Source organism: Zingiber officinale, chromosome 6B (genome assembly GCF_018446385.1).
Source record: "Zingiber officinale cultivar Zhangliang chromosome 6B, Zo_v1.1, whole genome shotgun sequence".
NCBI lineage: Eukaryota > Viridiplantae > Streptophyta > Magnoliopsida > Zingiberales > Zingiberaceae > Zingiber > Zingiber officinale.
Genome location: NC_055996.1, coordinates 46,691,792 through 46,763,880, shown reverse-complemented (window position 1 = coordinate 46,763,880; position 72,089 = coordinate 46,691,792). Strand labels below are relative to the sequence as shown.

At 37.7% G+C, this 72,089-nt stretch overlaps 2 protein-coding genes and 1 long non-coding RNA gene across 3 annotated transcripts; all 3 read right to left on the bottom strand.

Annotated features, from left to right (window-relative positions):
- Nucleotides 1-43,456: 43,456 nt before the first annotated feature.
- Nucleotides 43,457-45,598, bottom strand: LOC121990126 (protein MALE DISCOVERER 2-like). Its single transcript, XM_042544345.1, has 6 exons — nucleotides 45,164-45,598; nucleotides 44,774-44,964; nucleotides 44,515-44,647; nucleotides 44,271-44,425; nucleotides 43,986-44,171; nucleotides 43,457-43,867 (listed from the first exon to the last, which is right to left on the bottom strand). The coding sequence occupies exons 1-6, from the start codon at nucleotides 45,582-45,584 to the stop codon at nucleotides 43,607-43,609; spliced, it is 1,347 nt and encodes a 448-aa protein (XP_042400279.1). The 5' UTR covers nucleotides 45,585-45,598; the 3' UTR covers nucleotides 43,457-43,606.
- A 263-nt stretch (nucleotides 45,599-45,861) lies between these two features.
- On the bottom strand, nucleotides 45,862-46,399 carry LOC121990127. The gene is made up of 3 exons (XR_006114466.1): nucleotides 46,294-46,399; nucleotides 46,070-46,207; nucleotides 45,862-45,948 (listed from the first exon to the last, which is right to left on the bottom strand). It is a non-coding gene; the product is annotated as an uncharacterized LOC121990127 (long non-coding RNA).
- A 21,170-nt stretch (nucleotides 46,400-67,569) lies between these two features.
- LOC121990125 lies at nucleotides 67,570-71,295 on the bottom strand. The gene is made up of 9 exons (XM_042544344.1): nucleotides 71,097-71,295; nucleotides 70,518-70,594; nucleotides 70,047-70,275; nucleotides 69,719-69,867; nucleotides 69,599-69,644; nucleotides 69,432-69,523; nucleotides 69,196-69,292; nucleotides 68,026-68,082; nucleotides 67,570-67,879 (listed from the first exon to the last, which is right to left on the bottom strand). The coding sequence occupies exons 1-9, from the start codon at nucleotides 71,271-71,273 to the stop codon at nucleotides 67,712-67,714; spliced, it is 1,092 nt and encodes a 363-aa protein (XP_042400278.1). The 5' UTR covers nucleotides 71,274-71,295; the 3' UTR covers nucleotides 67,570-67,711.
- Between the last annotated feature and the right edge of the window lie 794 nt (nucleotides 71,296-72,089).

Genomic DNA, 72,089 nt, shown 5'->3' with positions numbered 1-72,089 from the left:
CTGAAGTACCAACACAAGAGGCTAGCGATCTTGTGCTTTGATTGAGGTCTCTGTCGTTTAACCTAAGGTTTACTGTAAGGAGTTTAAATATTCAATTTCTTTGAAAGGCTTTGACTAGGAAGTGGTGGATGATCTCATACCCAAGAAGGCTGAATGCCTCGCCAACGACCTGGAAGCTAATCCTTGAAATAGATATTTAATCAACTTCTGTAATATAATTTAACTTCTGATGAATACATGGGTCGAACTTGGATTAATAATGTTAAGTTTTGATTGCAATCCAAGTTTAACTTCTGAAAAGCACATGGGTTGCTAGGAAAAGTTCTGTACTTGTACAAATTTTTGTACAGGGGAAACAGAACAGAATTCCGAGTAGCGCCAACAATTAGTATCAGAGCTAGTTTTCTGCCTCTGTGTGTTTGGTTTTCAATTAAATTATGCACTTTTTATACATAAATTTAAGCATGATAATAGTAGGATGTGCAAATAGATTAACTTTGTGTTTGCAGGCATCCTAGTTCCAACTATTATGGCCCTATTGTGTTTGTGTGTGATTTGGACCCTCAGGCATGTCGAGGGCATTAAATATAGTAGGAGTTGTATTAGTTTTAAGATTTTATATTCTGTTTGATCTAGATTACATGTACATTCCCTTGTGGAATATAGGATCGATAAATATAAAATTTTATTTTTAGCGCGGATCATATTCTTGCGAGGTGTGGTGCTATTTGAGGACCAGAGGCGCAGTAGAAAAGGAAGCAAGATAGACGCGACGACATGACCCGTTGGCAGCGGCTAGGGTTGGTGGCACACGGAGGACAGCTATTGATGAGGCCATAATAGTTGGAAAATTATTTTTCATATTTATTACTTTTTATGCTATTTATATGTGTTGTATGTGTGTGTTAGAATGTATACTAAAAGTCTAGTTTTTGTATAAACATTTATTTTGAAATAAGAATCACATTAGTCAAATGTCCACATTTATATGCTAAATGTAGTTGTTCATTTAATTTATATTGAAGATAACATGGTGTGTGGTGTCACATAGAAGATCATGTTATCAGTTCCTTATAAATTATAAATAGTTGTTCACAACCAAGATGGAATGGGGCAAATCATTGGAATGGTTGTAGTGTAATTTGGTATTAGTTTATCTTAATTATAAAATTACACTAGTACACTCTGAATGTATTGAGCAGGACCATTTGAGGTTGTTCTTTTTACACTGACTGTAAAAAAGAACAGGACCTCTATTATTATGGAAGTGCGTACTCTTAATCATGATATAATAACAAGCACGTATACTTAATATTTATTTCTATAATTTATCAAAGGGTGAGATTTAGTTCGTTAAATCAAAAAGCCCGATAAGTTGAGAAATAATATTATTTATATGGTGTGTTATTGATTATAGAATGAAATTATGTCCTAGTGATCTAGGTTGATGATGTCCCCTTGAGGAGCTCATAAGGATTTTCATGTAAACCCTGTAGGTGGATTTAGTCTGACATGATAATAAGGTTGAGTGATACTACTCTTGAAGCTAGATATTAATTAAGTGAGTTGTCAGTAACTCATTTAATTAATGGACATTCGATATCTTAAACACAGAGAGATTAGCACACTCATGATAAGAAGGAGCCCATATTGTAATATGGGATTGGTGCGGTAGTGCAATAATAACTCTTTAGTGGTATGAGTTATTATTGATGAACTTGAGTTGGGTGTTGGGGGCGAACATGGGAAGCTCAAGCTCATCGGGTGAAGAAGTTGCAGAAAATTTGTCAAAGTCAAAGAATTCAAGAAGACCAACTTCAAGATGGAATTCAGAGATGGATTCGGATTTGACACGAGGGTGCCTCCACCATATGTATCCACGAGTTTTGATTCTTGGAAATCAAGAATCAAAAATTTTCTTATGATGGAGATAGAGCAATGGTTTGCTCTCATGGAAGGCTTCAAAGCTCCAACAAGTTCAAAGGGCAAAATTCTCAAGAGGAGTAAGTGGAGCCTAGAAAAAATCCAAAGGTGCGAGGCGAATGACAAGGTAACCAAATTACTGGTTAATGTATTGCCAAACACAATTCTATACAAAATTGGAGAAATTGAAGATGCAAAGGAATTGTGGAGCAAGTTGGCCAAGTTTCATAAAGAACCCTCCATTGTACCAAATCAAGACAAATCCAAAGAGGGCAACTCATTGGAGCAAGACCAAGAGCAAGAGGACTCCGAAGTTGAGAGATGCTCAACTTCCGAAGAAGAGGTCCAAGAAGCTTCATCTTCAAAGGAATGCAATGAAAAGGGCAAAGAGGGAGCATACTCTTTGTTCCATATACAAGAGGAAGATGAAGAAGTCTCCACCTCTAGGATTGAGGGGGAGAGACCGTTGTTGACATCGGATCAAGAAGAAGGAGAAGCTTCTACATCCGGGTCAAATGGAGAAGAAGTCATCTCCACAAGCAAAGGTATATCAATTTCAATTGTTAATAATAAAGATCATATTATTTGCTTTGAGTGTAGGGAAAAAGGGCATTACAAGAGCAAGTGCCCTAAATTAGCCAAGAAGAAGGGCCAAGTGGCATTAAAGGGCAAGGAAAAACCCAAGGAGACCGCTCCCGAAACAAAGAAGAGCAAGGATCACATTGTGTGTTTTTCTTGCAATCAAAAGGGGCATTACCGGAGCAAATGTCCAAAGGGGAAGAAAGCGGTCAAGGCTCAAGGAGGAAGCACAATTCTCGGGGGAGCCTCCAAGGTAAAACGAAAGGTATCATTTATTGAGTCTACCCCGTTAAATAATGGTAAAAAAGCATGCTAATTCAAATTTATATCATTTTAATGCTATTTACCATAAGAATAGGAAGCATGATAACATTAAGGAAAAACATATGGCTCTCCATGCTAAGAATACCACACCTAGGGTTAGGAAGGTAGGTAAAAGTTTAGGCAATAACACTAAGGACCATAGTTATAAGCCTAGAAATAAAAATGCTCAAGGATTTAATGAAAAATCTAAGGTTGAGGAGTTATGGAGAGAAAATCAAGTCTTGAAGTTAAGACTTGATAAATTAGAGAGGACTCTTAGAAAAATCACAAATTATACACAAAGGTCAAAGGGTCAAAACCTAGGTCGAGGAGCACAAAAACCATCCAATGGCTATAGAGGTTTGGGATACAAACCTAAAACCAAAAAGGATGTGCCTTCTTACCATAGAGTTCCATATAATTATGGAACTAACCCTAGGCTTAGTGGTCAAGTCAAAAATACAAGGGAAGTTATCCCTAGAAGTATTTTTGCAACAACAAACGTGACTAAGACTTCTAAGAAGTCTAAGAAAGTTACAAAGAAGGTCACAAGGGAAGAAATCCCTAGAGTTGACCTAGAAAAGGTGACCAAGGCTTCTAAGAAGCCAAACAAGGTCACTAGGAAGGTGTCTAAAGAAGTTATCCCTAGTGAGTACCTAGAGCATCCAAGGAGCGCCAATAGATTTTGGGTTCCTAGGAGCATTTTCTCTACCCCTTAGATGGGTTAGAGAGTGTCAACTCAAATTGGGAGGGTAGTTAACCCAACTTTGATGAAGTTGACACTCGAAGAGCATTTTCAAGGTTATTATCAACCTTTGAAAATGAAGTGGAGTTTCATTTACTCTTTGGAAGAGTAAAATGTGCCATAATTTGAAAGTTCAATTTTAAATTAAATTGGCACAATTAGAAAATCATAAAGAACTACCAAGTTGAGATTTTGGTATGTTCTTAAGGAGTAAGGGCAAAAATTTAGAACTTGATCTCGATGATTACTCCTTGAAGGAGAAAATTGTGCCAAAATTTGAGGAAAATGCTTAATTTGAATTGGTACAAATTAAGAAAAGCAAAAGAAATGTCAAAATTAGACTTTGGCATTCTCTTGGGAAATAGTGGGCAATCTAGGGTTCAAATTTGTTAAAATTAGCTAAGGTTAAGGATACTTAGATAGGTAATCTAGGTATTGTATGTGTGCTAATTTGTCATGTCTTGTTTGTCCATCATATGTCATGACATCATATTTATTTATTTATTTTTGCATTCATGTTTTATTATGAAAATATAAAAATATCATGTCATGTCATACATACATCATGTAGTTATAGGAAATTTTCTTTTGAAAATTATTCATCTTTGATGTATGCCATAACATTTTCATGCATCAGTTTATTTCTTGCAATTAAGGACTAATGGCATTCACTAACAAGTAACATCCTGGGTGGATGTTCATAGTTTCAAAAATGCCTAGGTAGATATGCATGATCCCTAGTTTAGGGCAAAACCAAGATTTTACATCTCACCAAAGAACTATAAGGTGACTTGTATGTGGTTTCGTACACATTAAATACAAGTGAGATGTTAGGATGATGAACAAAACTCAAGATGTTGATTTAGTGCATTCTTTTGAGTTTTAAGTTCATCAAAACACATAGTTATGTGTTTTCCAATCATTGGGAAAGCTAATGTGCAAGTCATGTGTATTAAGCCCAAAGAACATGGTTAGATATTGGTTTTGAAAATTATTTTAAAATGCTTTTAGAAAACCTTGATGAAGACTATCATTTGATAGTAATTATCATTGAAATGTTAGACATAAACTAGAAGAAAACACTAAAGTTTTTACAAGTTTTCAAGTTTATATTAATCTTAGAAAATAGAAAGTATTTTCATAGAAAACTATTTTTCCTTGATAGTATATCCCTTAAGTAGTGTCTACATGAATTTTCATGATTTTTAGAATTTTGTAGAATTTTTGGGGAGTTTCTGAAGTTGACTGAAATGGAATTTCAGCAATTTCAGAGCTTCAATCGATCACCCGATCGATTGGAGTGCCTCAATCGATCAGGCGATCGATTGAGAAGGCATTTCTCGCAAGCAGAAGCTCGCTGGATCGATCCACACTAGATGAATCGATCAATGGATCAATTCAGGTAGGTTCAATCGATTGGGACTCAACTCCAATCGATTGGGGATGCTGATTTTGGCTGGGAAAGCTTGTTTTCAGCATTCTAAACCATTTTTAGTCTATAAAACCACTCCTAACCCCTCAAAACATATTTGTATACATTTAGGGGGTATTTTTATAATGAAAATAAGGATGGATTGGTTAAGGAAGACTAAGTAGAGGTTTAGGTTGAGGTTTGGTTTCAATATTGAATTTTTGAACCTCAAAACTTCTAAATTTGGATTTCCTATATGTTTAGGGATTCCAAGTCATTGTTGGTGCAATGACAGAAGTTACGTGCATGTCTTTAGGGGGAGTTACTCTTTAAGGACATGAAAATTTATTTTTCATACACCTTGGAAGGTGGTTAACCTTCTTTCGTAAAAGCTCAAGGTTTGGCATTTGAATACAATAGAGAGTGGATATCTTCATTATTCAAGTGGTATATGCTCAAGGATGAGCATTTGATGAAAATGAAGGGTATGGGACCTTTATTTGAATCGTGTGTGAACATACCAAGTGGTATATGCTCAAGGATGAGCATTAAGAATAATGAAGGGTATGGGACCTTCGTTATTGAGTTGTGAACAACGTTGGGTAACTCTTCAGGGAGAGAGTTTTTGAAGTATGCCAATAGGGGGAGAATGTGTGGTTAAGTTAGGCCTTCATTACCTAAAGAGGAAGTTTGTGCCCTCTAGGAAAGGGGAAGAATGAAGGGAACCCTCATTTATACATTGGCATGAGATTAGCCTAACTTAAAGGTATTGTCAAACATCAAAAAGGGGGAGATTGTTGGTGCAATATTCCCTAGGTCAAGGTTGACCTGGTTGACTAAGCTTGAGTTGGCTCAAGCTTAAGTCTTGATGTTTGGGTTTCGATGTTTGACAATACATTGAGACAATACATGGAGATTGACAGGTCGTGGAGATTACAGGTGCAATCGTCCGTGTGGGAAGTCCTGATGAGTGAAGCCAGGCAGATGAAAATTCTAGTGAGTGAAGCTAGGTGGAAGTCCCGGTGAGTGAAGCCAAGCAATTGAGAAATCCTAGTGAGTGAAGCTAGGTGAAAGTCCCGATGAGTAAAGTCAGGCAGTTGGGAAAGTCCTGGTGAGTGAAGTCAGGTAGGTAGTGTTAGCTAGAGCCCTAAAGTCAATCATTTGATGATTGTATTTTGGACTTGTTGTATCATATTCTATATATAAATAAAGGCATTTAGTTTTTGGTTATTATACTTACTTGTATTGGTGCCAAATAAACTAAGTATAATAACATCCTTGAGTAGACGGTTCTCACCTATATCAATCGGTTAGTTGAACCGATAGTGAGATGATATAGGAAACACTACTCTTAATCATTCCTAGTCGAGTATTAACATTCAGGGACAATGTTAATGCAATAAGACTAGCATGTAGGTCAACTCGATGACTTGATCTCACAAGTCATGGATACAGAGATATCAAGTTGACACATGGGTATGCATTGGAGAATGTATACTGAATGACCCGCCATGAGAAAGTATCATGGATCGTTATATGAGTGTCATATACTTTCTCATGTGATTATTAGTATAACTACTAGTCCTTAGACCTAAAGTCACCATGGTTCCCTACATAAGGAGTTATGTACTTTAGTTTCGTCAAACATCACCCGTAACTGGGTGGACTATAAAGGCGATTACTGGGTATGTAACAAATTATGCGGAGGGATATGAGTGATGTAGATGGGATCTATCCCTCCTATATGACGGGAGTGACATCGGTATTCTTGATAGAGTGAGACCACGAAGTGCATGACCATGCCCAAATGAGTCAATATAGGATATTGAGCTCATTAGTTTGTCTACTTGGAGTTCAAGATTTAGATTGATTAGAGGATAACACGGCCTATACCTCATATTGATCAATCTAGATGTCTAGGATAGAAGGACACTTGTCATATATTGTGAGGAGCCACAATTAGTAGTCACAAGGTGATGTTGGATCTCAACATTCTTGTAACTTGGGTAGTAATGATGGGTTGCTAGATACCGCTCATTACTTATGCTCCTAAATGGGTTTAGGGCATTGCCAACGTTACAAGAACCTATAGGGTCACACACTAAGGATAATTAGATGGAGATTAGGTTCATATGATGAACCAAGAGGATTAAATTCATTTGATGAATCAAATTGGATTAAGAGTAATCCTAATTGGGCTAACTTGAGTTGGACTCAAGTGGATTCATGTATTCAATGAGTCTAATTTAGATTATGACTCATTAAATAAACTTAATTTAATGAATTAGATTCATTATATTAAGTTGGCTTGAATCAAATGGTTAGATTAGATCAACCATGGAAGAGATTTGGTCAAGTTTGACTTGACTTGAGAGGAAGATAAAAGGTCAAGTTTGACTTGACTTTATGCCACCTCATTGGTGAGTTGGCATTGATGTGGACCAATGATGTTACTCCACATCATCATGAATGCCACCTCATGGAAGTTACAAAGCCATTTTCTTTAATAGCTTCACATTAATTGCACTTAATGCAATTTTTTGGGAGTTACACTTTGAAAGTGGCCGACCACTTTTGAATGGGAATGAAATTGATTTTCTTCATTCAAGTGCATTATTCCTTCTTCTTCCTCTTGGAGCTCTCTCCCTCTCCCTCTCCTCCTCAACTTGGCCGAACCACACATAGGTGCTAGCACACCTCTTTGTGTGTTTTTCTCCACCTACGAGTCCGGGTGGATACTTCTAGAGGAGTATCTATCTTGATACTCTTGAGATCCGGCATTTTGAACGAGCGGGATACGCAAATGGCACGCACCGAAGGTATAACTCTTTTCATGTAGATCTAGGAGTAGATCTAAGTAGAAACTCATACTCGTAATTTTTGTTTTGAAATCTTTTCTTCGCACGAGATCCGTTGGCTAGGGTGATTCGGGGTTTTCGCGGCCTGAAAAATCCAACAGGTAGAAGTCCTGGTAAGTGAAGCCAGGCAAGTGAAAGTCCTAGTGAGTGAAGCCAGGCAGGGGAAAGTCCCAGTGAGTGAAGCCGGGCAATGGAAAGACCTAGTGAGTGAAGCTAGGCACAAGGAAATCTATATGGGTCAAGGGTGACCAGACATCTGGTAGAAGGAAGTCCAAGTGGGTCATGGAGGACCGGACACTTGGCACGAGATGATAAGTCCAAGTGGGTCAAGGTTGACCGAACACTTGACACAAGGAGAAAGTATAGATGAGTCAAAAGTTGATTGAACTCTTAGCGGTCATAAGTCCAATAGGGAGTTGGCATGGAACTAGGAAGTTCGGACGTAGTGAGCTTCCGAAGGCCATAACTTTTGACTCGGATATCGGAATCAGGTGATCTCGGATGCAAAACGAAGCTAATTTCAAGATCTATCCAGTTTTCTACTTTCCAATCGATTGGACAATCGATTGGGGGGTTCAATTGATTGGTCAATCAATTGGGAGACGCGATTTTGTGCAGAAATGGGCTGAATCGATTGGGAATCGATTGAAACTTCCCCAATCGATCGGTCAATCGATTGGGAGAGTTTTTGAGCGAACAGTGAGCTTCTGAATTGATCAGTTGATCGATTGAAACCTCCAATCGATCGTCCGATCGATTGGAGCGCTAGAAATCGCTCGAGAAGCCTTGAATTGATCGGGTAATCGATTCAGGGCCATTCCAAGAGCACAGAGGCACTCTGGATCGATCAACCGATCGATTCAAAGCCTCCCCAATCGATTGGGAGCAATCCAATCGATTGGGATTCGACCGTTGGCGCGGATAAAGCCGTTGGCGAGCGTTTTTCTGCGCACTTCTTCATGTCTTCTCCACAGGCAATCACAGAAAACCTCCACAGCGATCTTTTCTTCCTCACCGCCAGTTCTTGAAGGTTCTTGGAGGCTCATCCAAGTCAAGAGGCGAGTTGCAACAAGAAGAAGAAGAAGCTAGGATTTTCATTCTAATCTTGTAAGATTCATTTGTATTTTAATTCTTTCTTTCTCATTGTTGTATTGTGAGGTTGTAAGGCTTCTCCGCCTTCGATAGTTACCAAGAAAGAGTGTTTTCATAGTGGAGGGTGCGTGAGTGTGTGGATCCTTGGATTAGTCACCTCTTGTTGAGGTGGATACCATGTAAAACCTAGAGTTAGCGTTGTGTGTTTGTTTCTTTGTATTTTCCGCTGCATATCTTTGAAGAAACAAGCAACGACGAGCACGAGATTGCGCCCAGCTATTCCCCCCCCCCCCCCCCCTCTAGCTCCATTTTTGGCCCCAACAGTAGCCTCTTATTTATAAAGCCTTATATCTACCCAAAGCCCGGCTTCTTAACCAAGCTTAAGGGCCAGCCACATCTTTGCTTGGAGCCCAAGCAAGGGGTCGGCCAAGCCAAGCTTGGAGCCCAAGCTAGGGCAGGCCAAGCCTTGCTTGGTGCCCAAGCAAGGGGTCAACCATCCACACATAGAAAATGAAATTTTGTTTTTTTGTAAAATCTTTCCTTTTATAGATATCCATTAAAAGGATTTAAAAGGATGATTTTAATTATAAAACTTTCCTTTTTTAGATCGATCACAAAAGGAAATAAAAGGGAGTTTTTATTTTGTTTAAAACTTTCCTTTTATGATGCTTTCCACATGGTTTTAAAAGAGAATTTTAAATTTTAAAATCTTTCCTTTTATAGCTTTTTACAAAGTATTAAAAGAGAGATTTGAAATCTTTCTTTATTTGGAGTTATCTATAATGTTTAAAAGAAATATTTTAATTTTAAACTTTCCCTTTTTGTAACCATGATATAATAGGAGTTTTATTTTAAATATTTTCTTTTATAAACTTCCATAAAAAGATTTAAAAGAGAATATTTTAATTTTATAAAGCATGCCTTTTATAGCTAATCACAAAATGGATTTTAAAAGAAAGATTTTAATTTTTTGTTTAAAATCTTTCCTTATTTGATGCACAAGTGGTGATTGGCCATGTAAAGGAATAAAAGGAAGTTTTAATTTTTTTGTTTTAAAACTTTCCTTTTTTGGATTCACCAAGGATTATAAAAAGAGAGGTAGAGGGTGTCTCATTGAGAACAACCTAAGCCTTGCATCCTCTCTATTGTGGTTGAAACTCCTCTCTTCCATTCCCTTGGTGGCTGGCCCTCTTCCTTCTCTCTTCTCCTTTTGTTTTCTTTCTTGGAGGCCAGCAGCATCAAGCTTGGTTTTCCCTTGGTGGCCGATTGCTTGAAGGAGAAGAAGAAGAGAAGGAAGCTCTCTTGTCTAGCATCCCTTGGAGGTTAGTTGGTGGTCGAAATTTAGAAGCAAAGGAAGAAGCTTGGGTGGATTTCATCTTGGTAGATCGTTGCCTACACGACGTCCAAGAGGAGGAGAGGAATATAACAAAAGATCAAGAGGTCTATAAGCTACTAAGAAAGGTATAACTAGTTATTTGTTTCCGCATCATAACTAGTTCATCTTCTTTGTATAGATCTTGAAAAACCAAACACAAGAGGCTATCGGTTTTAGGTTATCATTTTGTTATCAATTTTATTTTTCAATTTCATGTTTCGATATTGTGCTTCTATTGAGGTCTCTGTAGTTAAATCTAGTTTACTATAAAAAGTTAAATATCTGATTTCTTAGAAAGGCTTTGTCTAGGAAGTGGTGGATGATCCCATACCCAAGAAGGTCTAGTGTCTCGCCATGTTTAACCTGGAAGTTGATCTTTGAAATAGATATTTAATTAACTTCTATAATATGATTTAACTTAGAAAGATCACATCGGTCAAACTTGGAGTAAAAATGTTAAGTATCGTTTCCAATCCAAGTTTAACTTTTGAAGGACAATTTGGATTAATAATGTTAAGCATCATTTGCAATCCAAATTTAACTTCAGTAGAGCACATGGGTAGCTAGGATAGTTCTATACTTGTACAAATTTTTGTACAGGGGAACTAAAACGGTATTCGGAGTAGCAACCAACAATTGGTATCAGAGCTAGGTTTATGCCTCTGTGTGTTTGGTTTTTAGTTTAATTATGCACATGTCATACATATTTTAGGCATGAAAATAGTAGGATGTGCAAATAAATTAACTCTGTGGTTGCAGGTTCCAATTATTATGGCCTATTGTGATTATGTGTGATTGGACCCTCGGACATGTCGAGGGCATTTTATGTGTATGCATGATTGTATTTATTAAATACAGCAGGAGCCGTATTAATTTTAGGATTTTACATTGTGTTCGATCTAGACTTTATGTACATTCCTTTGTGGAATATAGGATCGATATATATAAAATTTTATTTTTGTCGTGGATCGTATCCTTACGAGGCGTGGTGCTATTTGAGGACCAGAGGCGCAGCGGAAAAGGAAGCTCGATGGATGCGACGACATGAACCCTAGGGCTGGCGGCTAGTTTGACGACTGCTAGGGCTGGCGGCACATGGAGGACAGTAATGGAAGAGGTCATAATAGTTGGAAAATTATTTTTCCATATTTATTGCTTTTATTTGTTGTGATGTGTGTGTGTGTGCATGTTAAAATCCTCATCTTAAATAACTAAGTGGGAGAGGGATTTCTACATAAATTCCACGGTCTCCATTACTGGTTTGTAAGTAATGCAAATAAACTTGTGCGTTGGCTTTGAGTGCCTTCCTCCACATCGGATGAGTTTATTTGCGGATCACTAGATCAAACTTCCTTTTTTGGATGATTATAGAAAATTATTTAGGAGGGTGTGATCTTCTTCATCTGAAAGGGCACAATCCTATTTAATGGACTAAGTATCAAGTAATGGTATACACTTAAGCGCATTTAATAGTATCCTCCCCATCGGAGTCACTGCTATTATTTGTGTGACCGAAGAAAAATCAATTATTAATTTTATTTGTCATAAAGTTAGGTTGATAAAATAATAAAATTAATGGGTAAAATCCCCTCTTACAAATGTTTGAATTTGTATACGTCCACACTATTGTGGCATATAAAATTCACGGTGTTTTGAGGTGTTGGTGAATTTAAATGATATTATTTGAGGAATCAATATTATTCTAAATTCTTAAGTTTTGACCAAAACTTATTTTGTGATTCTTAGGATTTCAAATGGCCCTCAACCCACTTGTTGTTATTCTAAAAGAGAACAAACTTACTGGTCCGAATTACATAGATTGGAAAAGAAACCTAGACATTGTCCTAACTGCAGAAGGCTATAAGTTTGTACTGTTAGAGGTCTACCCTGATGTGCCTAATAGTGATTCTAGTGAAGAGGAGATTGAGTATCATAAGAAATGGGTCAAGGCAGATGAGATAGCATGGTGTTACATTTTGGATTCTATGTCAAATGTGCTACAACATCAGCATCAAGCCATGCCTACTGCCTATAACATGATGTACAATCTCAAAGAACTCTTTGGACACCAGAATCGGGCTGCTAGGCAAGAGGCTATGAGAAACTTAATGACAACCATCATGTCAGAGGGGACACCCGTAAGGGATCATATCCTCAAAATAATAGCTTACTGGAACGAGATACAAATCCTTGGAGCTGAAATAGATGGGGAAACCCAGATCGATATTATTCTCCAATTGCTACCCAAAAGTTTTGAGCAATTCCGCCTGAACTACAATATGAATAAAAGGATTTATTCATTGGTGAAACTACTGACAGAACTTTAAGCAACAGAAGGGTTATTTCATCATAGTTCTCAAATCCACTTTACTGAAAATATTTCTACTTCTAAGTCGAAAGGCAAGAAGAAGAAAAAGAAACAAGCTGGCTCGACAAAGAAAGTGAATCGATCTCTAGGTACTAGACTAAAAGCAGGAGTGAAGAAGCCGAAGGACAAGTGCTTCATTTGCAAGCAGCCTGGACACTGGAAGGCGGACTGTCCTCATAGGAAAGAGAACAATAAAGGTATATCTTATTCTCTAGTAGTTGAAACATGTTTAGCGATGTTATCTACCAGTACCTGGTGTGTAGATACATGAGCCACTAATCATATTTGTAATTCATTGCAGGGGTTCTAGGAAATCCAATGACTATATGAAGGAGAGATAACCGTCTACATGGGCAATGCTACGAAAGTGGCGGCTGTTACAGTGGGAGATGTTTACTTATCATTTGATAGGAATAGAACTTTGATTTTGAGAAATTGTCTTTATGTACCAAGATTTAGAAAGAATTTAATTTCAGTTTCTAAATTATTTTTGGATGGATATTCTATTTCTTTTGATGACAAAGTGGTTATCAAGAAGAATAGGGTAGTTATCTGTTCTGCTACATTAGTTGGCAATTTGTATGCTCTAAATCCAATAACTCCCACAAAGCAACAAATGGAAATTAATAACACATCCTCTAATTCTAATAAGAGAAAGGAACCTTCGGAAATGAACCAAATACATCTTTGACACCTAAGGCTTGGTCATATTAACTTGAGTAGGATTCAAAGGCTAATAGCCGATGGACTTTTGGGTTCATTGGTGGTGGAAAACATTCCAACCTGCGAATCTTGCTTGGAAGGAAAAATGACCAAGAGACCTTTTAAGGCCAAGGGGTATAGAACAAAAGATGTGTTAGAATTGGTTCATTCTAATTTGTTTGGACCTATAACTATCCAGGCGAGAGGTGGATTCGAATATTTTGTCTCTTTTATAGATGACTATTCGAGATATGGATACATTTACTTGATGCGCCGCAAGTCTGAGTGTTTTGATAAGTTCAAAGACTATAAGGCTGATGTGGAGAAACATCATAGTAAAAGTATCAAGACACTACGGTCTGATCGTGGTGGCGAGTACCTCTCAGAAGAGTTTAGGAATTACTTATCAGAGGTTGGGATTCAATCTCAATTGTCTGCACCTGGTACACCCCAATATAATGGTGTGGCAGAACGAAGGAATATGACTTTTATGGAAATGGTTAGATAGATGATGAGTTATTCAGAATTACCAAATTCATTCTGGGGATATGCTCTAGAAACGACAGTGTACATTCTGAACTTGGTACCTTCTAAATCAGTACCCTCTATTCCCACAGAATTGTGGAATGGGCATAAGCCTAGTCTGAGACATGTTCAGATTTAGGGTAGTCCAGCACATGTCCTGAAGGGAGATGCTGATAAGTTGGAATCTCGTACAGAAGTTCGCTTGTTTATAGGTTATCCTAAAGGAACGAAAGGTGATTTGTTTTATAGTCTTAAAGATCAAAAGGTCATTGTTAGCATAATGCCCGATTTTTAGAAGAAGACTATGTAATGAACCACAAGCCCATTAGTGAAATTATTCTAGAAAAAATAAAAGAGGGCACGTCTACTTTAGTACCACAAGTGCAAGATGAAATATCACAAGAAATTGTAACACGTATCACAAATGATGCACAAATACAGATAGTGTCTCGTCGTAGTGGGAGGGTTGTTAGGCAACCTGAAAGATTCATAATTTTGGAAGAGTCTTCGGGCTTGATCCCAAGTAAACATGAACCTAATCCCCGAACATATGACGAAGCACTCTAAGATAAAGATGCAGCATCTTGGCAAAAAGCAATGAATTCAAAAATAGGATCTATGTATGCTAACAAAGTCTGGGAGCTTGTAGAACCATCAAATGGTGTAAAAGTCATTGGATATAAATGGGTCTACAAAAGAAAAAGAGGGGCAGACGAGAAGGTGGAAACCTTCAAAGCAAGCCTTGTTGCAAAAGGGTATACTCAGAAAGAGAGAACCGATTATGAGCAAACCTTTTCGCCGGTAGTCATGCTTAAGTCTATCCGGATTCTTTTATCTATTGTCGCTCATATGGATTATGAGATTTTGAAAATGGATGTCAAGACAGCTTTCCTTAATGGAAGTCTTGAAGAAAATATCCATATGAAGCAACCAAGGAGATTCATTGCGAAGGGCAAAGAGCATCTTGTATGTAAGCGCAATCGGTCTATCAATGGACTGAAGCAAGCTTCAAGATCTTGGAGCATCCGATTTAATGAAGTGATCCAGTCTTATGGATTTATTCAGTGTCCGGATGAGTCTTGTGTATACAAGAAGAGTGATGGAAACGTGGTGGTGTTTCTTGTACTATACATAGATGACATTTTACTCATTGGCAACAATGTCAAAGTGTTGTCAGACATAAGGGTATGGTTGTCCAAGCAGTTTAATATGAAGGATTTGGGAGAATGTGGACATATTCTTGGGATCAAAGTAATAAGGGATCATAAGAAAAGAATGTTGTGTTTATCCCAAGTTTCATACATCGATATTATTTTAGCTCGTTTTTGTATGCAAAACTCCAAGAAAGGTTTTCTACCTTTTCGGCATGGAGTACCTTTATCTAAAGAGATGTGTCCTAAAACATCAAAGAAAATAGAGGACATGAAGGCAGTTCCTTATGTTTCGACTGTAGGAAGCCTAATGTATGCGATGCTATGTACGAGACGGGATATCTATTTTACCGTAGGCATAGTTAGCAGATATCAAAGTAACCCAGGACAAGGACATTGGACTGTCGTAAAGCATATATTGAAGTACCTAAAAAAGGACTAGAGATTATATGCTAGTTTAGCAGGCAGATGATTTGCTCCCTGTGGGTTACACGGATTCGGACTTCCTATCAAATAGGGATAATAGTAAGTCGACCTCAGGGTATGTGTTTACTTTAGAAGGTGGAGCCATAGCATGGAGGAGTGTTAAGTAGAAATGCGTTTCGGACTCCACCATGGAAGTTGAATATATGACAGCCTCTGAGGCAGTCAAAGAAGTTGTATGACTAAGAAACTTCTTGATAGACTTAGATGTGATTCCTGGTTTGCCCAAAAGTATTACAATTTATTGTGATAATAGTGGTGCAGTAGCAAACTCGAAGAAACCATGAGCTCATAAGGCAAGTAAACACATTGAGCACAAGTACTGTTGGAACTTTGACGTCCGCTAGAGGGGGGGTGAATAGCGTCTCACCCAAATCGATGGCTTCCTACGTATTCGTTAGTTACACAGCGGAATAATATGAAACTAAATACGAATATGAAAGCTAAAGACAAAGAAAGGAAATGCAAACCAATGCACGTCAATGTAACGTGGTTCGGAGATAACTTGCTCCTACTCCACCGCTGTTCGTAAGGTGGATGATCCCGATCCTTCGGTGGATTAGCCCCCGGCAAACTCCGGCTACTCAAGCAACTCCTTGTGGGTGGAGAAACTGTTACGCTCCGCAAGTGTACGGAAATGTCGCAAGTAATATAAAAGATTATCATATCCACAGGGACTGGAATAAGCAGTAGAAATGTCTCAATGCGAATTACCTAAACAACTATCCAATTGTTTCAAATGCAAAGTGAAGGTAAACAAATCTAATATTAAAGATCAACAAACAAGAGTTTAGTGTTTTGTGTTATGATAAAGGGAGATTCTAGGAGTTTCGGTTTCTTTGTAAGATTTTTTGAATGTAAATGGTTCACCAATTCTTATCCCACAATTGCCAAACACTTGTAGAAAGTTGTCGGTTCTCTCTTGCAATAGATAACCGGCTAAGGACTGAGAAATGTATCTAAATATGCCGGTCCCATGAAATCAATTCCCCAAACATCAAATAACTCAACCTCAAGAATGTAATTTAACATCGTTTCATTTCTTTTAGTTATATTCCCAGTTCTCTGATATTGATCACAAGACTGAACAAACAACTTAGCATCCCTGAATAAGGTTGGCCAATAAAATCCTGCTTGAAGAATTTTCGTAATCGTTTTTGAACTACCCAAATGCCCTCCATAGGACGAAGAATGGCAATGAAACAAGATATTTCTAACTTCTTCTTCAGGTATATATCTTCGATAAATCAAATCATTGCACTTCTTATACAAGAGAGGTTCATCCCAAACATAATTCTTAACTTCTGAAAAAAACTTTTTCCTTTGTTGATGAGAAAAATCCGGAGGTAACACTCCACTAGCAAGGAAATTCACAAAATCTGCGTACCAAGGAGTTTTCACACTTGATAAAGCTAATAAGTGTTCATCCGGGAATATGTCATCAATAGGTAAATCAAAATCCACCTCATTTTCTGACTTTTGAGATATTCTAGACAAATGATCCGCTACTACATTTTCAGCTCCTTTCTTATCCCTAATCTCAAGGTTGAACTCTTGCAAAAGTAAAATCCACCTGATTAACCTAGGTTTAGCGTCTTTCTTTCCAAGTAGATACCGAATAGCTGCATGATCAGTATATACTATTACTCTTGATCCTACTAGATAGGATCTAAATTTATCAATAGCAAATACCACTTTCAATAATTCTTTTTCTGTAGTAGAATAGTTTACTTGGGCTGCATCAAGTGTTTTACTTGCATAATGGATCGCATGTAAAATCTTATTTCTTCGTTGTCCCAAAACTGCTCCTACAGCAAAATCACTAGCATCACACATTATTTCAAAAGGAAGATCTCAATCAGGTGCTTGAATGACTGGAGCTGTTGTAAGAGCACTCCTGATTTTATTGAAGGCTTCAATACATTCGCTATCAAAACAAAACTCAACATCTTTAATCAACAGATTAGTTAATGGCTTGGAAATCTTTGAAAAGTCCTTAATAAAACGTCTATAGAAACCAGCATGTCCTAAAAAACTCCTAACTCCTTTGACATTGATGGGTGGGGGTAATTTGTCTATTACTTCCACTTTTGCTTGATCTACCTCAATACCATGCTCTGAAATTTTATGCCCCAAAACTATTCCTTCCTTAACCATAAAGTGACATTTTTCCCAGTTCAACACTAGGTTTGTATCTTCACACCTTTTTAGAACAGTAGAAAGATTTGACAAACAAGAATCAAAGTCATTTCCATAAACTGAGAAGTCATCCATGAAAACCTCCATAATTTTTTCTATTAAATATGAGAAAATTGCCATCATGCATCTCTGAAAAGTGGCTGGAGCATTACAAAGCCCAAATGGCATCCGACGATAAGCAAAGGTACCATAAGGACAAGTAAAAGTAGTCTTCTCCTGGTCTTGAGGATGAATTGGAATTTGAAAAAATCCAGAATATCCGTCCAAGTAACAAAAGTAGGAATGTTTAGCTAATCTTTCAAGCATTTCATCAATAAATGGTAAAGGGAAATGATCCTTCCTTGTTTCTTTATTCAACTTCCGATAATCAATGCACATTCGCCACCCCGTCACTGTTCGTGTTGAAATTAGCTTATCTTCTTCATTCTTGATAACAGTCATTCCTCCTTTCTTTGGAACCACGTGGACTGGACTCACCCATTCACTATCCGAAATTGGGTAAATAATCCCTGCATCAAGAAGTTTAATCACTTCCTTCTTTACTACCTCTTTTAAATTTGGATTTAGTCTCCTTTGATGCTCAATTGAGTTCTTGTACCCCTCTTCAAGTAAAATTCTATGCATACAGAGAGATGGACTAATCCCTTTTATATCATCAATTGTATATCCAATGGCCTTTCTATGCAACCTTAACTCATCCAACAGTCTCTTTGTTTCAAACTCATTTAACTGAGCATTAATTATAACTGGATAAGTAGAATTCGGCCCAAGAAATTCATACTTAAGATTTGGTGGTAATGGTTTAAGTTCAAGTTGAGGTGGTACTATTTCTGGTAAAACTGGCTCTTGTTCTATCAACATAGTCTCCTCCTTAGCCAAACTTTCTTCTAAAAACTCTTCATTATCTAAAGACAGATCATCCTCCTTATGATCACCAAGACATACCCCCTTTTCTGTTGAAAATGCTTTTTCACCAAACATTTTTTATAATGATTCACAGCACCAAGGAAATAATGTTTGGAAATCGTTTTGATTCAAGATAAGCCCTTTTTCAACATCATCCTTTTCTCTAATGATATCCATTGTTAAGAATGAGCTATCTTGCTCTGCCCAATCATTGGAATTTTGCGTAATTCTGCCAACTATCTCAAAAGTTTCTTCTAGACTTTTTTTCAAAAATGATCCTCCAGATGCTAAATCCAGTTGATTCTTATTTCAGAAAGAAAGCCCAACATAGAACAAATGCATAATTAACCATTTCTCAATTCCATGATGTGGACATAACTGCAGAAGAGAAGAATATCTTTCCCAGGCTTGGTATAATTTTTCTCCATCCAATTGCTTAAAATTTAAAATTTGGCTTCTCAAATAAGTAGTTTTCCTTGGAGGGAAATATTGGTCAAGGAATTTTTGCTCTAACTCATCCCATGTTTTGATACTTTGAGACTTTAGAGAATTATACCATCTTTTTGCAGCATCCTTCAGACTAAAAGGAAAAGCAAGCAGCTGAACAATATCAGATGAAACTTCTTCATATTTCAAAGTATAACAATATCTATAAAACTCCATCAAATGGGAATAAGGGTTCTCAATCTCCAATCCTCCAAACTGAGTTTTCTGAACCATGGAAACAAAAGATGGTTTGAGTATAAAATTTCTTGCTTGTATGTTAGGGTAAACAATTGCTCCCATTTGTTTTGCAGACTTCGGAGCTCCATAATCTCCTAGTGACTTGCACACCATGTTTAGATATTCTTGTTCTTCTATTTGCCTTTGCAGAATTCTTCTTTATGGAAAGTTCTGTCAATCTCAGGGTCAAAAGGAAAGAATTCCCCTGCAAAGTTAGATCTTCGCATACACAAGAACAAGATAGTAAATGACAATTCAACAGAAAAAAGAAAAATAAAAGAATAAAAAATGCAGAATTGAATTTATACAAAAAGAATTAACAAGAAGTAAAAGTTATACAAGAAAGTAAAAACAGAAATCTAATGATTAGTTACAACTATGCAATATGAAAGGAAAACAAATGTTATGTTTAGTCTAACTCAATTGATAATTCCTAATGTTATAGCGCAGTCCCTGGCAACGGCGCCAAAAACTTGTTACGCTCCGCAAGTGTACGGAAATGCCGCAAGTAATATAAAATATTATCGTATCCACAGGGACTGGAATAAGCACTAGAAATGTCTCAATGCGAATTAGCTAAACAACTATCCAATTGTTTCAAATGCAAAGTGAAGGTAAACAAATCTAATATTAAAGATCAACAAACAAGAGTTTAGTGTTTTGGGTTATGATAAAGGGAGATTCTAGGAGTTTCGGTTTCTTTGTAAGATTTCTTGAATGTAAATGGTTCACCAATTCTTATCCCTCAATTGTCAAACACTTGTAGAAAGTTGCTGGTTCTCTCTTGCAATAGATAACCGGCTAAGGACTGAGAAATGTATCTAAATATGATCAATTAGACGTGAACCTACGTTGTCCTTACACAGAAGCGCACCTATTACTATGCCTTCCTCAGATATCAAGATAGAAGCCCACAACTTATTAATCTATCAAGATACAAGAAACTAATCACAAGATCCATCCTACTCTCTTGAATATTCCTATTTCCTCTTCAAGATTATCTCTCAAACGTCCTTACACGGGCTTGCACCTGTCACGTGGATCCCTTGGATGATCGAGTGAGAGTTTATCTTTACAAAGTCCACAAGAAATCCAAACAATCAATCAAAAATGAGAATTAAGCACAAATCACCATTAATCATTCAAGATCTAATTGATACAAGCAAGACAATGTCATTGAAACAAGAAATTGGCAAATCCATAAGAGATTACATCAATCCATCATACAAATACTCCCTTAATCTTAGAATACAAGATCTACTCCATGAATCGAGGAAGAATACCCGAAGAAATAAAGATTACAAGCATTTCTTAAATCCCCAATCCAAGAAACCAAGAAAAGGGGGAAAGAGAAAACTTATCTACGAAGAAGCCTCGTCTTCAGATCCAATACTCGCTCCGGAGTCGAAATCGTCAAGAACTCCCCTCGAATCGCCCATAAATCCTCCCAAGAATGGGAGGATACCACCAAATATTGCCTTCTCCCAAAGGGGGAGAGATCCCCTTTCAATTCATGAAGGAGGGTTTAAATAGAGGAGGAAATCGGGTGCCACACAGCCCCATGACACGGCCGTGTGAGATTCACATGGCCATGTCCAGTTCCTTCTCTGCCAAAACTGCATGGCAGTGTGACTCACACGGCCAGGACCCTTCTGTTCTCTGGAAATGCTACACGGCCGTGTGGTGCACACGGCTACCACCTGCTTGGTCTCTGGAAATCTCACACGGCCGTGTAGATCTACACGGCCATGTAAGGCATCTGCTCTAATTTCTTCAAATCAAGACACGGCCGTGTGAGATTCACACGGCCATGTCCTCTTCCCTTCCTGTTAAAACTACACGGCCGTGTGTGGTACACGGCCTGATGCTCTCTCCCTTCAATTCCTTCCAAGCTTGCCCGAGGACGCATAATCTTCACCAATTTCGACTCCTGTGTACAGAAAATGCACATCTCCGAACCAAAAGAGTAAATATGCTAAAAGGAAAGCTGGAAGTATAAAAGTGCATAGATCAAGCATGCTCAAAGTATGTAAATGTGCGTAAAAACATGCATAAAAGAGTATATAATCTACGCACATCACACCCCCAGACTTAAACCTTTGCTTGTCCTCAAGCAAAATGCTACAGTCTAAATTCATATGTTCTACAACACATTCATAAAACCTAGTGCACTTTCTTAACTCTATCAAAAAGTTTCATTAACAAGCGTGATCATGGAAACAAGTAAAGTATGGTTCAAGCATAAGAATCTTGTGCACAGTGTAAAAGTAACTCAACACCCTTCAAGTTTCAATCCATGCCCTAGTCAAGTCGTCATCAAATTTGAATTCCTAGTGTTTCCAGTGAAAGACAAGTAACCAGTGATAGGCACTTACTCACCATTCACTTGGTTCATATTTCTCAACTAACCCAAGGTCTCAAAGGTGTGCTCAATCTCAAGGGAAGCTAAGCAGTCATTTCCCCAGTAACCTAACTCGGTCTCAAAGGGGTGACTTGCTAGATTCCACTCATGACAACTATTTTTTATATCCCTTATTTTTATTTTTTTTTATAAGTGTTTGCATTGTGCAAAACTTATTCACAAATGTACTTTTAGCACACATGTTGGGATATTTTGATTTTTCCAAATGAGCTTTAATGATTTGAGCCTCATCCAGTAACCAAAATGAAAGTTGAGAAATCACCATGAAAACCAAGTACTAAGCAAAAAAGATGAATCATGACTATTTCAATGAAATCAACTATTCAAGCATCAAGCACAAGTGTAGTGAAGATAAAATCCTTAAGGTTGAACCAAAACTAAAACTCATCACCATAAGATTTTTAGCTTATTAATGCTTCCCAAGATAGAAAAAAGAACTACAGAAAGTTTACTACTAGCATCATTCGAACATCATGAATCAAGACAATAATCGTGCTAACATTTCACTTGAATCCAAGAAAGCATATAAGTGAAGATTTGATGTTCTCAAAAAAAAAAAAAAAAATTTTGCCATGATTATTTCAAAAACAAGCACAATAAAGCAACAAGCAATGAAAATAAGAACCAACATGAAAAACTAACAAAAACTAAAAACTACATGACACCCCCTAGACTTAAACTTTTCATTGTCCCAATGAAATCAATATGGTGGAGGAGGTGGAGGTGGACGAGGGAAAGGAGGTCTACGACGTGGTTGGCCAATAGGAAAACTAGGAAAACTTGGAATCTCACCCAAGGATCTATGATACTCATATAAAGCATCTACTTGTTGGCTAGTAAGCATCATGCTCTGCATAAAATCTCTCATCCTAGCCTGATCAGTATCATAATCCTGCACAAACTCAGCCACTTGACCTTGAAAATTCCTCGTAAACTGAAAATGATTTTGTACCTCCCTAAACTGATCATCAGATAAAGAGAAGCTCCCCTCCAACATTTTTCGTTGGGCATCTTACTTCTCATGAAGTGATTCTAGAGACGTACGAAAATCTGAAAAATCAAACCTAGAAGATCCCGTGCCATATGCAAAATAATGCCTAGCAGGCTCCATAAAACTAGAAGGTTGCGGGTGTCCAGATGACGAGGGCTCATGATGTGGCTCAGTGTCTCCAGGTATAGAAGGGTTATCCTCAAAATCTAACTCAGAAATTACCCAATTAGCCGGGTTACGAATAGTAGTTCGTTCAGGAAAAGGAATGGGTAAAGGAGAACCACTCCTCCTAGGAAACACGAAACCATTCTCATCCCGAACGATCATTTTCATAGCAAGACATGCATCAATGTCAATCATGTCATTACCATGAATTATTTCCAACCCATCAACATCAAGATTTAAATTATAAGCTATTCGGGTAATCAAACCACCAAAAACAATTGATCCCGATGATGCCCTAGCAGATCTTAATAAGGTTTAAACAAAATGAAAACCAGAATCAAATTCAACCTTATAAAGCATAGCCCATAAAGCATAAAGCTCTATCTTTTTAACCACCCCATCACTCTCTCCCCTACCAAAAATAGTTTTACTCATGACTCTATGTAGATACCTAAAGATGGGGTTTTGCATATGGGAGGCCTTAGCTCTTGAAGGCTCATAAGGTTGATCTAACCCAGTTATTGCATTCCAAAAATGATTCCAATTAAACCTTGGATCAAACCTACGAGGGCTACCGGTGGTTAATCCAGAACAAGAATTAAAGTTACTAAATGCCCATAGAAATTCTTGATTCATTAGTCTAAATGAGATTTTTCCAAAATAATCATCTTCATTAGTAAAATGGACATCCAATGAACTTAAAAATTCCAAAACAAGACGAGGATATGTAGGCAAATGTATGTACATAATATCACTCCAATCCAAAAATCCAATCATCAAATCTACATCTTCCCTAATTCCAAGCATATCAAGAACAGTTGGGTCCATATATCTAGTACACACTATCTTTCTATTGACAAGAATTGCAAATCTAATTACTTGATCATCATTTCTAAACACAATATTGAATTCATTGTCATTACCTTCGTTGCGTGAAGTCCTTTTGCCTTTGCCCTTCACTGGTTGTTTTCCTTTGTCCCTTGATGGCTCCTTCTCTTTGTCTCCATTGGATCCACCACCTCCTTTGCGAAGTTTCTTCAAAATGTTGGACATCTTGATGAGTTTATATAGGGGAAGAATTATCTAGGGTTGGAAAAATGGAACTCAAAGAACAAAACTTCAAAGAGCAAAGATCTTAGGTTAGGAGAACAAAAAGTCCAAGTCTTAGAGAGGAGGAGAATCCGGATCTAAGAGATCTTGAGAGATTAGAGAGGAGTTTTTAAGAGATTGGGAGAGAAAGAGATGTTTTGGAGAGTTGGGGGTGTGCGGAACACGGCCAAGATCTGGTCGTGTAAGGTAGAAAGAAGACTTTAATAACTCTCCTACACGGGTCGTGCAGATCCACACGGCCTCCCCCTCTTCCTTCTCTGGATTCTTCGCACGGCCGTGTCTGGGACACGGCCTCTCCATCTTTCTTCTCAGAATTCTTTGCACGGCCGTGTTTGGGACACGGCCTAGACCTTTTTCTCCTCGGGATTCTTTACACGGCCGTGTTTGAGACACGGCCTAAACCTTTTTCTCCTCGGGAGATCCTACACGGCCGTGTCTAGATGACACGGCCCAAACACCTCCCTTGAATGTCATGGCTTAACCTGAAAACAAAATTAAAAACAAGTAAAAACCAACAAAATGAATTTATACTAGCTAAAAGAATTCAATCTGGAGGGCGAGGTTCAAAAAAATACAACCTTTGTGCGTCTTCTATTTTCGTACCATGAATATATTTTTTCAAATGTTGACCATTTACCTTAATTATCCCAAAATCTTTGTTCCAAATATCTACAGCTCCAAAAGGATAAACCTTCTTTACCTCATATGGACCCGTCCACCTTGACTTAAGCTTCCCAGGAAAAAGTTTTAATTTTGAATTGAACAACAAAACCAAATCTCCTACATTAAAGTCTTTACGAAGAATGTGCTGATCGTGCCATTTCTTCGTCCTTTCTTTGTAAGATTTAGCATGCTCATATGCATCCATCCTTAATTCATCAAGTTCGTTCAACTGAAGCTTCCTTTTCTCCCCTGCTTCCTTTAAATCCATATTCAAATTTGCAATTGCCCAATAAGCCTTATGTTCTAGTTCAACTGGAAGATGGCAAGGCTTACCATAAACTAATCGAAATGGGGTCATCCCAATAGGAGTTTTATAAGCAGTTCGATATGCCCATAAAGCATCATCTAATTTCAATGCCCAATCCTTTCTTGAAGTGGATACAGTCTTTTCCAATATGGACTTAATTTCCCGGTTAGATATCTCAGCTTGCCCATTAGTTTGAGGATGATAAGGTGTTGCTACTTTATGCTTCACTCCATATCTTCTAAGTAAGTTTTCAAACTGTTTCTCTATAAAATGTGATCCTCCATCACTAATGACTGCCTTTGGCACCCCAAATCTTGGAAAGATAATACTCCTAAATAATTTGATAACTGTTTTCGCATCGCACGTAGGAGATGCCACAGCTTCTACCCATTTGAACACATAATCTACCGCCACAAGAATATACCTATTCCCATATGAAAGAGGGAAAGGTCTCATGAAATCAATTCCCCAAACATCAAATAACTCAACCTCAAGAATGTAATTTAACATCGTTTCATTTCTTTTAGTTATATTCCCAGTTCTCTGACATTGATCACAAGACTGAACAAACAACTTAGCATCCCTGAATAAGGTTGGCCAATAAAATCCTGCTTGAAGAATTTTCGTAATCGTTTTTGAACTACCCAAATGTCCTCCATAGGACGAAGAATGGCAATGAAACAAGATATTTCTAACTTCTTCTTCAGGTATACATCTTCGATAAATCACATCATTGCACTTCTTATACAGGAGAGGTTCATCCCAAACATAATTCTTAACTTCTGAAAAAAAACTTTTTCCTTTGTTGATGAGAAAAATCCGGAGGTAACACTCCACTAGCAAGGAAATTCACAAAATCTGCGTACCAAGGAGTTTTCACACTTGATAAAGCTAATAAGTGTTCATCCGGGAATATGTCATCAATAGGTAAATCAAAATCCACCTCATTTTCTGACTTTTGAGATATTCTAGACAAATGATCCGCTACTACATTTTCAGCTCCTTTCTTATCCCTAATCTCAAGGTTGAACTCTTGCAAAAGTAAAATCCACCTGATTAACCTAGGTTTAGCATCTTTCTTTCCAAGTAGATACTGAATAGCTACATGATCAGTATATACTATTACTCTTGATCCTACTAGATAGGATCTAAATTTATCAATAGCAAATACCACTGCCAATAATTCTTTTTCTGTAGTAGAATAGTTTACTTGGGCTGCATCAAGTGTTTTACTTGCATAATGGATCGCATGTAAAATCTTATTTCTTCGTTGTCCCAAAACTGCTCCTACAGCAAAATCACTAGCATCACACATTATTTCAAAAGGAAGATCCCAATCAGGTGCTTGAATGACTGGAGCTGTTGTAAGAGCACTCTTGATTTTATTGAAGGCTTCAATACATTCGCTATCAAAACAAAACTCAACATCTTTAATCAACAGATTAGTTAATGGCTTGGAAATCTTTGAAAAGTCCTTAATAAAACGTCTATAGAAACCAGCATGTCCTAAAAAACTCCTAACTCCTTTTACATTGATGGGTGGGGGTAATTTGTCTATTACTTCCACTTTTGCTTGATCTACCTCAATACCATGCTCTGAAATTTTATGCCCCAAAACTATTCCTTCCTTAACCATAAAGTGACATTTTTCCCAGTTCAACACTAGGTTTGTATCTTCACACCTTTTTAGAACAGTAGAAAGATTTGACAAACAAGAATCAAAGTCATTTCCATAAACTGAGAAGTCATCCATGAAAACCTCCATAATTTTTTCTATTAAATATGAAAAAATTGCCATCATGCATCTCTGAAAAGTGGCTGGAGCATTACAAAGCCCAAATGGCATCCGACGATAAGCAAAGGTACCATAAGGACAAGTAAAAGTAGTCTTCTCTTGGTCTTGAGGATGAATTGGAATTTGAAAAAATCCAGAATATCCGTCCAAGTAACAAAAGTAGGAATGTTTAGCTAATCTTTCAAGCATTTCATCAATAAATGGTAAAGGGAAATGATCCTTCCTTGTTTCTTTATTCAACTTCCGATAATCAATGCACATTCGCCACCCCGTCACTGTTCGTGTTGAAATTAGCTTATCTTCTTCATTCTTGATAACAGTCATTCCTCCTTTCTTTGGAACCACGTGGACTGGACTCACCCATTCACTATCCGAAATTGGGTAAATAATCCCTGCATCAAGAAGTTTAATCACTTCCTTCTTTACTACCTCTTTTAAATTTGGATTTAGTCTCCTTTGATGCTCAATTGAGTTCTTGTACCCCTCTTCAAGTAAAATTCTATGCATACAGAGAGATGGACTAATCCCTTTTATATCATCAATTGTATATCCAATGGCCTTTCTATGCAACCTTAACTCATCCAACAGTCTCTTTGTTTCAAACTCATTTAACTGAGCATTAATTATAACTGGATAAGTAGAATTCGGCCCAAGAAATTCATACTTAAGATTTGGTGGTAATGGTTTAAGTTCAAGTTGAGGTGGTACTATTTCTGGTAAAACTGGCTCTTGTTCTATCAACATAGTCTCCTCCTTAGCCAAGCTTTCTTCTAAAAACTCTTCATTATCTAAAGACAGATCATCCTCTTTATGATCACCAAGACATACCCCCTTTTCTGTTGAAAATGCTTTTTCACCAAACATTTTTTATAATGATTCACAGCACCAAGGAAATAATGTTTGGAAATCGTTTTGATTCAAGATAAGCCCTTTTTCAACATCATCCTTTTCTCTAATGATATCCATTGTTAAGAATGAGCTATCTTGCTCTGCCCAATCATTGGAATTTTGCATAATTCTGCCAACTATCTCAAAAGTTTCTTCTAGACTTTTTTTCAAAAATGATCCTCCAGATGCTAAATCCAGTTGATTCTTATTTGAGAAAGAAAGTCCAACATAGAACAAATGCATAATTAACCATTTCTCAATTCCATGATGTGGACATAATTGCAGAAGAGAAGAATATCTTTCCCAGGCTTGGTATAATTTTTCTCCATCCAATTGCTTAAAATTTAAAATTTGACTTCTCAAATAAGTAGTTTTCCTTGGAGGGAAATATTGGTCAAGGAATTTTTGCTCTAACTCATCCCATGTTTTGATACTTTGAGACTTTAGAGAATTATACCATCTTTTTGCAGCATCCTTCAGACTAAAAGGAAAAGCAAGCAGCTAAACAATATCAGATGAAACTTCTTCATATTTCAAAGTATAACAATATCTATAAAACTGCATCAAATGGGAATAAGGGTTCTCAATCTCCAATCCTCCAAACTGAGTTTTCTGAACCATGGAAACAAAAGATGGTTTGAGTATAAAATTTCTTGCTTGTATGTTAGGGTAAACAATTGCTCCCATTTGTTTTGCAGACTTCGGAGCTCCATAATCTCCTAGTGACTTGCACACTATGTTTAGATATTCTTGTTCTTCTATTTGCCTTTGCAGAATTCTTATTTTATGGAAAGTTCTGTCAATCTCAGGGTCAAAAGGAAAGAATTCCCCTGCAAAGTTAGATCTTCGCATACACAAGAACAAGATAGCAAATGACAATTCAACAGAAAAAGAGAAAAATAAAAGAATCAAAAATGCAGAATTGAATTTGTACAAAAAGAATTAACAAGAAGTAAAAGTTATACAAGAAAGTAAAAACAGAAATCTAATGATTAGTTACAACTATGCAATATGAAAGGAAAACAAATGTTATGTTTAGTCTAACTCAATTGATAATTCCTAATGTTATAGCGCAGTCTCCGGCAACGGAGCCAAAAACTTGTTACGCTCCGCAAGTGTACGGAAATGTCGCAAGTAATATAAAAGATTATCGTATCCACAGGGACTGGAATAAGCACTAGAAATGTCTCAATGCGAATTAGCTAAACAACTATCCAATTGTTTCAAATGCAAAGTGAAGGTAAACAAATCTAATATTAAAGATCAACAAACAAGAGTTTAGTGTTTTGGGTAATGATAAAGGGAGATTCTAGGAGTTTCGATTTCTTTGTAAGATTTCTTGAATGTAAATGGTTCACCAATTCTTATCCCTCAATTGCCAAACACTTGTAGAAAGTTGTCGGTTCTCTCTTGCAATAGATAACCGGCTAAGGACTGAAAAATGTATCTAAATATGATCAATTAGACGTGAACCTACGTTGTCCTTACACAGAAGCGCACCTATTACTATGTCTTCCTCGGATATCAACATAGAAGCCCACAACTTATTAATCTATCAAGATACAAGAAACTAATCACAAGATCCATCCTACTCTCTTGAATATTCCTATTTTCTCTTCAAGATTATCTCTCAAACGTCCTTACACGGGCTTGCACCTGTCACGTGGATCCCTCGGATGATCGAGTGAGAGTTTATCTTTACAAAGTCCACAAGAAATCCAAACAATTAATCAAGAATGAGAATTAAGCACAAATCACCATTAATCATTCAAGATCTAATTGATACAAGCAAGACAATGTCATTGATACAAGAAATTGGCAAATCTATAAGAGATTACATCAATCCATCATACAAATACTCCCTTAATCCTAGAATACAAGATCTACTCCATGAATCGAGGAAGAATACCCGAAGAAATAAAGATTACAAGCATTTCTTAAATCCCCAATCCAAGAAACCAAGAAAAGGGGGAAAGAGAAAACTTATCTACGAAGAAGCCTCGTCTTCGGATCCAATCCTCGCTCCGGAGTCGAAATCGTCAAGAACTCCCCCGAATCACCCAGAAATCCTCCCAAGAATGGGAGGATACCACCAAATCTTGCCTTCTCCCAAAGGGGGAGAGATCCCCTTTCAATTCATGAAGGAGGGTTTAAATAGAGGAGGAAATCGGGCGCCACACGGCCCCATGACACGGCCGTGTGAGATTCACACGGCCATGTCCAGTTCCTTCTCTGACAAAGCTACACGGCCGTGTGACTCACACGGCCAGGACCCTTCTGTTCTCTGGAAATGCTACACGGTCGTGTGGTGCACACGGCCACCACCTGCTTGGCCTCTGGAAACCTCACACGTTCGTGTAGATCTACACAGCCATGTAAGGCATCTGCTCTAATTTCTTCAAATCAAGACACGGTCGTGTGAGATTCACACGGCCATGTCTTCCCTTCCTGTTAAAACTACACGGCCGTGTGTGGTACACGGCCTGATGCTCTCTCCCTTCAATTCATTCCAAGCTTCCCCGAGGACGCATAATCTTCACCAATTTCGACTCCTGTGTACAGAAAATGCACAAAAAGCAGATCTCCGAACCAAAAGAGTAAATATGCTAAAAGGAAAGCTGGAAGTATAAAAGTGCATAGATTAAGCATGCTCAAAGTATGTAAATGTGCGTAAAAACATGCATAAAAGAGTATATAATCCACGCACATCAGAAACCTCACCACAACACCAACCAAGAACACTTGGACACAAGAGAACCTTGAGCACGTTTGGTGACTACTAATTAGGCTTTAACCAAATCTAATTTCGTCACCTTGGACGGCCATACCAAGCTCCTTCTTATAGAGCTTGGAATAAATCAGCAACCTGATTTGCCCGTTACCAGTCGACTGGTCCATACACCAGTCGACTGGTACCATCCCAACGGCTCTCTCAACGACTCTCTGCTACAGTGCATCAGTCGACTGGTCCATACACCAGTCGACTGCTACAATTATGCTACAGTAAAACCCTAAAACTAGGATTTTACTCCGAGTACAATCTCTCATGCACTCGTCCTCGCCCGACCAACCTAGACCTAGCCTTCTAGCCTCCTCCATCATCCTCGCGTCCCTCGGATGTCTCCTCATCCTTCATGTCTTACCTTCTGGAGCTTCCTTCAGCCTTGTCCATATTGTCGGGTCTTCCTTTGCCAAGAGGCTCCTCACCTCCGGGACTTCATCCATTGCCAAGTCACACTTGGACTTACGTTGCCAAGACTACATGCTTGGACTTACACCGCCAAGACTCATTCTTGGACTTTCCTCCTTTGCCAAGATCACACTTGGACTTTCTTTGTTGTACCTGTATCCTGCACACTCACAATGCATATCAAATACAACAATAAACCTAACTTAAACCTTTGCCCAAACATCAAAACCTAGGGCACCTAGATTGCTTCAATAATCTTCCCCTTTTTGATGTTTGGCAACCTGTTTAAGTTAGGGAAACATAAATGTAATATATATGCAAATAAATATGCAAATCAACTCATGCATAAATAATCCCCTTCACCTAAGCTCTCCCTTGAGCTAGGATTTCCCACAAAGGTAAACTTCTCCCCCTTTGCCTAAACAATCGCTCCCCCTTCACCTATGCTCCCCCTCGAGCTAGGATTTCTTGCAAAGGTGTATAGGTTTCCCACTTAAACCTAAACTTCTCCCCCGTTGCCATACATCAAAAAAAACTCTAACAATATCCCAATTGTTGAAAACATGTCATCCAAATTGACCCTAAACTCATGTATTTATCCCCCATGAATCTCATACATTTAAACGAGTTGACACGGTCAAGAACAACGTTGAAAAACATGTTTAGGCCGGTATCAGTCGACTGAAATAGGTACTAGTCGACTGCCCCCTTAGATTTCCACTCACAGAACCTTCTGTTTTCGAAATACACTGTTACCAGTCGACTGGTATCGAAACCAGTCGACTGCCCTCATCAAAATGAGCTTACAGAGACATTCTGTGCTCAAAAACACTGTTACCAATCGACTGGTATCTGCACCAGTCGACTAGAACCCTATTTCTGTAAAAATCAACCTTTTCAGGCCAACTTCATAAATGCACCAGAAATTCTACAGACCTCCAAAAATTCCCAAATTTTGTGGAGAGGTCTATTGAACCCTTATCTACCTGGGAAAAATATATTACAAAATGTATCTATCACCAATTCTAAGATTGACATAAAATCCAAAACTAGCTAAATTGTTCAATTGAACATTGACCTAAAGTCCTAGTTTTGGCTTCCTTTTGATGTATTTGCCCATACCAACCCACAATGCACCCCTAGCATTGGTTTATATGGCATCTATACATCAAAAACTAATTTTCATGTAATATAACCCCAATGTCATATTTTCATGCATAAAACTTAACCCAATTGTGCCAACCAAGTATAATAGAGACTCAAATCCATCTCTAATCCCTTTGGCATATCTTGGTTCACTTAAGATCATTTACCATATGTCCAAAAGACTCTTTGAGCTCCCTCTTGAGCTCTTAATCTTAGCCACCTCCCTAAGTGACTCATTTACTATGACTAGGCCACTTCGGTGCACCTCAGGTGACACTTGGCCTACAAAACTCACATTCTTAACCTTAGACACCTTGTCTTTGGTTAATTTCTTCTTGTCATTAATTTTGGACACCTTATCCTTGCTATAAATTATATGCTACCATAGCATATTCCTTCTTATTGGCCTTGGATGACTCTCCCTTGTTCTTGGTAACACCTCCCATACCAATCATGTGCTACCTTAACACTTGACCTCCTTTTGGTCTTTGAAAAGATTTTTATGTTTTCAAAGAGTAACTCCCCCTAAAAACATGGTCAAACTTCTATCATTGCACCAACAATGACTTGGGGTTCCTAAATAATTAGGAAAACCAAAACTCGAAGTTTTGAGGTTCAAAATTCAATAATGAAACTAAACCTCAACCGAAACTTCACTTTGGTTTTTCTTAACCAATCCATACTTGTTTTCATCATGAAAACTCATGTAGACATTATTTAGGGTATACTTTATCAAGAAAAAAATAGTTTTCTATGAAAATAGTTCCTATTTTCAAAGATTGACACAAATTTGAAAACTTTAATGTTTTCTCCTAGTTTGTGTCTAACTTTCCAATGATGATTACTATCAAAAGATAGTCTTCACCAAGGTTTTTCAAAAGTATTTTGAAATATTTTTCAAAACCAATATCCAACCACGTTCTTTGGGCTCAATGCACATGACTTGTACATTAGCTTTCCCAATGATTGGAAGACACATAACTATGTGTTTTGATGAACCTAAAACTCAACAAGATGCACTAGATCAACATCTTGAGTTTAGTTCACCATCTTAACTGTTGGTTGCTACTCGGAAAACCTATAGGTTCCACTGTACAAAAATTTTGTACAAAGGTCTGAACCTTTTCCTAGCTACCATGTGTTCTTTTAAATTAAATTTTGGATCGCCTGCGGAACTTAACACGTTTGATCCAAAACTTAATCTATTTGTTCTTTTAGGTTTTGACTTGGATCTCCTGCGGAACTTAACACGTTCGACCCAAGTCTCCTTAAGTTATTAATTCCATTAAACATTAATTTCCATAATTGGTTCCCAGTACTGACGTGGCGAGGCACATGGCCTTCTTGGATATGGGAGCAACCACCACCGACTAGACAAAACCTTTTATAGAAATCTAATATTTAATTTCCTAAAATAACTTTAGGTTAACCAAAGAGAACAATCAAATCACAAGGAAAAGAAAAAACAAAAGAACACAACATCGAAAAACATATTCGAAATTCTAGAACGTAAGCCTCTTGTATTTGGTATTATTTCCATAAATAACTAACATGATGCGGAAAGAAAAATTACTAGTTATACCTTGTAGAAAAACCTCTTGATCTTCTACCGTATTCCTCTTCTAACCTCGGACGTTGTGTGGGCAACGATCTACCGAGATGAGAAACCACCAACCACCTTCTTCTCCTCCAAGCAAGGTTCGGCCACAAAGGAAAACTTCACCAAGGAGAAAAACCAAAATACTAACCAAGCTCCAAGAGATGCTAGCTTTCTCTCCTTCTTCTTCTTCTTCTCCGAGTAGTATCCGGCCACCACAAGAGCTCCAATGGAAGAAGGAGATTCGGCCACCACAAGAGGAAGAGAAAGAGAGGATGGCCGGCCACACCAAGGAACAAAAGAGGGAGAGAAAACAATAGAGGTTGTGTCTTGTGAAGGCACCCTCACCCCTTCTTTTATATTCCTTGGCCTAGGCAAATTAGGAAATTTAATTACAATAAAATTTTCTTAATTCCCTTGACATGATTTAATTGAGAAAAATAAAATAATATTTCCCCAATTAATCTCTAATGGCCGGCCACATCAATGGGAAGCAAATTGGACAAGTTTTAATCAACAATTAAAACTTTCCTTATTTGTTTCCGGAAATTTTAAAAATAAAATTTCTCTTCAAAAATCTCTTCATGGTTAATAAAAAGAAATTTTCATAATTTTAATTTTACAACATGTGAATAATTTTTAAAGAGAAAATAAAATATCTCACGAATCTACAAATAAGGAAAGAGATCTAATCTCTTTCTTTAATCTTTTGTAAATTTTACAAGAGAGATAATTTAATTCAAATTCTCTTTAATAAATTATTTCTTCCACATAATAAAAATTAAAATTAAAATTCTTTTTAATTTATTTTGGCCGGCCCTACTAGCTTGGGTTCAAGCTAGGGCCGGCCACCCAATCTTATACCTAGGCCGGCCCTAGCTTGTTCCCAAGCTAGCTTGGCCGGCCCCTATTGAGTGAGTATAGAAGGTGGGTATAGGTGGGTATAGAACTCTATAAATAAGAGGCTACGATAGGGACCGAGAGGAGGAATTTGTTTTGGTCTCCCGATAAAATTAAGCATCCCGTGTTCGCCCCAAACACACAACTTAATTTTATCAATGATAATTCATTCCACTAGAGAACTATCATTGAACTACCGCACCAATCCCAAATTACATTTTTGGGCTCCTTCTTATTATGAGCGTGTTAGTCTCCCTGTGTTTAAGATATCGAATGTCCACTAATTAAGTGAGTTACTGACAACTCATTTAATTAATATCTAAGTCCAAGAGTAGTACCACTCAACCTTATTATCATGTCGGACTAAGTCCACCTGCAGGGTTTAACATGACAATCTTTATGAGCTCCTCCTGAGGACATTATCAACCTAGTATCTCTAGGACACAGTTTCCTTCTATAATCAACAACACACACTATAAGTGATACCATTTCCCAACTTATCGAGTTTATTGATTCATCGAACTAAATCTCACCCATTGATAAATTAAAGAAATAAATATCAAACATATGTGCTTGTTATTATATTAGGATTAAGAGCACACACTTCCATAATAACTGAGGTCTTTGTTCCTTTATAAAGTCAGTATAAAAGAAACGACCTCTAATGATCCTACTCAATACACTCTGAGTGTACTAGTATAATTATATAGTCAAGATAAACTAATACCTAATTACACTACGACCTTCTAATGGTTTGTTCCTTTCTATTTTAGTCGTGAGCTACTGTTTATAATTTATAAGGTACTGATAACATCATCTTCTGTATGTGACACCACATACTATGTTATCTACAATATAAATTAAATGAACAACTACAAACAAATGTAGACAATTTGACCAAATGTGATTCTTTATTCATAATGAATGTTTACAAAGCTTAGGCTTTCAGTATACACTCCAACATTAACATCTCACTTGTATCTAACGTGTATTAAAACACATACAAGTCACTTTATAGTTCTTTGTGAGATGTATATTTGGTCTTGCCCTAAACTAAGGGATCATGCATCTCTATCTAGGCATTGTAAAAATCATGATCATCCATCTAGGATGTCACTTGATATGATCCCTCTTGTTGGGACACTTCCATACATAATAAATTTCTTTTGTCCTTAATTATAAGGAAATTGACATACTGCATGATGATTAATGGCATACATAAAAATAAGCAATTTTCAAAAGCAAAGCATGCTATAGCTACATGATGTATGTATGATATGACATGATATTTTTGTATTTTTCATAATAAAATGAATGCAACACATGATGTCATGACATATAATATGCAATCAATCATGGTATTTTAGCATAAATAAAATATACCTAGATCATCTATCTAAGTATCCTTAAACCTTAGCTAAAACCTTAAAATTAAGCCTAGATTGCTTATCTCTTGAAAGAATGCCAAAACCCAACTTGGCATTTCTTTTATCCATTTTCTATTTGTGTCAATTGAAATTAAGAATTCAATCCTCAAATATTTGTTTGGCACATATTACTCTCTTTAAGGATCAAACATTTAGATTGAGACTTAATTTTGCTCTTAATCCTTTAAGAACATGCTAAGATCTCAACTAGCCATTTCTAATCCTTTTCAAGTGTGCCAATTTACATGTATTTCAATTCCTTAAGATTTGACATACTTTGTTCTTCCAAATAGTGATTACTTTGGATTAAGGTTAAAAGTCTCCCTTAACCCATCAAAAGGAGACCAAGATCCCAACTTGTATTCCTTGTATTTTCATATTTGTGTCAATTTAAGTTAAACTCAAATCCTCAAATTTTGACACAATTTACTCTTCTTAAAGAGTACACTTAATAATCCTTTTCATTTTCAAAGGTTAACAATAACCTTGAAAATACTTTCAAGTGTCAACTTTTATCAAGGTTGGGTTAACTACCCTTCCAATTGGAATTGACACTCTCTAAACCCATCTAGGGTGTAGAGACTATGCTCCTAGGAACCCAAAACCTATTGGTGCTCCTTGGATGCTCTAGGTACTCACTAGGGATGACTTTCCTAGATACCTTCCTAAGGACCTTTCTAGGCTTTTTAGAAGTCTTGGTCACTTCCAACAGGTCACTTCTAGGGCTAACTCCCCTTGTAACCTTATTTGTGACTTTATTGGACTTCTTAGAAGTCTTAGTCACATTGGTCTTTGCAAAAGTACTCTTAGGGACAACTTCCCTTGTACTTTTAGCTTGACCACTAGTCCTAGGTTTGGTTCTATAGCTATATGGAACCCTATGAAAGGAAGTCACATCTTTCTTGGCTTTGAGTTTGTATCCCAAACCTCTATAGCCATTGGATGACTCTTGTCTAGCTTTTCCAAGGTTGTGCTCACTTTGCCCCTTAAGCAAGTTTTCCATTCTTGCTAAGGTTCTCTCTAAGTTATCAAGTCTTGACCTTAAGACTTGGTTTTCCCTTACCAAATCCATAGATTTGGATTTTTGTTTATTCTTATGAGCATTGCTAGCCTTAGGCTTATATCTAAAGTCCTTAGAATTGTTGCCTAAGTAGTTATCTACCTTCCTAACCTTAGGTATGGTAGATCTAGCATGAGGAGGTATATATTTGTCCTTAGGTTTATCATGCATTCTATTTTCATAATAAATAGCATTATAACGATTTAAATTTGAACTAACATTCAAATTAGGGTTTACCTCCCTTACCCTTGAAGCTCTCTTCTTCTCCCACTTCTTCAAGTGCGCCAATTTCTTGAGCTCTCCTCTCCTTGGGCACTTTGTGTGGTAGTGCCCCCACTCACTACATGTAAAGCACCTAATGTGCTTCTTCTCCTTCTTCTTCTTCTTCCTACAACTCACATTAGTTTCTAAATTAACTTTAATGAGTTTAGAGTTTACCTCCTTTACCTTCTTGAGCGAAGGACACCTACTCTTGTAGTGCCCTATCTTACCACACTCAAAACATTTGATGTGGTCCTTTGTGCTCTTCTTGGTAGTTGAGGTAGAGGGTTGAGCTTCCAAGATCTCCTCTTCCTCGGATTTCTCTTCTTCCTCTTCACTTGAAGATGTGGACCCTTCCACTTCTTCATCTCTTGAGGATGTGGAAGATCTCTCCTCTTCCACCTCTTCCTTCTCTTTCTCTTCCTCCTCTTCCTTTTCCTCCTCGAATGTTGACCTCTTGTCAACATCAGATTGGTCCTTCTCTTCTTGGACCAATGAGCCATTCTCCTTGGGCTCTTCCACTCCTTGGATATTTATAGGGTCTTCATGATAGGCAATGATCTTTTTCCAAAGATCACTTGCATTTGTTGTTTCACCTACACTCAACAAAATATTAGAAGGTAGTAAATTATGCAAAATTCTCATTACCTCCTTGTCCGCCTACGATTGCTCTCGTTGCTCTTCGGTCCAATACCGAGGTCGGAGGTGTTTACCCTTCTTGTCCGTAGGAGCTTCAAATGGGTCACTCAAGACAACCCATTGGTTCCAATCCATTTGGAACCATGTCTCCAACCGCTTCCTCCAATAATTGAAATCTTCTTTGTCATACGGAGGTGGAATTCGGATATCCCATCCGAGCGGTCCTTCGGACTCCATCTTCTTCTTCCTCTAGCTTCTTGCTCTCTTGGAGGTTAGTCCGTAGAAGAGCGACCTCGCTCTGATACCACTTGTTGGAACTTTGACGTCCGCTAGAGGGGGGGTGAATAGCGTCTCACCTAAATCGATGGCTTCCTACGTATTCGTTAGTTACACAGCGGAATAATACGAAACTAAATACGAATATGAAAGCTAAAGACAAAGAAAGGAAATGCAAACCAATGCACGCCAATGTAACGTGGTTCGGAGATAACTTGCTCCTACTCCACGGCTGTTCGTAAGGTGGACGATCCCGATCCTTCGGTGGATTAGCCCCCGGCAAACTCCGGCTACTCAAGCAAATCCTTGTGGGTGGAGAAACCTCACCATAACACCAACCAAGAACACTTGGACACAAGAGAACCTTGAGCACGTTTGGTGACTACTAATTAGGCTTTAACCAAGTCTAATTTCGTCACCTTGGCCGGCCATACCAAGCTCCTTCTTATAGAGCTTGGAACAAATCAGCAACCTAATTTGCCCGTTACTAGTCGACTGGTGCCAGCCCAACGGCTCTCTGCTACAGTGCATCAGTCGACTGGTTCATGCACCAGTCGACTGCTACAGTAACGCTACAGTGAAACCCTAAAACTAGGATTTTACTATGAGTACAATCTCTCATGCACTCGTCCTCGCCCGACCAACCTAAACCTAGCCTTCTAGCCTCCTCCATCAGCCTCGCGTCCCTCGGATGTCTCCCCATCCTTCACGTCTTGCCTTCTGGAGCTTCCTTCGGCCTTGTCCATATTGTCGGGTCTTCCTTTGTCAAGAGGCTCCTCACCTCCGGGACTTCATCCATTGCCAAGTCACACTTGGACTTACGTTGCCAAGACTACATGCTTGGACTTACACCGCCAAGATTCATTCTTGGACTTTCCTCCTTTGCCAAGATCACACTTGGACTTTCCTTGTTGTACCTGTATTCTGCACACTCAGAATGCATATCAAATACAACAATAAACCTAACTTAAACCTTTGCCCAAACATCAAAACCTAGGGCACCTAGATTGCTTCAACAAGTACCACCTGATACGAGACATCGTAAAGCGAGGAGAAGTTGTTGTCACCAAGATTGCATCAAAAGATAACCTGGCAGATCCTTTCACTAAGGCCCTTCCGACGAGAGCTTTTGATGGGCATGTTGAGGGGATGGGGATCAGATGTATGTCAACATATATGGCAGCATAGTCTTTTAGTATAAGTGGGAGATTGTTAGAATGTATACTAAAAGCCTAGCTTTTTGTATAAACATTTATTTTGAAATGAGAATCACATTGGTCAAATGTTTATATTTAGTTAAATGCAGTTGTCCATTTAATTTATATTGTAGATAACATGGTGTGTGGTGTCACACAAAAGATCTTATTATCAGTTTCTTATAAATTATATATAGAAGCTCACAACCAAGATGGATTGGGACAAATCATTGGAATGGTTGTAGTGTAATTTGTTACAAATTTATCTTGACTATAAAATTACATTAGTACACTATGTGTGTATAGAGCAGGACCATTTGAGGTTGTTCCTTTTATACTGACTGCATAAAAGAACAGAACCTCTGTTATTATGGATGCGTGTACTCTTAATCCCGATATAATAATAAGCACATGTACTTAGTATTTATTTCTTTAATTTATCAAAGGGTGGGATTTATTCGTTAAATCAATAGGCCCAATAAGTTGAGAAATAATATTATTTATATGGTGTGTTGTTGATTATAGAAGGAAACTGTGTCCTATTTATTAGGATGATGATGTCCCCTTGAGAAGCTCATAAGGATTGTTATATAAACCCTACAGGTGGACTTAGTTCCTACATGACAATGAAGTTGAGTGGTACTACTCTTGAAGCTAGATGTTAATTAAGTGAATTGTCAGTAACTCATTTAATTAATAGACATTTGATATCTTAAAAACAGGGAGATTAACGCACTCATGATAAGAAGGAGCCCATAATATAATATGGGATTGGTGTTGTAGTTCAATAATAACTCTTTAGTGGTATGAGTTATTATTGATGAACTTGAGTTGAGTAATCGAGTCGAACACAGGAAGCTCAAACTCATCAGGAGGCCAAAACTAATTCCTCCTCTAGGTCTCTGTTGTAACCTCTATATATAAAGCCTCACATCCACCCAAGTCATCCTTATGGTCGGTCACATCCTTGCTTGGTGCCCAAGCAAGGGGTCGGCCAAGATGGGTTTAAAAGTGGGTTTTTAATTTTTTAAATCTTTCTTTTTGTAGCCATCTATAATGTTTTAAAAGAGATATTTTAAATTTTAAAAACTTTCCTTTTTTGAAGTCATTCACATGGTTTTAAAAGAGAGTTTTAAATTTAAAAAATCTATTCTTTCGTAGCCATCTACAATGGTTTAAAAGAGAGATTTTATTTTTGTTAAAACTTTTCTTTTTTGTAACCATGATTTAAAAGAGAGGTTTAATTTTAAAAACCTTTCCTTTTTGTAGACATCTACAATGTTTAAAAGTGGGATTTTTAATTTTAAAACTTTCCTTTTGTAGTCATCCACAATAAGAAATTTAAAAGAAAGATTTTAATTGTTGTTAAAATCTTTCCTTTTTAGCCATTACCAAGGATTATAAAAGAGGATAGATGGTGACTTAGAGGTAATAATTATCTACACAATGTCTATTCCTCTTCTATTCTCCTTGTAGCCGACCCCCTCATATTCTTATTCTCCCCTTGCTTTCTCACCTAAGGCCTGTGGCATCAAGAGGCTTCAACCATCTTGTGGTCGGCTGGTTGCAAGGATGAAAGAAAAACAAGCGGTGGTGTTCCTAGCTTTGATCCCTTGGTGGCCGAAAGTCTTGGAAGAAAGAAGGACTTGGGTGGTTTTTGTGTCTTGGTAGATCATTGCCCACACGATGTCCAAGTGGAGAAGAGGAATACAGCAGAAGATCAAGAGGTCTTTAAGCTACAAAGAAAGGTATAACTAGTTAATTGTTTCCGCTGTGTACTAGTTTATTTTTCCTTTGTATGGATCCTTTAGTACCAACACAAAAGGCTAGCGATCTTATGCTTTGATTGAAATCTCTGTAGTTTAACCTAGGGTTCACTGTAAGGAGTTTAAATATTCAATTTCTTTGAAAGGCTTTAACTAGGAAGTGGTAGATGATCCCATACCCAAGAAGGCCGAGTGCCTCGCCAACGACCTAGAAGTCAATCCTTGAAATAGATATTTAATCAACTTCTGTAATATGGTTTAACTTTTGATGAACACATGGGTTGAACTTGGATTAATAATGTTAAGTTTCGTTTACAATCCAAGTTTAACTTTTAAAAAGCATATGGGTTGCTAGGAAAAGTTCTGTGCTTGTACAAATTTTTGTACAGGGGAAACAGAACAGAATTCTGAGTAGCGCCAACAATTTCTGTCATTTAGAATAGGGCTCACCTGAACCCATTTTTCGGCATTTTCCTTGAGCAAGCTTCCGCTCCGGCTTCTCGTCCCTCGGAAACGTCATGCGTTTCCTTCTCGTCTGTCAGCGTACTTATCCCCAGTACCTCGTCCCTAAGACGCATCAAGCCCATCGACTCTCTCCTGTGTCATCTTTATCGCTAGCTGCGTCTTTCGCTCGACTTGCTACGCTCCTAAGTTCCTGCACACTTAGACACAAGATATTAAATATATACAAGACCTAACTTAACGTAATTGATCATATCAAAACTACCTTGATGTACCTACACCTAAGTTTGTTTCTAGACAGATCAAGCCTAGGTAACTCAAGTTGGCAAAATTGAATTATCTTATTTTGTTTGAAAGTTGACATAGAGTAGTGTTAGGGTAGACTAGGTATTCTATGTTGACTTAGGATTTTATTAGTACGAGCTAACTTTGAAGTGTTAGCTTCTAACCATTTGAAACGCTTGAGCTAGATTGACTTAGCCTTTTCTTAGGTTGACCTAATGACAACATGATTGTTGGGACCAGAATTTGGTTGACCAAACTTTTTCTTAGGTTGGCCTAATGACAACATGATCGTTAGGACCATTATTTAAAATCTTTTGGATGCCATTTTGGTATCATTAGTTCTCATTCTTTCATACTTAAAATGCCTGCATTGCTTATGGTCTTCTCTTGACATCCAAGAACTTGGGATCTTTGGTTGTAAGCGTCATTGAATCTAAAAATTACTTAGTAATATCTTTTGATGTAAACCTAAGTCTATATTGATTAGGTGAGATAGAAGAGTTATTTTACTCTTGTAGTCACTGTTATATCTTTTTGGGAAGTGGTTGCTTCTAGAGACTCACTTAGTCCGTTTGCTTGATTTTACCAACCTATTCGACCTAACTGGTGGGTGTGCTCAATTGATTTGTCTAGCTTCTCTCTCTCATTTGACCTACTAAACTCGACCAACTAGTTGATCAACCTATCTAGACTCTAGTCACCTAACTAGTTAGATGACTCATCTCATGCAATCAACAATTTGATGCTTTGTTGACCAACTTGCTCGTCTTGTTTTTGACTTTGTTTGACATGATAGCTTGCTCGACCCCTTCATTCAACCAAACTGGAATAGTCCAATATAATTGGTCAATTTTAATTGCGTCCCATCCAATATGCTCAGCATATCTAATTGGATCAACTCAGACAATCAACCATCAAATCAAATCATTATATATATATATATATACACGCGCGAGGGTGACTAAATTATTGTGGGTTTTGTTAGTAAGATATTCACTATTTCAAATATATATATATATATATATATATATATATATATATATATATATATATATATATATATATATATAGAGGGTGACTAGAATTTCCGTCTCTCGTGAGCAATATTTTATAAGAAGTAATAAATGAATGTTTAATGTTTATTTAGAGTGTGGCAGTTTTGGCGAAATCAAAATGATGGATAAGGATGATCTCTAAATTAATCAATTTTGCATTCTCTCTAAAATATTTATTCAAATAAATAGTAAAAATAACTTAAAAATTTATTATAAACTTACACTCTCTCTCTCTCTCATCACCAAGCTAATCTTGCTCCTAAATAAACAAGCCTTATCTCCCAAGGACCTTAATTATCAACTGGCACATCCTCATCTTAAACTACAATAAAAGAACCAACATCCTTCCTTTCTTCAACTAATTCAATTCAATTCAATTATATTATATTATATTATATTATATTGCTAAAATTTGTATATAAAATGGCAAACAACATAACAATATAATACAAGTGCTTGTTAAGAATACTATTGAACTCATCAAAATAGCATCCGGAAAGCATTATCTTGTCGTCGCCATCTCTCTGAAAGCAAATTATATGAGACCTCCAATTATTTGCTAAAGTGATAGTGAGACATCAAAGAAGTGCTATTTGAATTGATATATATGATTGTCAATTAATGAACAAAGCTATGATTTGCGTGATGAGTATCCACAATAATTAACTTGCTTCCACAGAGAGGATCTCCAATTCTGCCCACCAAAGAGGAGAAAGCCTTGGTATAGCTGCTTCAGGCGAAATGTCTATGATCTTTCTCAGTTTAGATGTCACTTCCCTCATAGATGGCCTATTTCTCGGGTCGGAGCTAGTACAATCTTGGATGACCTCACAAACTATCCGAAACTCCTCCTCGCTGTGAGATTTAACATTGGAATCAACAAATGAACTAGGACCACCATCACCCTTTAAGTATCCTGTAACCTGTTATTTAATTTATATATACATATATATATATATATAAAAGACTTAGATTTGTATATAACCACTATCTTTTGATAAAAGAGAGGTAACCACTATCTATTTTAACATGTTAGTTTACCAAGTTCAAAATAGAGCCTTCTTCTTCACGTTGGATGACCTTTCCGGAGACTATCTCCATCAATAATACTCCGAAGCTATAAACATTATTTGCAGGATCATATAAGGTATCATAATTATTGAGATAATCCTTTACACCCAATTTTCCCTGGTCAATAATTTCTTTCCAAACACTGATATCTACAATCTGCATTAAATTTAAATGTAGCACAGAAGATCATATATATCTCAACCCAAAGAGAAGTGAAACTCATGCAATTGATGATATAAATAGATCAAGTTATACCTTTGCGGCATAGTCTTCAGTGACCAGGATGGACCTTGACCTTAAGTTGGGGTGTTGAATGGGTGGATCCAACTCGTGTATGTGTTGGAGACAATAAGCGATCCCCATGATGACCCTCATTCTAGCATTCCAATCGAGAAGTTCAAATTCTTCTCCTGAAAAAAATTAAACTTTGGTATAAGTTTGATCTATTGCTGACGAGCTCATTTATAGGTCAAATAATTTTTATAGAGAACGAACCTACCATGAAGATGCTCATAAAGTGAACCATTAGACGCATATTCCAAAACCATCATTCTCATAAAAGGTTCATCCTCTTCGCAGTAACCAAGGAGATTAATGAAGTTCTTGTGATTTATGCGAGAAAGTGCCTCAACCTACATTCCAAGAAAGCATGGAGATATCAATTAACATTGCATTTATCATCATCTAACAATAAAAATATTCAATTTGTACTAAAACATAGAAGGGAACTTGCTAAACAGGTACCAAGAACTATAAACCTTTTTCCTAAAAAGCTTTTCTGATTCCTTTGACCATTCCTTGGCAGAGGTGATAGTTGTTGACACAACTGCTATCTCTACACCACTTGATAATATTCCTTTGTATACAGTAAAGGCTGGATAACTTAGAACAATATTGCTGAATTCCTCACAGGCAGCTTCAAGCTCCAAGCGTTTTAATTTTGGTACCCCTGAAGATAGACATATCAACACGCATGAAGAAAACAAAATTTTAATTTGAAGTACAAGTTAATTCCAAATGTAATAATTAGAAGTGAAAGCATCTTTTGCATTAGTTAGTAGTTTTCCAACAATTTCCAGAACTAAGCATGTTATGCCAATTATCATACCATTGATGACAAAAATTTGAGGAAAGAACAAAAAATGTACCAGTTACAAGTGCTTTTTGTAGTTGACCACTCAATCCTGTTTTCCATGGACCTATATTAGCTCCATCCTTTCTGCGGCAAACTAGAACGATGCATGCTGCCAAGGTAAGTAGTAAAGCGGCTGCTGAAATAATAAGAATATATGTCCATGTTGATATACTTTCACTTGATGGAATTTCATTTCCCGCAGGTTTTGTTGGTTCAGCAGTTGGAGAAACTGATTGTGGATTTGGAAGAGGTATAGGAGCTTCAGAGGGATTAAGTCTAGATTTTGATATCAATGCAGGAAATGAACCACTTGTAGTAGTTAAAACGCTGACGATTTGATTTATAGGGCCACCATTTACAGGATTAGCATAGAGATTCTTAGTTGCTTCAGCTAACTTACGTCGGGGAACATAATGTATCTGTGTATTCATCATTATGTATGTCTTGCAAAAATCAGCTACAATCAAGAAAAATGATTGTTATAAGTGTATCAAAAAAAAAGTTGGCTCAAAAATAGCAACTAACAAGTGTACGTATGTTACCATTTTGATTGCCATCCCTTTGTTGATGATCATTAAAAATATGTTCACATTTGAAGCATGGAAGGAAATTTCTTCTGTTGTTTAGAATGTAACTAATACGTTACGCAAACATTGTCAAGAGTAAAAAATGCATTGAAGAAGAAAAAACCAAAACACTCACAAACGAGTTGTGCTAAAGATTTGTATGATTCTTCCTTCAAGCATGACTAGAAAGGAATTAATTTTCTTCAGTTTCTCCCAGCTTGTCTCCCAGAAACTGACATTTGATTGATGAAAACATGAAATAGAATTCGTTTTTCAACTTACAAAAACTTATATAGCACCAAGAAGAACAAGCTACAATATGCTATACAAATGTCCCATAAATAAGGGCTTACCGATGCCCAACTTTTCTGTTTAGAGGTTGTAGATCATCAGCTGCATCACATGAATGATTCCAATCTTGTATTTGATCGGCGTGCTTGTTAGACTTTTCAGCAGATGTTCTGCTTTGGAATTTGTTGTGGCAAAGCAAACTGCAAGAACGAAAAATGATTGACCCTGATAACTTAATTTGCTAATCATCTAATTGAACATATGAAATCTAGGATCGGAGACTAACAGATGTTTTAGAGAGTGCATTTCTACAATCTCCTTGGGTATTGTACCAGTTAGCTTATTGTTTCTCAAGTCCAAGAGCTCCAACTTAGTTAGCCCTCCAATTTCCTTTGGGATAACTCCAGAAAATCTGTTCCTGTTAAGGACACTGATGACACAACCAGTTATGACATTTCAATAACGATTAGAATACGAGCACTTGTAGATTTCACAACAATATTTGAGATAGTAAGTATAGATGCACGATAACTATTATCTATTGAGTTCTTTATTAAGTTTTCTTCCTTTTAAGTGTAACATACAACTGAGTTTACTATGATCTTAAAAGTTCCAAAAAGTTTTTATTTAGTTAACTATTTTTAACCTAAAACTAACTAAAACTAATGACTTATGGATGACTTTTCTATACTTTTTTTAAATATTAATTTCTTACTCACATAAAAAAATTATTTTATAATATTTTATTCTCAAATAGATTGTTAATTGATTAATTATTTAAAAATTAATTCCAGTGTGATATCTTAACTAGATTCTAAAAGCTTTGAGTGTGAATAATAAAATTATTTTTTTCATTTGATTGACGATCTATTTTTGTGTAGTTGAAAAATAAGATTGAGACAAATAACAAATATATTAAAACACACGATATGAATATTAAAAAAATTATTTAGTTAGATTATTATTGCTTAAAAAAGACAAAATGGGATGGATCATAAGATATCCTTTACTCATTCGAACAAAACATAATTTTACATGGAGAAGAACCACCTCTATTTGAGGCCAATTATTTCAAACAAAACAGTTGTTAGGATAATGAATTTCTGGGAATTTTTGTTGGTGTTTAATAAACTTTAAATGATTCTTTTTCTAGCCACTTATATCTAATAAACTTGATCATTTATTTGATACATTATCAACTCTAAGCACCTTTTAACCAAAGATATAAAATGAAAGAAGAAAATATAATCCATGTAGGCATCATCTTAATTATGTTCAAATATGATCATAAAATTAACTGCACTTACAGAGCTCTCAAATGCCTGAGCTTTCCAAGGTCAGATGACAAAGTTCCTTGTAGAGAAAACTCTATCAAAGTCCTGCACATGGGTAACAATTTTGGACTTGAATTCTTCAAACGAATTTGTAACAGAAAATTAGAATATATATATATAGGAAATAAGGCAGAAGATAATGAAACATAAACAGAATGTAGTGCCACTAGTCTAAATCTTTCTCTTTCTAAGATGATTATATATCAAGTTCCATCAGATGAAAGTCCCAAGGTGGCACATTCTTGGTCATATTACTGAAACTATTATTTTCAGGGATAAAATGAATAGAAGAGAGAAGGCAACCATCAAGCAAGTATTTCTTTTGATCGTCAACTAAAATAGTTTTCAACTGACACAATTCTTGTCTACAATTGTATCTATGTGGTATTTAGATAAATACATGACATCCCGAGGTTGTGTTATCCTTATGTGTTGAGTTTTTAATCGGACTAAGCTTACTAGTTGGTGTTTGGGCAATCAATGAAGGAATGAAAATGACAACAATTAAAGGAGTCGGTCAATGTACAAGTTGAAAACTTTGCCATCAACACAATTAACACCGTTCCAATTGCAGGGGTTCCTGTCGCTAGGATTCCAATTCTCCAAGGCGCCAAAAGGATCAGCCTCCACTCTCGATCGGAACTCCAATAGAGCCAACCCTTCAATGGAATGCAAAATTTCTTAAGAAATACACCTTAACTACCAATTTAAGCTCTAGAGCATGGAGAAATTGCCGAAAAAAAGCACATGCCTTCAAAGTTAATGGCCAAACTTTCACCGCTGAGGAGGTAGATCATCAGAACCACACATAGCACCCTATGCAAATTGAACCTTAACAACTTCCTTCTTCCCTCCATTTTTCCCAAGCTCAATCTCCAATGGAATGCCAGGAAACAAAAGCTATACGCACTCCCCCTCTTCGACTTCTAGTGATCGAAATCGATGAGGGAATAACTTCATAATCGGCTCACCCTTGGAACTGGAGGGACCTCAACCGACTCAATATCCATCCATCATTTTTGGAGGAGTAATTAGGAAGCCATCTCATGCTAGAGAGAAGGACGGAGTTGAAGGATGCATTGGTAGCTAGAAGAAAACTGATTCTTGAAAAGAAAAAGGGTAAAAATAACGTGGTGATAAGAGGAACAAAAGGAGAGAAGGAGAGAGAGGGTGGGAAATTAATCCTTGAAAAGAGAAGGAGAGAAAAAAATGGTTACACGCTGGCCAAGAGGAGGAAGGAAAAGGAGAAGAGGAGGGAGGCGACAAAATTGAACGTGAAAAAAAATATTCTTGAAAAAAAAATGGGAGGAAAAAAAACGATAGTCAAATGGTGGGAGGGGAATTGAAAGAACAAGAGGAGAAGCCGGAGGATGGAGAGACCGATGGCCATGGAGTTTATTTTTTTAAAAGAAATTAATAAATGCAATTCTATTTTTTGAAGTAGCAAAAATAGATTATTTCAAGTCAATAGTTTTCAAAGAAATATTTTTTAAAAAATTTACAAAAAAACATAAAATTACCTTAAATATTGATTTCCTTTGGTAAATTTAATTCCTCCCAATATCTCAATTTCGTAAGTACAAAATTGTAAACTTAGAGACATTATTGTGGAAGCTCTAGTAGTAATAATTAATGTGCATATATTATATATGTTTTTTTTATTATTTGATACATATCTATTTACATTTTATTAATATAATTTATGTCTATTACATCTTATTTTATTATTATATCATATTTTCATCTTTTTTTTATTTGAAAGTTTACTTTTTGTTTATTTCGATTGACAGGACATGATTTAGAGTAAAAATGAAGTGAAAACTAATTTTGATGCAGCCTTGAAGGAAAATCAACAAACATGGTTGTGTCCCATGACACGACCATGTCTCCACAAGAGCCATACTCAAATTTTCACATGAGCATACCGTGCCCCATGACACAACCGTGTTTCGCTCCTCGGTGCTACACACAGCCAGGTCATGCCCTGAGGCACAATCATATCTGGTCTCCAGGCAAAAACACACAGTTGTGTCGTGCCCAAAGGCACCGTCGTGCCTTTATTCCTAGAAAATCCTACGATCTGGTCGTGCCCTGAGGCATGGTTGTGCCTCTATTTTCCAAGGATACCCATGAGCTGGTCATGCCCTTATGCACGGTCATGCCTACCTTTGGTCGTGGCACACACTCCACAGCCTTGCCTTGAGGCATGGTCATGTGGCGGAGAAAACGAGGGGGTCGTGTACCCCTCCTATAAAAGGGGATTTTCTCCCCTTTTGACCTATCTTGGGTTTAGGGTTCTTCCTATTTCCTTGGGGAAAAGTTCTTCCATTTGGAGAAATCTTAGAACCTCTTCCAAGAGCCACCATCAATGATCCGTCCTCCTCCGGAGCAAGGAAACACCTCCAACAACTTTAGAATTCATGGATAAACATTTCTCTTCTCTTTATTTTATGTATTGAGTTGTAGAATGATATTTCTTTGTGTATTGATTGTGTCTCTCTTTTCTATGGAGTAGATTCTCATAATTTTGGATATAGGGAGTAATTATGATGTGATATTGATGTATGAACTATGTAATTGCTCATTTCCTTGTTCAATGATATGTTTATGACTTGTTCTATTGTATTGTGCCTTGTATATATTGACAAAATATGTGTGAGGCCAATACACTTAGATGTAGAGGATCGGTCATCGTGTAGAGGAGGTACTCTGTATTGTATGATCGAGAGGCATTGTTAGAGAAGGTATCCTTTTAACCGGACTTCCTAGAATATTGCCTTGAAATAGAGGTCAATTCTCTACAAGGGAAGTTAATTATAGTATGATGGATTTTTCCCAACTTATTGTTAGAAAGTGACTTGTGTAATCTAGAGATTGTATTACCAGGGGCTTTATTATAGAGGGTATCCCTTTAACCAGACTTTCTCATTTACTTCTTTACTTAATAGTATTAATCTAACATTAGAAAGTAAATGAGATAACTCTACCGAATGTATGACCAGAGGGTCATAGGGTATCCCTTTAGCCAAATTTTCTAGAGTTATTTTTTTACTTAATGACGTTGGAAATTGGTGTAAACTCTCTAGTACAATCTTAGCAGGGTTGTGCCAGATTTTTGTTAGAATCCCTATAAGAGTGTAAGCAAGGATTTCAAGAGATAAACAATTCATAGAGACATTAACTAACATCATAGTGAAATCGAAATTTTAGAATCTCTCCTAAATCCAACTTCTCCTTCTCCGTTGCTCACACTTACACTTATTCTCTCTTTCTCTTCCAACTCTCTCTCTCTCTCCCCCTCTCTCTCTCTTTTACTCAAGCATTCGTGACAAATCAACACATTCGATTGTCTAGATAATTTAATTTACGAAATCTCTAGTGCTTAATCAACAATTTATGTGGATCGATATTTTTATTACTTGACAACTATTCGATGCACTTGCAGATTGACAAATAAGTTTTTGGCACTGATCCTGTCCGAGCGCTGAGTCGACGGACGCTGGGGGCGTGGCACGCTCCGCTATCTTCGACTGATGGTGTGGCTCTCCGACGATCCTGCAAAGAAACCGAGCCGGGAGAGGTTCCCCGGCGACGGCCCTCCGACGCTCAAGTCAGGCAACGAACGAGGCAGAGTAACGTGGCTACAATAAATAGTTGCGCATACCTTTGTTGACGTCTGAGGTCTTTATATAGGACTCCGGAAAAGCGCGGGCACGTTTCCCTTCACGTGCACGCTTCCCCAAACATACCTTAACAAGCCTGTGTCATAAAAGTGCTTCTGGCGCCATTCTGCAATCGTCCGAGCATATCCCGGATGCGACGGTGGAAGCTTCCACCGTACGATTCTGTGTACGGCTCGGCCGCTAACTCTGCTGTTTGTCGGCGGCAGGCGTCTCGAGGATGATATTACCTTGTCTCTTTTGTCCTCTTGCGCTCCTTGTCTGTTTCAGGGCCGAGCTGATAGGCCACTCGGCACGCATCTCACTCCTGCAACGGTCATATGCTCGGTTAAGCCTGCTTCTGCTTGTGTTGCCTTGTGCACCGGCCGAACGGTGACCCTGCTCGACCATTGAATCTTTTTATCGTGATCATCGGAAACCCGACCCCTAGTCAGGTTGTACTCCATTCAATTCGGAGAACTCCTGGCCGGTCGGCCAGTCTTCGGGTCGCTTCGACCGATCAGCCAGTCTTCGGGTCGACTATCTTGACCTTGGACCTCCTCGTGCCGTTAACCCTTTGCTGACGAGGATCCCCTGTCCTTATCACCGGATCAAGCACCATTACCGGGGACTGTTTTAGAATAACATTAGTTGATTAGGAATTTAGTTACTCTAGAGACTTTTTTTTTTATTTTTAATGCTACATTTTTTTCTTACTATTTTAATTCTGTAATTTTATTTTTCTAATAATTCTATTTTGACAAGATCCAATGAGCTTTGACATGAGAGAGAGGCTTTCAATAATATTTTCACACCTATTGCTGCAAGATTCATATCTCTTATTATGGAACCTCATATAGAAGCTAACAACTTTCAAATTGACCTAGATTTGATTACCATGATATAAAGTCATAAATTTGGAGAACAAATTGTTAGGAACGATGTGCCCGCTAGAGGGGGGGTGAATAGTATTTCGTCACTTCGTCTTGATAATGTGCAGCGGAAATAAACACAAGACACACACAACGCTAACACTACGGATTTCCTTGGTATCCACCTCAAGAAGAGGTGACTAATCCAAGGATCCACACGACACGCTCACTCCACTAATGAAAACCTCCTTCTCAGTCGCAGCCGGAGGCGGAGAAGCCTCGTACAGTACTAACACACAAACACAAACAACAACACAAGAAGAAGAAACAAAAATACAATGTAATACACACCCTTCTTCTCGCTTAGTTGTGCTTGTCGTCACCTCTTGAACCTTGGAGAAACTCCCTAAGTGCCTTCAAGAACTGGTGTGAGTAGATCAGAGAAAGCTTGTGAAGATCGTCCAAAGTTGCAGGAAGAAGAACGCAAAGTTCTGCAGAGAAAACGCTCCGCCAAGGCTTTAAACAGTGCTCCCAATCGATCCAATCCATCCCCAATCGATTGCCACGTCAGCACCGCTCGATCCCAGCCGTCTATCGCTCGTTTCCTGCCCAACGGTCACTTCCCAATCGATCGACCGATCGATTGGGATCATCTGAATCGATCGGTCGATCGATTCAGAACCATTCTGTGCTCTCGCGTTCGCGTGAGAGCTTTTCCTCCCCAATCGATCGAGCGATCGATTGGGATGGCTTCTATGCTCGTGAGTAATGCTCCCAATAGATCGACCGATCGATTGGAGCCATCCCACACTCGAGAACACTCCAATCGATCGACTGATCGATTGGAGCCTAGTTCAATCGATAGCTCGATCGATTGAACAGCCTGGACTTGACTCAAACTCAAGTCCAAAGTCTCCAACCCAACTTCCGGTCAACCGTGACCTGTTGGGTTTCCATGCCTAGCATTTGGCCACATCCGACCAACCTCGAACTAGCCTTCTAGCCTCCTCCATCAGCCTTGCATCCCTCGGATATCTCCCATCCTTCACGCCTTGCCTTCAGGAGCTTCCTTCGGCCTTATCCTAGTTGTCGAATTATACGCCACACTCGATCAACCTCGAACTAGCCTTCTAGCCTCCTCTATCAGCCTTGCGTCTCTCGGATATCTACCCATCCTTCACACCTTACCTTCAGAAGCTTCCTTCAGCCTCATCCTAGTTATCGAGTTTTCCTTGTCAAATCACACTAGGACTTACCTTGCCAAGATCACATGCTTGGACTTACAACCTTTGTCAAGATCACACTTGGACTTTCCAAATGCCTGGCTCCTCACCAGGACTTTCCTTTTGCCAAGATCACACTTGGGCTTTCCAGTTGCCTGGCTCCTCACCAGGACTTTCCCTTTGCCTAGTCATATTAGGACTTTTCAATTGTCTGATCTCACTTATCAGGACTTTCACCACCAAGTCTGGTCAACACTGACCTACTTGGATTTTCACTCTTGTTAACCTTCCTGTTGGACTTACCTTTGCCTAATCTCCAATTAGGACTTTCCCAGTCAAGTCTTCTGTCAACCTTGACCTACTTGACTTCTCTCTTGCCTAACCTCCAGTTAGGACTTTCCCATTGCCTAAACTCCAGTTAGGACTTACCCGATCAAGTCTCCGGTCAACACTGACCTACTTGACTTGTCTTCTCATCAACCTGGTCAATCCCTTGACCACCACAATCGGACAATTGCTCCAGCAATCTCCATATATTGTCAACCGGACGATTGCCCTAGCAATCTCCATATATTGTCAAACATCAAAACTCAAATCCTGACTCAAGCTTGACTCAACTCAAGCTTAGTCAAACTGGTCAAACTTAACCTAGGAAAATTACCCCAACAATCTCCCCCTTTTTGATATTTGACAATTCCTCTAAGTTAGGCTAAATCCCATAGCCTTAACATTTTCCTTATACCAAGGTTAAGTCTCATAGTCTTAACCTCTTCTTTATCACAAGGTTAAATCTCATAGCCTTAACCTCTTCTTTATCACAAGGCTAAATCTCATAGCCTTAACCTTTCCATGACACAGTATGAATGAAGGCTTAACTTAACCTTCAATTCTCTCCCTTTGTCACACATCAAAAATAGACAACAACTCTTCCCCATAAGAGTTAACCTCACAATGAAGATCACATACCCTTCATTGAAGCTCCTCCTTGAGCTCTACTTGACTCCACAATACTCAACCTAAAGCATTCACCATTTGACCAATGAAAATCTCATTCATTGTATCCAATGCTCCCCCTTGAGCAGTAATCGTCTTCACAATGCTCATCCGAGAGCATTTTCCACTTTACCAATGAAGGTCTGATCCCCTTCATTAAACTCAATGCTCCCCCTTGAGCAAACATCTACTATAAAATGCTCATCCAAGAGCATTTAACATCCTAGCAATGAAGATAGCCAACCTTCCATTGCTCTCCAATACTCGACCCTGAGTATTAATTCATCACGAAGGTTTAACCCACCTTCCAAGGTCTTTGAAAAGATTTTTTATGTTTTCAAAGAGTAACTCCCCCTAAAAACATGGTCAAACTTCTATCATTGCACCAACAATGACTTGGGGTTCCTAAATAATTAGGAAAACCAAAACTCGAAGATTTGAAGTTTAAAATTCAATAATGAAACTAACCTCAACCTAAACTTCACCTAAGCCGACATTAACCAAACCATGCTTGTTTTCATCATGAAAACTTCCCCTAAGTGTATACAAATGTATTTCAAAAAGTTAGGAATGGTTAATGATCCTTGAAAACCAAAACTTAAAGTTTTAAGGTTCCAAAATTCAGAATTGAAACTAAACCTTATCCTAAACTTCACTTTGGTATTTCTTAACCAATCCATACTTGTTTTCACATGAAAACTCCCCCTAAATGTATACAAATGTATTCCAAGGGGTTTGGAATGGTTATTGAGACTCGAAGTGACTTGAAGTGCTGAAATCAGGCTTTTCAGGCCAAAATTAGACTCCCCAATCAATTGAAGTTGGGACTCAATCGATTGAACTCACTCCAATAGATCCATTGATCGATTCTACGCACTTCTGTGCGCAGAAATTCCCTTTGAATCGATCAACTAATCGATCCAATCACGGGTCAATCGATTCAACACCCTTCTGTTCGCAGGAATTGGCTTCCCAATCGATCGTCTGATCGATTGAGTTTCTGATTTCCTGAAATTCAATTTCAACGAACTTCAGAAACTCCCCAAAAATTCTACAAAAATCTAAAAATCATGAAAATTCATGTAGACACTACTTAGGATATATACTATCAAGAAAAAATAGTTTTCTATGAAAATACTTTCTATTTTCAAAGATTGACACAAATTTGAAAACTTACAAAAACTTTAGTATTTTCTTCAAGTTTGTATCTAATTATTCAATGATGATTACTATCAAAAGATAGTCTTCACCAATGTTTCCAAAGTACATTTAAAATCATTTTCAAAACTAATATCTAACCATGTTCTTTGGGCTCAATGTACATGACTTGTACATTAGCTTTCCCAATGATTGGAAAACACATAACTATGGGTTTTGATGAACCTAAAACTCAATAAGATGCACTGAATCAACATCTTGAGTTTTGTTCACCATCCTAACATCTCACTTATATCTAATATGTACTAAAACACATACAAGTCACCTTATAGTTCTTTGTGAGATGTAAATTTTGGTTTTGCCCTAAACTAAGGGATCATACATATCTATCTAGGTATTATAAACCTTATTATCATCCACCTAGGATGTCATTTTGTATAATCCCACTTGTAGAGATATTTACCATTCATATTAAATGCCTTTTGTTCTTAATGATAAGGAAGTTAACATTATGCATGATGCTACATGACATACATCAAAATAAGTAATTTTCAAAAGAAAAGCATGCTATAGCTACATGATGTATGTATGACATGACATGGTATTTTTGTATTTTTCATAATAAAAATGAATGCAACACATGATGTCATGACATATGATAGATAATCAATCATGGCATTTTAGCATAAACAAAATATACCTAGATAATCTAACTAAGTATCCTTAATCCTTAGCTAAGCCTTAAAGTTAAATCCTTGATTGCCCAATGCCTCCCTTAAGAGAATGCCAAAACCCAACTTGACATTTCTTTCCTTTCTCCATTTGTGCCAATTTTAAAATTAAAATTGAATCCTCGAATTTTACTTGGCACATTTTACTCCTTTTAAGGATTAATCTTTGAGACTCAATTTTGCTCTTGCGTCCTTAAGAACATACTGAGATCTCAACTAGTCATTCCTTATCCTTCTTCCAAGTGTGCCAACTTACATTAAATGTGATTCCTCAAAGTTTGGCACAACCAACTCTTCCAAGGAGTAATTATTTAGAATTAAGGCTTAAACATACCTTAATTCCCTTAAGAAGATACCAAAATCCTAACTTGGTATTCCTTCTCCTTTTTCCATATGTGCCAATTTAGACTAACATCAACACCTCAAATTTTGGCACATTTTACTCTTTCTAAGAGTGACAATTTTGGATTAAGGCTTAAATTTCCCTTAATTCCATGAGAAAATGTCAGATTCCCAATTTGACCTTTCTTTTGCTTCTCTAAGTGTGGCAATTAATTTCTAATTTCAATTCTCAATACTTGGCACCTTTTTGCTCTTTAAGGCTTAATTGCACTTGATTAAGGCTTGGGTCTTCTCCTCATTTCTTAAGAAAGTATCAAAATTCTAACTTGATTTTTCTTATGTCTTTCTTAAGTGTGTCAATTTAGATTAAGTTCATCTTTTCAAGTTTTGGCACATATACTACTCTTTCCAAGAGTAACCCTATAATCCTTTTCATTTTCAAAGGTTAACAATAACCTTGAAAATGCTCTTAAGTGTCAACTTTAACAAGGTTGGGTTAACTACCCTTCCAATTGGAGTTGACACTCTCTAAACTCATCTAGGGTGTAGAGAATATGCTCCTAGGAACCCAAAACCTATTGGTGATCCTTGGATGCTCTAGGTACTTACTAGGGATGACTTCCCTAGTCACCTTCCTAAGGATTTTTCTAGGCTTCTTAGAAGCCTTGGTCACTTCTACTAGGTCACTCCTAGGGATAACTTCCCTTGTAACATTCTTTATGACTTTATTAGGCCTTTTTGGAGCCTTAGTCACTTTGTTCTTGACAAATGTACTCTTAGGGATGACTTCCCTAGTATTTTTGGCTTGACCACTAGACCTAGGTTTGGTTTCATAGCTATATGAAACCCTAAGATAGGAAGTCACATCCTTCTTGGCTTTAGGTTTGTATCCCAAACCTCTATAGTCATTGGATGACTCTTGTCTGGCTCTCCCTAGGTGATGCTCACTTTGCCCCTTAAGCAAGTTTTCCATTCTTGCTAAGGTTCTCTCTAAGTTATCAAGTCTTGACCTTAAGACTTGGTTTTCCCTTACTAAGTTCATAGATTTGGATTTTTGTTTATTCTTATGAGTGTTGCTAATTTTAGGCATGTATCTAACATCCTTAGAGTTATTTCCTAAATTGTTACTGTCTACTTTCCTAAACTTAGTTGTGGTAGTTCTAGTATGAAGAGGAATGTATTTTTCCTTAACACCATCACGCTTTCTATTTTCATGATAATTTGTATTAAAAAGATGAAAGTTATTTCTAACATGCATTTTATCATGACTAGGAGGAATTACACTATTAAATGTTACCTTGGGTTTGCTTTTCAAAGCTCCCCCTTGATTTTTGCTTCCTCCTTTGACCTTGGTTGGCTTCTTCCCTTTAGGACATTGACTTCGGTAATGTCCTCTTTGATTGAATGAGAAGTACACAATGTGCTACTTATTCTTGCATTCAGTGGGACCAACCACCTTAGGCTTCTCTTTAGCCTTAGTTGCCACTTGACCCTTCTTCTTGGCCAATTTTGGGCACTTGCTCTTATAGTGTACATGCTCCCTACATTCAAAGCAAATGATATTTATTTATAATTGAAATTTCTATACCTTTGCATGTAGGGATGATGCTCGATTCTCCATTTGATGTAACTTTTGAATTGTGGTGGCGACATCATCTTCTATTTCTTCTTCTCCTCTTGAGAGTGTGGGTGCTTCCACCTCTTCAACCCTTGAGGATGTGGACTCTTCCACTTTGTCATCTCTTGAGGATGTGAAAGATCTCTCCTCTTCCACCTCTTCCCTCTCTTCCTTTTCTTCCTCCTCTTCCTTTTCCTCAAATGTTGACCTTGTGTCAACACCGGATTGGTCCTTCTCCTCTTGGACCAAAGAGCCCTTCTCCTTGGGCTCCTCCACTCCTTGGAGTTGTGTAGGGTTCTCATGATGGGCAATGATCTTTTTCTAAAGATCAATGCACTTGTATATTCACCTATACTCACAATGACATTAGAAGGTAATAAATTTAACAATATATTTGTTACCTCCTTATTGGCCTCCTCTAGCTCCTTTTGTTCCTCGGTCCAATATCGAGCTTTGAGGCGTTTACCCTTCTTATCCGTTGGAGCTTCAAATGGGTCCTCCAAGACCACCCATTGGTTCCACTCCATTTGGAACTAAGTCTCCAATCTTGTCCTCCAAAAATTGAAGTCTTCTTTATCATATGGAGGTGGGATTTTGATATCCCATCCAAGTGGACCTCCCAAGTCCATCTCCTTCCTCTAGCTTCTTGCTCTCTTGGCGGTTAGTCCGTAGAAGAGCGATCTCGCTCTGATACCAATTGTTATGGCCGATGTGCCCGCTAGAGGGGGGGTGAATAGCGTTTCATCGCTTCGTCGGTTGCTTCGTCTTGATAATGTGCAGCGGAAATAAACACAAGACACACACAACGCTAACACTACAGATTTACTTGGTATCCACCTCAAGAAGATGTGACTAATCCAAGGATCCACACGACACGCTCACTCCACTAATGAAAACCTCCTTCTTGGTTGCAGCCAGAGGCGGAGAAGCCTCGTACAGTACTCACACACAAACATAAACAACAACACAAGAAGAAGAAACAAAAAATACAATGTATTACACCCTTCTTCTCGCTTACTTGTGCTTATCGTCGCCTCTTGAACCTTGGAGAAACTCCCTAAGTGCCTTCAAGAACTGGCGTGAGTAGATGGGAGAAAGCTCCTGAAGATCGCCCAAAGTCGCAGGAAGAAGAACGCAAAGTTCTGCAGAGAAAACGCTCCGCCAAGGCTTTAAACAGTGCTCCTAATCGATCCAATTCATCCCCAATTGATTGCCACGTCAACACCGCTCGATCCCAGCCATCCATCGCTCGTTTTCTGCCCAACGGTCACTTCCCAATCGATCGACCGATCGATTAGGATCATCTGAATCGATTGGCCGATCGATTCAGAACCATTCTTGGCTCTCACGTCCGCGCGAGAGCTTTTTCTCCCCAATCGATCGAGCGATCGATTGGTAGCTCCCAATCGATCGGCCGATCGATTGGGATGGCTAATGTGCTCGCGAGTAATGCTCCCAATCGATCGACCGATCGATTGGAGCCATCCCACACTCGAGCACACTCCAATCGATCGACCGATCGATTGGAGCTTGGTTCAATAGATCGCCCGATCGATTGAACAACCTGGACTTGACTCAAACTCAAGTCCAAAGTCTCCAACCCAACTCCCGGTCAACCGTGACCTATTGGGTCTCCATGCCTAGCATTTGGCCACATCCGACCAACCTCGAACTAGCCTTCTAGCCTCCTCCATCAGCTTTGCGTCCCTCGGATATCTCCCATCCTTCATGTCTTGCCTTCAGGAGCTTCCTTCGGCCTTATCCTAGTTATCGGATTATATGCCACACTCGATCAACCTCGAACTAGCCTTCTAGCATCCTCCATCAGCCTTGCGTCTCTCGGATATCTACCCATCCTTCACGCCTTACCTTCAGGAGCTTCCTTCAGCCTGATCCTAGTTATCAAGTTTTCCTTGCCAAATCACACTAGGACTTACCTTGCCAAGACCACATGCTTGGACTTACAACCTTTGTCAAGATCATACTTGGACTTTCCAAATGTCTGGCTCCTCACCAGGACTTTCCTTTTGCCAAGATCACACTTGGACTTTCTAGTTGCCTGGCTCTTCACCATGACTTTCCCTTTGCCTAGCCATATTAGGACTTTCCAATTACCTGATCTCACTTATCAGGACTTTCACCACCAAGTCTGGTCAACACTGACCTACTTGGATTTTCACTCTTGTCAACCTTCCTGTTGGACTTACCTTTGCCTAATCTCTAATTAGGACTTTCCCAGTCAAGTCTCCTGTCAACCTTGACCTACTTGACTTCTCTCTTGCGTAACCTCCAATTAGGACTTTCCCATTTCCTAAACTCCAGTTAGGACTTACCCGGTCAAGTCTCCAATCAACATTGACCCACTTGACTTGTCTTCTCATCAACCTGGTCAATCCCTTGACCATTTTCACAATCGGACGATTACTCCAGCAATCTCCATATATTGCCAACCGGGCGATTGCCCTAGCAATCTCCATATATTGTCAAACATCAAAACTCAAATCCCGACTCAAGCTCGACTCAACTCAAGCTTAGTCAAACTGGTCAAACTTGACTTAGGGAAATTGCCCCAACACAAATTTTAGAAAACCCTTCAATAAAGATGTATAGGCCATCGGTACCATTTCCCCTCAACAGTTGATGCAATCAAGTCTAGATAATAAATTTAAACCTCCGCCCTCTACTAAAAAAGAATCTATGGGAAAGAAAGATGAATTCTTCCCAATACCTCCACTAAGGACTTGTGTACCATCAATTCCTTTTTCACAAAGGCTAGTGGATGCCAAGTACTATGAAGATTTTGGTAAATACTATGATAATGATGTTGTTGAATGCAATTTTCTTGATGTACTTAATGATGAAGATTTTTCTGATGATGATTAGAAGCTTGCAAAATTTTCAATTTGCCTCTTAGGGTTAAAGGTTGTTATAGTTTTATAGAATTTTCTGATGATGATTGTATTGAGGATGATTAGTTAAAGTTTGACAATGAAGTTGTTGATTCTCCTACTAATTATATTAATGTTGGTGTTCTCTTTAATACTTGTGATGCCATTGATTTTATTGAAGTGTAGGGACTTGTATTGTGGAAGCAATACCTCAAGAATCATTTCCTTTGATTACACAACCATTTGACACTATATAAGTTGCAAGAGTTGAACATGATGTGGATAAATGTATATGGACCTTGGTAGGAATGGCAAAGTCCCAAGAATCACAACTTCTAGAGACACTACCACTTGAGCTAGAGCTAGAACCCTTACTTGATCATGAGGAAGTCATGTTCTCTTGTTTAGAACCCCCACTTAATCTTGTTGAAGATGAACCCTTACTTTTGTTTGTACCCCAAGGTAATTTTGATGTGATCAACCAAGTCAGGTTAGATCCTATTGGTATTTAACCCTTGTGTCTAAGTGTGTAGAAACTTAAGAGCATAGGAAGTTGAGCAAAAGATGTAGCTAGTGAGAAGGATGGCACGGATGAGAGTCGATGGGCTCGGTGGGTTTGAGGGATGAGGTGTTGTGGAAGAGTACGCGGTCGGACGAGAAGGAGGCGCGCGACGTTTCCGAGGGACGAGAAGCCGGAGCGGAAGACTGCTCGAAGGTCGAAAAATAAGTTTGGGTGAGCCCTATTCCAAATGGCTGAGATTACCCAAGCGAGCAGAGTTGGAGTGGAAGAGCCGAGATTAAAAAGTCAATAAAATGTTAACTTTTTAGGTCAGGGCGTCCAGAACCCTTCCGGGCGCTTGGAGTAGAATTTTATCCGGAATGCGACGTGACGCGTTACATTGCGATGGGGATAAAAGTTTATCCCCCCCAGACGACTGAAACCCTTCCAGATACCCTGACCAGGGTTATAAATACAGTCCTGGTCCCAGAAGGTGAATACAACACTTGTAATTGATTTTATTTGAGTTTAGCTTTGCATTTTGAGTGCTTTATCTACTATAAGAGGCTTCTCTGCCTGAAGAAGACATTAGTGAGCTTTTCATCTTCCTTGGCTTAACAACCTACCCGGTTGTAACCAAGTAAACCTTTTGTACCTCTTCCTTTCTCTATTTAGTCTCTTATTTCTTTTATACAAGTGTTGGTTCTTATAAAGATATAAAGTTCGAGGAAGGTTTGTTTTCCTTTGTAGGGTTATTCACCTCCCTTCTAGCTAGCCACCAAGGGTTCTACAATTGGTATTAGAGCAGGTTCGCTTCAGGAGGACTAATCGCCGAATGAAGCACACGAGATGGCCGAACCGGGCATGTACCCACCGAAATTCAAGGGGGAATTCACGAGCTGGAAGAAAAAAACTAGAGGTATTCTTTAAGATATATTTTGATTTACTTTTAATAATGAAATTGGATTTTGTAGCGCCTAAGGATAAAGAAGAATACCAATGGATGAAGAGGAGTAAGCTGATTTTGTAGCAAACGGCAAAGTAAAGTTTCACCTGCTTAGCATTTTACCACTTCAAGAAGTCAACCGGATCAGAGCCTACGAGTCATCCCAGGAGCTCTGGGAGAAATTCCTAGAACTACACGAAGGGAACTCAGAGGCAAAACTAGCGAGACATAATGTGCTCAGGAACCAGATCAGTAACATCAAGTTAGAAGAAGGTGAAACTGTTGCACACTTTCACTCAAGAATAAAAGAAGTCATCACTGGACTCACGAATCTTGGAGAAAATGTAAGCAACCAAGATTCGCTAAGGTACGCACTTACCACATTTCCTAGGACTACTGAATAGGTATCGTTAGTAGATGCTTATTATATATCTAAGGATTTAGAATTAAGTACGTTATAAGAATTATTTTTAATATTTGAAGTCCATGAAATAAGATGTGCAGATTTGGAGAAGGAGCCAAGGCACAACGTTGCCTTAAAGGCAAAAATGGACGAACGAGACTCTGAATCTTCTCTCGACGATGACGAAACTACACTCATGGTAAGAAAATTTAAAAAATTATTTAAAACTAATAAATTTAATCAAGTGCAGGGTAATAGAAGGAAAAGAAAGATAAGATACTACCACTGCAATGAAGAAGGACACATGAAAGACAACTGTTGGTGCAGCGGGGCTTACAAGAGGGGGGTGAATTGCTTGCAAAATGAAAGTATACCCTCCTCGGATTTTCATCTCAAAATAAATAGCAACAATTAAAGTAAAGGCAGAATTAAAATAAGAGACAAGAAATTAACTTGGTTATAACCAAGACGGTTGTTAATCCAAGGCGGTTGAACAGCTCCACTAGAATGTCTCCTTCACTATAGGCAGAGAAGCCTTTTTACACACTAAATGAGTTCACAAGTTGCTAAGACTTGAATGCTTGATTGAATTATCATTTCCTAGCTCCAAGGGCCTTTAAATAGCTCCTGAAAATTCTATGTCGAAGGTCCAAGGCGCCTTTAACAAAGGTCCAAGGTGCTTCTAACCAAGTCAAGTGGATAAAACTCTATCCGCGCTCAAACGGTCGAGTTGACCAACTTGGAGGCGCCTCAAGCAGTGTTGAAGGCGCCTCCATTGTTGAAGGCGCCTTCAACACTTGTTGGAGGCGCCTCTAAGGTTGAGGACAGAGCAGGCATCTCCATTGCTTATTTTTTTATTATTTTTTCTCAAAATTCGTGAAATACCCTTATTTTATTTATCCCCCGCACTACTAATCCAAGACTAATTCTTGGGACAAGTTTCTATATTTGTTTGTGTACAAGATCTTTTTTCTAAATGACCCACCAAGAAGGCTATAACACCGCTCGACCATCACTATTCTTTGGAGAAGATTTCGAAGGGCCGAATGGAGTACTATCTGAAGACCGAGGTAGAAATGTAGATAATCATCCAAACCGACGTTGTGCTTCCACTCGACGACGCTGGAAAAATAGTATCATGTGTAAACTGGGACACCAATCTAATGAAGAAAATTGAGGTTGATGCTAAGGCAACTCAAGCCCTACAATGCGGCTTAACAAAAGAAGACCTGAACAGAATCGACCCATTTTCAAGTGCGAAAGAATTATGAGAGAAGTTGATCGAACTGCACGAGGGAACTTCAGACACCATGGTAAGTAAGCATGACTTGATATTAAATAAACTGTCTAACATAAAAATGAAGGAAGGTGAATTGGCAAGCCAACTTCACACACAGATTTAAGATCTGCTCAACGACCGCCACACAATCAGTCAGAAGATGAAAAATCGCAATGTCATCAGGTATGCACTCAACGCCTTTCCAAGGAATACGTTGTCGGCATCCATGGTAGATGCTTACAAAGTTTCCAAGGACATTTCCTTAATAAAATTAGATGAATTATTTTCTGAATTCGAGCTTCACGAACAAACTAATACTACTCGGGTCGAGAAAAGTATTGCTTTGATTACTGGAACAAGCAAAACACGAGAATCAAAAACCAAACGCTGGATCGCACTCGAGTCCGAAGATGAGTCGGACTTAGAAGAAAACAAAATCACCACCGAACTAGTCAAACTAGTTCGAAAAATACTTAAGAAGAAGAAGGTGACTCAATTGAACATGAAGGACAAGTCTGGAGTTACCTGCTACGGCTGAAACAAGAAGGGACACTACAAGCCTGAATGTCCAAACCAGAAACAAGGTAAAAGGAAGATATTGAAGGCAACATGGTCCGAGTCATCGGAAGAGTCGGATGAAGAAGAACACGAGCAAGCAAGCTTCGTTGCTCTACTAGCACAAGCATACATTGTCGAAACCGAGTCCGAGTCTGAAATCGGAGCGGAATCAGAAACTAAGTTCGAAAGAAGCCACGGATCCGTATCCGTTTCTAAATGGCCTAACCCCACTATAAGTTCTCTGTTCGCTAGTACTCAAATAAATGAATTACGAAATTTAATTGAATACTTGTTAAGAAAATTGGCTAAATCCAATCTCCGGGTTAAGTCACTCTAAAAGGAGGTAACAGTTCTTAAGGAAGTGACTAACTCGAGTTCTTTGATTGAGCAAATTCAAGGAACCTCAACTCAAGTCCAACAACTTGAGGAAGAGAATTCCGATTTGAAAAGCCAAGTCAAGGAAATTAAGGATACGTTAGAATGGTTTGCCTTGGGTTCTAAGAATCTTGATCTGATTCTTGAAAAACAAAGAGTTATATACAATCGATCCGGACTTGCGTATAAGGTGAAATAGAAATATAAATCATATTTATCTCTTGTTAATCGTGCCAATAGAAGAATAGTCCAAGCATGGGTCCCCAAGTCTAACTTGATTAATCAAGTTGGACTTGGTCAATATTGGATCCCCAAGGATCAAATCCATTACCTTGATAGATCCTATCGAGGCTATGATCCAGGAGAGCCAATAGAAAGACTATTTTTATTATTAAATAAATTTGTTTGATGTTTGCTTTACTTCTTTTATTATACATGCTTAGACTAGGCTAGATAATGACCTAAGCTTGATTTACACTTGACTAATTAAATCTAGAATTTTCAAAAAGGAAATTAAATATTTAATTTCTTTGAAAGACTTTTTCTATAAGTGGTGGATAATCTTATACCCAAGAAAGCCTAGTGCCTCGCCACAGTTTGGAAGTCAATCATCGAAATAAATATTTAATTGATTAACTGTTAAATCTTAATATAACTCAAATGTAAATCAATCCTTGATAATAACATGATTATCACAATCAAGCAGCATGACTATCACAAGCAAGCAGTGACTTTGAAGGGATTCAAACAGACAAGAACAGTGTGTTGTACACCTTTGAAATGATAAATCTTGGTCCACTTCACTACTTTTAGGTATAGAAATTGCATACAACTTCTCTCTCAAGCTAAGCATGATTTTGTGCTTTGCCTAGAGCAAATATTTATGAAGATAAAAATCTCATATATGCCCTTAGGATCAATGTAAAATTATACCCTGTTGATGATACACTTCTTTATCCTTTTCAATAAGAATTTTTCCTCCAAATGAAGTGCGCAATCAAAGGTGCTGGACTTCTTGGCCGTCCGTAGTGAGCGCTTCCTGATTTACCCTGATGACCAGTGGAAAAATTTCGTGGGATAGGGCCGGTCACCCCCAAAGCTAGCCAATAAAGTTAATTAGGTTTATCATTTTTTTTTTAATGTAGAGAATTGGTATAAGGTATCACTTACTAGCCAAATATCAATTATGTCGTACTTTGTTATAAGTCAATCATGTATGCATCCCCTCTACTCACTGTGCAACTATATTTTCTCATTCTTCAATATCTAAGAGGGATTATACACTAAGGATTGCAGTACGTAACTTCTTCCTTTACTTGCTAGGACACTCGAACTCATATTGAGCAAGTGATATTAATGGCCATAACTCCACCAATTGTCCGAGGGTCCTCTTTCATTTCTTGGAAAAACAAGGAACAATTTATTATATCTAGATCTAATGATGAAGTTGAATATTGTGCATTAGCTCATACCTCAACTAAAGTTATTTTTCATCAACTACGGGTAAACATAGGAGTTAAACTTTTCTCAATCGACTCCTATACAATGTAATAACTAAAGTGAATCTCAAATTTCTTGCAACAATGAATTTACTGATGACCAAAGGAATAGGAAATAATGATCATTTTATTCAACCAAGACTCGCAAAAAGAAGTGATTTCTTTATCTTTGGTACAAATTGTCTATGCATTATGTTCAATTCTATGCTTATCATTTGTTGCGACTCCTACTCCCCACGTCCGAGCTGCTCCTATGCTTGCACATCAACATGACCCCTGCAACATTTAAGTCAGTGCAAGGTTGAGAAGAGATGAAATGGAAGAAGAAGAGTAAAGTCAAGGTTTGATATGACCCTCCAATGTTTAAGTCAACGTATAGCTGAGAAGAGATGAAATGGAAGAACAGTAAAGTCAAAGTTTGATATGCTCCCAAATCCTAACGGACTAGCAAGTCTCGAGTCTTGAGTCTATGGATTGTTAGTAGCTTGTGAATTTGGCCCCAATACCATTTTCAACTAAATGAGGTAATTGTACTCCATATGGGCCGAATCTACTAGGCTAGAAGGGGAGCAAAGTCCCCTAGTATCACCGTAGTTATTGATATTCATTTTCAATTTTATGGATATTATTTTCTTATTTTGTTTGTTTTTTAATTGGTACTAGATATCCAACTCACACTGACTAATCCTAGAGATGATCGATCGACCCCACATAAGTTTTCCACTTGCCACTAGTATAAATTGAAAAGCATTTGCAACGGCCCAACATTTTTAAGTCAATCGTCTATTAAAGGAAAATTATCCATTAATTCGCCCAAGATGAGACTCAATCCTTAGATGTCTTGGAAACTGAGAAGACACCCTACCGTATACCGTTACCCTGGAAGCTATTTTCTTATTTTGTTGATGTCATGTATAGAGGATTCACGTCTTAATTTGAGGATGCACCATTGTATATATATGAATTGGTTCATTGAGGATAATATACAACAATTTAACTAAAGTTCACAATACAAGACTCTTTTCCTCCCACTTCTTCCTTTCTTGCTCTTTGTTCCTTCGGAATAACTAATGACTCTTACTCTTTCCCTTCTCCTTTTCTTATCTCCTTCCTCTTTTCTTCTCTTCTATCAAAGTAAACATAGCCTTTGGTTTGGCATAAGTATTTTTGCAATAATGAACCCAATGATAACTGCAAATGCCCCCAAATTTAGGGGTCCAAAAGCCTATATATATAAAATTTAGAAAAACCAAAACAATTTACATCCCTAAATAATATAAAAGTACTATGAACTCTTCAACTTAAAAGAGCTTTATTGTGCCTTTCACTAAACTTGAGCCTCAACATGCTGACTCGTATTTGTTGAAAAAGAACTCTTGATGTTTGACCTTTGCAGTGCTGCCGCAGGGTGTTTGCTGGGGGATCGTGGATTTTGCACTATAACCGGCAAGGGATTGAAGGATTTTCCTTTACTGGAACAAGGAGTTGAAGTTGGCTGTAGAAATAAGGGAGTTATTTGCATTACTTGGTACGACCAATAAATGCTTGGGACCATTGAAAAAATTATTACTTCGGAGGAAGTATACAAAAGAGTTGACAAGTATAAAGAAGATACAAGAGTTAGTAATCCGTCTCACTCACCACACCAACATGCCATTCTTGAGATACCAAATTGTTGAAATCAGAAGCATCCATTTCCTGCAACGTTTCAGTTGATGTAAAGAAATAGCCTTGATGAATTCCAATCTATAAAGTATAGAAAAATGAGAAATTTCATGCTAAGAACAATGATCTGAACACTGGAAGAATCAGAAATAATCTTCTGCTCACTTTTTGCGTAGCACAGCTAGGAAATCGTGTTATTGACCAATTATACTTGTATATTTTTCAAAGGTGCATTATGAAGACTTCCCAAAGGTTAGTTAACCTAGTACTATTCTTGCTCAAGTAAATGTTAGTTAGGCATTCTGACAGTACTAGTGGATGCATACAGGATGACACTTCTTGTATATCATTTCTATTTTAGCTATTGAACCTACAGATCGCCCTATTCCTTGTTTCTTAGTTCCCAGACATTTTCTCGCGATAAGTTGTACAAGTAATTTTGATTATGATGATTATAGGCCATTAAAAGCACTAAAGAAACCAAAGATCTAATCCAGAAAAATCAAATGTTTGAAGTAATCCTTCTATTTCACAATTCCAGTTAATATCAGAATCTAGAAATTCTATATTCCCTATGAATGAGCTTTGTGGCATGTGGAGGTACTAGTACGGAAACCACAGGATCAATGTTTAAAATCAAGAAAAATTCCTAGTTTCATCACTTTTGTAAAAAATTAAAAACACAAAGTAAAACAGACTGAAAAATTGACAGAATGATCCAATATTGAGTTTTTACTAAACTTGTAAAAAAGGAAAATCATGCCCTTTCCACTATTTCTGTGTTGCACTATGGAAAACTAATAATAGAAGGTTTTATTCTATTCCAAAATATAAGCTACAGACAAATCTTTTCTTGTTATCAATCTGAATCCCTATATACATATTACTGAGGTTTACCATGGTCAAGTTTAATAAACATGACAGGTAGTTATGATCTTCAGCGAAGGATGCAATGCAAATGCAATTAGAAAAGGTCATTATTGGGTATGCAATGAAAATCATAATTTAATTGAAAAGAGATCTGCGTGATGAAACATACTAAAGGATACTACAATAAGTACATACACTGACTAAGGATTACTACGATAAGAACAGATACTCATAAACCAATAACAAGACTATGTGTGTTCTAGAAGTGGAACTTACTATGCTATATACAGGAGGCACTCTCATCTCCCATTTACACTTCAAGGTAGGCATAACAGAAAAATGAGGCGACACTTCTTGCGTCCTAAAAGTCCACCTGAAAAATGAGCAAAATCCTAAATAATTCTGATAAATATAAGAATATAACTTCCACTGCCAACTTGTTACTTATATACATGAGAAAAAAAAAATCTAATTAGGTTTGGATTAGACACAGGTTTCTTCAAATAACCTACCCAATGTACAGGAAGATGCAACACTGAGCCCATTCCCGTACTAGCAAACGGAACCAATAGTTGTCCAACGTCTCATCGACATTCAAATAAATCTAAAATTAAGCGATGTATTGTTGGTCAAAAGTCCAAAAAAATTGTGATAAAAAAAATCATTTCAACTTGCTTACCATAACTTCTACCAATGCTACAAATTGCATTGCAGCTTGAAATTTCCTGGCGGAAATAGATGAAATGAATGAAATGGTAGTAAAGAAAATCAAATATATGCCTAGAGGTGTAAGATGTACTTGAACATTATGAACTTTGTATGCAAAGCATTGTGCATTGTATCTTCATCCTCTGTATAATTCAGTTGTTCGTGCAAGACTATGATATTCTGGGAGATATGATGGAAGATCATGTAGAATGACAAGGAATAATTCAGCAGAAGGAATACCTGCATTGGTTTTAGCTTTAGGGAAAAAATTTATAGATATTTAAAACAACAAAAATATGAAAATGAAGTATCATAAAAGATCTGTCATAGAAAATTTATGGACGATATTACCATTCTTTAAGCATATACTATTTAATTCCTTTTTTGCAGAAGCTGCGAGAGAAACAAAGAGACTTAACTGTAAAATAAGGCACAGCAGCCTTGTAACCAACAAGGGTGAGATAGAGGATGCAGCCCAAAGCAGCAGTTTTACGTCGTTCATGTACTGAAAGCCGCTCATAGATGATGCAATAACCATGAGAAATGAGCATAAATGATACAAAAGAGGCTGTTTGAAAGAGTATTCCAGTTACATACACCCCAAATGACATCCACAATGAGCATATCTGAAGGTTTATGCAAGAATACCTGCCAAAAATACCCAAATATCAATTCTTACTCTAAGATGCTGGTTCACAATGATACAAATTCATAAGCTTTTTTAATCTTGGAGTTGTTTCAATGTTCACAATTCTAATAGAGTGAGTGGGCAGTATTTTAAAAGATATTTACAACCTAGAAACAGGGTGCCCACCCATCACGCAGGTGAAAAGGAGGTATTGAAACATGAATGGAACCGTCCAAGATAAACTCTTGCCTCTGGAACTCACCAAAATGAAAATGAAAGCGCCAGCTGCAAAGATTTTATAACAGGAACAGAAGCCAACATCCACTGCAGATGGTTTGTCTGCTCTAATACACGCCAGAATAAATTAGAATTTCAGGGAAGGCATCTATAATCTAAGAGAGAGAAATTAGCTAATCATATGTTTATACAATTGACAATTGCAAATCACTCAAACATAATCACCCGATTAACACTAAAAGAATTAGTTTTTTCAAGAATAAAAAAACATGAAGCTGCTGAAAGCAAACTATTCGCTCACAAAGGACTGGAATTCAAATGCCTAGTAAAATAGGACCTAATTTGTTCTATGAGGAAAAAAAACAAATCTTTGACAGCTCTGCATCTTATATTACAAAATAAATCACAAAAAAAAATCAGAATAAAACCTCCTCCACGGCCGATTCATAAGCAAAACAAGCTAATGCAACAACCGAGAGGCCACACGAGAAGAACATAGCGGGCAAAATGATGCCTCGAAATCATCACAGATATTGAAAGAAACAGACGACGAACTGAAGGCAAAAGCCCTCGAGGCTAAAACGGTAGCAGAATCGCAGCGGACCTGGAAAAACTTGTTCCTCCAGGTGTTGAAGGTCCAGGTGAAGGTGGAGACGGCCCAAATCGACAGAAACACGAGGTAGATCGAAGGCAGTGGCCTGTAGGAATCATCCAAGGCCGACGATCCGAACAGGAAGGGATTAGGCGGAGGCAAAGGAAGCAGAGCATCTCCCATTCCCATCGATCGGATTTTCGCTTTTCGATTCGGAGAAGGGCCGCGACACAAAGGCATTATAAATAGGCGCGGGACTTTTACATATCTCCGAAACGATATATCGGCGCTCAATGTAGCAAGCAGACTTGAGTGGGTGCGTATATTATATTATATTATATGACTCGATCGCAGTGGAGTGGCTAAATCACACCTTTCTGTACAAATTTAAAAATATTTCCTGTGGGTAACGCTCCTCAAATCGATTACCAAATCATGTATATCGCTGTATTTAATTTTTATCTAAATAATAATTGTTACATTAGCGTGGATAAAAAAATATTGGATATAGCAAATATATTAGAAATGAGACGGTTGCAACGTGATATTCTTCTTCTTAATTCATCATAGCTTATGTATATTTAGATATTGATCTTTAAAATATTTATTTCTAGAAGAAGGAAGAAAAAGAGGAGAAAAGATATCAAACTAAAAATATATGAAAAAAATATAATATTTTTATTTTTATTTAATAGTCCTCTCTCATAATTTGTTTTTATGTCTAAATTTTACTTATTAATTATGGAGGTAGATGATCTTTTTCTTAATTCGTAAATTCAAAATACAACTTATAGACTTCGATGTCAAAAAATTATTATTATTATTATTATTATTATTATTATTATTATTATTATTATTCATTAAGGTAGAGTGATTTATTGTGAAAGTGAGATATATATAAGTCGGCATGCAGGTAGTTAATTAATTAATTGGGTTGTGTATTCTGCAATGGTCATGAAGCTGCCTACTGACTCCAATCTAACATGAGACTTTGAATGGAACAGT

Bases quoted from the DNA above. Each gene is read 5' to 3' on its own strand.
- LOC121990126 (XM_042544345.1), bottom strand. From the start codon at position 45,584: ATGATGAATACACAGATACATTATGTTCCCCGACGTAAGTTAGCTGAA. The intron at 44,965-45,163 runs GTACATTTTTTG...GTCTATCTTCAG, and splicing joins ACAAAAAGCACTTGTAACTG to GGGTACCAAAATTAAAACGC. The intron at 44,648-44,773 runs GTTTATAGTTCT...CTTGGAATGTAG, and splicing joins AAAAGCTTTTTAGGAAAAAG to GTTGAGGCACTTTCTCGCAT.
- LOC121990125 (XM_042544344.1), bottom strand. From the start codon at position 71,273: ATGGGAATGGGAGATGCTCTGCTTCCTTTGCCTCCGCCTAATCCCTTC. The intron at 70,595-71,096 runs GTCCGCTGCGAT...GTATTAGAGCAG, and splicing joins GGAGGAACAAGTTTTTCCAG to ACAAACCATCTGCAGTGGAT. The intron at 68,083-69,195 runs GTAAGTTCCACT...GAAACGTTGCAG, and splicing joins TGCCTCCTGTATATAGCATA to GAAATGGATGCTTCTGATTT.